General features: G+C 43.7%; 2 protein-coding genes across 3 annotated transcripts; one reads left to right on the top strand and one right to left on the bottom strand.

Annotated features, from left to right (window-relative positions):
• Positions 1–23,756: 23,756 nt before the first annotated feature.
• Positions 23,757–37,472, top strand: lzts1 (leucine zipper, putative tumor suppressor 1). 2 transcript variants are annotated; one of them, NM_001122805.1, is given in 4 exon segments: positions 23,757–23,797; positions 30,208–30,677; positions 31,443–32,069; positions 35,670–37,472. In NM_001122805.1, coding segments are annotated over 3 exon segments (1,500 nt in total). In that variant the 5' UTR covers positions 23,757–23,797; positions 30,208–30,311; the 3' UTR covers positions 36,177–37,472.
• A 13,075-nt stretch (positions 37,473–50,547) lies between these two features.
• Positions 50,548–71,862, bottom strand: atp6v1b2 (ATPase, H+ transporting, lysosomal 56/58kDa, V1 subunit B2). Its single transcript, NM_001078714.2, has 14 exons — positions 71,727–71,862; positions 64,626–64,681; positions 63,749–63,847; positions 63,377–63,470; positions 62,847–62,924; positions 62,529–62,668; positions 62,342–62,443; positions 61,432–61,529; positions 61,213–61,336; positions 60,638–60,788; positions 59,305–59,387; positions 59,096–59,200; positions 56,287–56,416; positions 50,548–51,637 (listed from the first exon to the last, which is right to left on the bottom strand). The coding sequence occupies exons 1-14, from the start codon at positions 71,839–71,841 to the stop codon at positions 51,495–51,497; spliced, it is 1,518 nt and encodes a 505-aa protein (NP_001072182.1). The 5' UTR covers positions 71,842–71,862; the 3' UTR covers positions 50,548–51,494.
• Between the last annotated feature and the right edge of the window lie 227 nt (positions 71,863–72,089).

The following is a 72,089-nucleotide window of genomic DNA, read 5'->3' as shown; positions in this document are numbered from 1 at the left end:
CCAAAAAATTTTGCCCATTACTATATATGATCACTGACCAAACAGACTGATAGGGTACCCCATCACCCAATCAAATATTTTTCTCATATGAGGCCTGTATAGGTCAGTTTATCTACAAGAGTATAAATAGCCAAACTGGCCACTGTTCTGCCTGTCTGACCCCAGGCAACCGGATTTAGCAGTGGACATTTCTTGTTCATTGTTTTGTATCCCTATTTAGATACTTTTTACTGCATTGTGGCTTTTCTACCAGCACTTCCCCTGTGTGAGGGGCTGGGCCGATTACTTGTGCCCCCCGGCTATTGGACAACATCCAGAATCAGCTGAGAGGCAAGACTCGTGCCTAAATGGCTATTCATTTGCAATAATGGTGTGTATTCCTCAAGTTCTGCCATTCATTCACTGAGAATTTCCTTCCTCCAGAAGGAGAAAGTATTCAATAAAGCCTTTAAAATAGGAACCGGTTGATGGAAATATGTTCTGGCTCCCTTGTAACAAGAGCCATTCCAACAAACTTTTAGTCAATAGCCCTATATATATATGAGGCCAGAGCTAGATAAAAAGGTTGTTTAGCTGCAACTGTCATACGCCCCAACATTCTTCGAATCCCTCTGCTTGCCCACCCTTACTACGCTCTGCAGCCTGTGCAGGATTTTCCCCCAAATGTGTTGTATTGTAATATACATTATCCATGTATGCAGTGCTTTACAGAGTATTATTGCAGCCCATTCCCAGGAATCTGTGGGGTGCACCCGAATGCACTAAAAAGAATAGACCTTTGGGCATTTGATCCTGCTTGAACCTTTCTAAAATAAAAACCTCTTGGACACTGCATTGAGTAGCCAGGGACTGGGTATTGCAAGAAGATTCATCATCAAAAGGCGAGAGGGGTTAACAAGTGCTGTTTCTCACAGGAAGGGAGGCAATGGGGGGGGGGGGGGGCAACAGGGTTAATGAGAGGCACAGTGCAAATTATAGGCTAGGACCAGTCAGGAAAGAAAATGCAACCCCATTTTACCAGTGATATCACTGTATGGGTTCAGTGGAGCTTGTTCTCTAGTGGGGGCCTGGGGGGGGGGGTTAATGTGAAAATGCAGATTTCTGTTCTGAGAATGGGGTTAATGGGAGACACTGTGATTAATTAAGAGACCCTATGATTGAGGATACATTTTAAAAGAGACAGTGGTAAAGAAGGGTTAATGGGAGTGATGACCACTGGGTACTGGGGGAGGTTATAATGGACAGAGAGATGGGGGCGAGGAAACAAAATTACACAAAGCAGTGTCCCCCCTCCAAATGTATAAGTATTGTTGTGTTACATTGCCTTGACCCCCAATTTTATAAACTGCACGTTGAGCCTAAATTGCAATTAAACACGTGGGCACACTAGGCAGGTTTATTAAATCTAGACGCTACACTGGCAGCTGCTGTGTGTATTTATCATTAATACCCCCCAGGGGCAGGCCCGGACTAGCAATCTGTGGGTGCTGGCAAATGCCAGAGGTGCTGCTGTAAGATGCCATAGACAGTCACTATTTATTGGGCTGGTGGGGGGGCTGTTTGGGCCTCTGATATACTAGGGCCTATTTTGTATCCTAGACTTAACCTGCCCGGGGGCCACTGTGAGGCTGCACCCCTAGGCCACACTCCTTCTTTGCCCTACCCAACCTTACGGGCAATGACCATTTTTTCCAGCGAGTGGACATTTAAATGCTGGGCATTGCCCCACTCTTGACTTAAATGGTAATTGTGCGGAACCTGTCAGTGCACTTGTGGGTCAGGTGAGTACAGCTTGGACCTTTAAGCTGCAGGTGATGCCAAACGACGGGTGAGTCTCAGGCACCCACCTACTGAACAGGAAATCACATGGGTGACAAAACAGTGGGAATTGCCCCATGCACCATTGCCCTCTTGGAAACATGCTGATAGAAGGCATGGCAATTAATGTGCAATGGGTTAATGCTACATGTATGCAGGGATCAAGGAAGAAGTGAGTACAATGCTGGCGAGAGGGATAACAAGGTTTTGGCCTAACAAGACTCTATAGACAGCACAGAGGTCACTGCAGTGGGACTGAGGGTCTTGCTCTAATTCCATATCACAGAGAGCTGATGGGACCCAGGCTGGAGTGCGGGGTGGGGGGGAGTGGGGTTACACAGGAGCTAATCAGTTCTGCTGAACGCCAGGCACATTCATTAGCAGGCATTTTTCTACTGCAAATCGAATCTGAGCAGGAACTGTACCTGAGAGATACCCCAGATGCTGGGGCTGGGACCCAGGGCACGTCTGCTGACGTCCGGCTGCTAGGATTTATACCTACACTTCTGCCTGCCCAAGAAAGTCAGCATCAGCACCAAACGCCAGCAGCCTTAGCTCCTGCAAGGGGAGGGGGCCCATTCTGCGCGGCTCTCGCTCTCTCAACTTGCTTACCCCGTGCCTTTGTGTCTGGGCTGCTACTGACTCTGCTGTTTGCGGCTGCTGCGGGCAACACATCATTGTTCCTGGCCACCACCCGCTGCCACCGTGCCCCTGCCCTTTGTAGTAATAAAAAGGAGGCTATTAAAGCCGCACAATCATCCAAAAAAAAGCCAGAAGGTTTTTTTTTGTTTACACCTAAAAACTATGTTCAGTATTAAGTTTAAGAGAGATTTATTACAATTTGAAAATTCTTCCTGATTTTTGTTGCAGAATCAAGGCTGGAACGAGGGGTAGGCAGAAGGGGCACATGCCTAGGGTGCAATAGTGGAGGGGGGCACTAGGCACGTACCTCTTCATTCTGCCTCCCTTTAGTCCGGTCAAGTCCTGCAGTTCCACTGGCCACTCCTTAAATCTGCCCCCCCAGTAAGATTACCACCTGGTAAATCAACATCTAGGGCCGGAGCTGGGATTGTTGAAAACTATTATACTGGACTCCCGAAGGAGTAAAAACAGCCTGGCTAGGATATCTTCATTCCTATTCCCTTCCCTATTTAGCAAGATAATAATGTTCCTTTTGATGATTTTGTGCGTGAAGTTGAGGTTGATGAAGTCATGATGGCTATTGATAGCCTTAACCTTAAAAAGTCACCAGGACCTGATGGTCGAGTTTTATAAGGAGTTTTGAGATGCCTTGGCACCTTGTCTCATGGAGGTATTTAATAGTTCCCTAGCCGAGGGTTTACTCCCTCCCTCTATGAGACGCTCAGCCTTAGTCTTGCTCTCCAAGGGTTTGGATCAGTCCAAAACTGGTGCCCCATAGCATTTCTCAATGGGGACAGGAAGATTCTGGAAAGTCTTTTTTAATCTCATTCCTCTCACAGTAGAAAGGCCAGATCACCTTTTCTGTTGTCCTTGGCATCCAGGAGGCTTTTGAGCTATGTAGGGCCTGTGAATGGGGAAAGTACCTACTCGCATTGGACCAGTCTAAGGCCTTTGGTTGCTCCTTCGCAGATACGTTATACTGGGAGGTTTATTAATTGGCTTGTAAATTGTGAATAGCTGGTCTGGTGCGTCCTTTTGGGTCTCTTCTGAAATCAGGTAAGGTTGACCTTTGAGCTCCCTGCTTGATGGTGATGCTTTGGCCGGGGTTCCCCTGGCACCTGGGAAAGCCTTGAGCCTCACATGCTGACAATGCCATTGTGTCCAGTGGGGAGGAGGCCGATGCTGTGGCATCGATTGTGCAGGACTATTCATAGGGTCAGGAACAAGTGTGAAGCTTTCTGGGTGGGGAAGGGAGATCCTGTCTGTCTTTCCTGTGGCCCAATCCAAAATTCAAATCCTTGGAAATTAATTTGGCCAGGAGAATTACGCCATCCCAAATTGGGTTAAAGTATACCCTAAGGGAGAGGGTTGATTTGATCATGACCAATCTGGCCCCAATCTTTCTTTAAAGGAGAAGGAAAGGTAAAAAAAAAAGTAATCTTTATCAGAAAGGTCTATGTAAATACAGCCATAAGCTCTCACAGAAACACTGCACTGAGTCCTCTATCAAATAGAAACACAGGATTTCTTGTCTCTTTTTTTGTAAACATGTTCTTCGGTATCAGACTTCCTCCCTCAGAAAAATCTTTCATTCCTGGGGTCACAGTCTGCGCAGGTCTCTCCTCTCTCCCTTCTCCTGCTCCCCCCTCCCATAAGAATTCATAAGACCTCACTCCCCCTCCCATCAGAATGTGTGATCTGAGCTACCAACGGCTAGAGCTGCAGCCCTGAAGCTACTGAGACCAAGTTAAAATGGCAGCTGCTATCTTAAGCAAACAGAGGGAGATTCTAGGGCTGTTAACTCAGGTATGGTAAAGCTTTCTGCAGAATAAATATAGCGTTCTAGGCGCTAATGTGGCGAATCTATTGGCAGTAAAAAAGCCTTTCCTTCTCCTTTAAGTCAAGAGGAATGTCCCCTATCCGCAAAAGAAGGAGGGGGGTCTTAACATGCTAAACCCCGTTGTGTTCTTTATGAACAACTTTATAAAGTAAATCAGTAGTAATAACTCTAATCAACTGGAATTGATTTTTTCTTGAAGATATTTCACCAGTCATGATGTTTCAGAATAATGGATGGATATGGCAAAGTGGGCAACTTTCTCAGCCCCCACCATCCCCAATATGGGATGGCCAGTTGGGTTGCCTTTGATCCTTTCTTCTGTTTTTTTTACATATGTGTATATGCAATTGTGGCTTCAATTTTCTTAGATGTAAATGTACAACACTAGGGGCTCATTTATGGGCCTGCAGTCCTTGCACTTCTGTGTAGTTTTGCTTGGCGCTACTCCCTTCCTCCTGCCTCCCTTTCTGAACCAATCCAAGTGCACTCAGTTTTGATGCCCCCCTTGGGTGACAAATGTGTGTGAGGGCCCCCCTCGGGGTGGCATCAACGTGACCACCTAAGGGGCAGCAAAGACCCTTGACAGAGCGCTGGTTAACATTAATGCAAAAAGAGACATCACTGTTTCTTGGTGCACAATGCAATATTCCCAGCATATGAACTCGTGCTGCAGTGCAATGGCTGGCTACCTGCATGGCTACCGAGCTGAGCACCATGGTGCCAGTGTGGGTACAGAAATTGGAAGCATTGGCACGTGTGAGTTCTACACTGATAACGGTGGGGAAAAAAAACCCCCAGAATGGGTTAATCTCTGATTGTCTCAGCCAAACTCACATATACTGCCCCCTAAGGAATCATCATGCTGCTTAATTCTTGCAGTCTTTAAATTGTAAGGTTTGGAGAGAACGCTTGTGTAGGAAAATAAGTGATCTTGAGTAAAGTCTCTAACAGCAAATGTGTCTGCAGGGAATCCACTGCTATGGAACTAGAGCAATGCCCTTTAATATGAACTACAGTGGATTTCATATGCAGTTGATAAGCACTTTTGGAATTATTTAATAAATTGGCAGTTTATACACTGCTAATAGGAATGAATTAAAAACTACAGCTCCACCTGCTGGTCATTCGGCTGACTAGCTATAGTCGGCTGAAAACTGGTTTTGTGAGAACAGGACAATCAGTGTTGTTCATAAAATGAAGTTAGTGGGCAGAGAAGCGTTGGTGTTTAAAGCAGAACAACATCACAAGACTTTATATTTCTCACAACAGTAATTGTCAGCCAACTGTAACCATCTGGCTACTACTCCTCCTTGTTGTAGAGTTGTGAACTATATGCATTTCCCCCCAGATCTCTGCAAAACTGCTATTACCCCCTCCCCAAAAGATGATGACCCTTGCTATATTCCTATAAGAAGCACACACATCACAACTAGTGAATTGGCAAAATGGCCAATCAGGGCTTCTCAGACTCAGGAGTCTGAGAGTAACAGCAATTTTTTGGAGAAAAAAAATACCAGCCCTTCTATATTTTTGCCATTTTTTTCCTATTAAAGGGGTTGTTCACCCTTGAATTAACTTTTAGTATAGTGTAGAGAGTGATATTTTGAGTCAATTTTCAATTGGTCTTCATTTTTTCTTATTTGTAGTTGTTTTTAGGTATTTCACTGTTTGTTCAGCAGCTCTATAGTTTGGAGTTTTAGCAGATATGTGGTTGCTAGGATATAAATTACCTTAGGAACCAGGCAATGGTTTGAAAGAGAGACGGGAATATGAATAGGAGAGGACCTGAATAGAAAAATACATTATTAGAAGCAATGGATTTTTCTTATTGCAAATTTACTGCAACTCTTCCCAAAACTTAACCCATTGATATCCTATATATGTAAATTCTGATTCGGTTCGGTATTCGAATACTTTATGAAGGATTTGGGGTTCGGCCGAATTCGGAAGTAGTAGATTTGGTGCATCCCTAAAATGTATAAATATAACCTTGAATGAATGTGGAGTGACAGGTGGTAATTGGGGAAGACTGATAAGTTTGTTATTATGTTTCATATGTATAATTCTATGTTAGATATAGTTGTTTCTGTCATTTTATGTCAAATACATGAATGGGTGTTTTAAGTACAGTACATTTGCTGTCATACAAAGGGAGTATCAGCATCCTAGTAGGCTGTTACAATTCCTATGTGGCAGTAACACCTAATGCATAGAAGATTGTGCTGATACCCCTTACAGCATTATACCTATTAATGGCAAATGGGTGGGTTTTATGGGATATGATCTAGGATAAACCTGTATAAAACAAAGTCCAATTTGTATTAGTGAGGAGAGGGTGGGAGAGAAGACACTGCCAGAAGGAGCATCAAGGCCCCAGAACCCTTCAGCATCGGGTCACGTAAGATAATGAACCAGGCAACTTATGTGCCAAGATAAGAACTGTATTTTATTGGATGTATTCCATTGATGCCTGAAGGATTAAAGACTCTTTCTTGTGGAAAACTCATGTTTATTTGTGGATTTTAAAGGTTCCTAGAGAGTACCCTCCCTTCATCTGGCAAGCTTCCGGAATATATAAAATAGGAAAAATTATAATTAATAAATAATAGAACCCCAGTACATTAACAGCAATCCTGCAGGCCGCACTAGTGACCCATTTCCCATGCCAGCTAGCCATCCTACTGTAAAGGCAGCCACAAGCCTAATTGAAGGCAAGGTCTGGACTGGATGGTGAATTATGCGCAGGATGTTAATAAAAGTGCAATCAATATCAGGAGCCAGGGAAGATAACAGAGTGGGAAAGCCCATCTGGGAAACAAGGGCCATCAGCACTAAAATCCTATTCCTATAAAGTAACGGGACCCAGAGGGGCAGGAAGGCAAAAGTTGGCCCGTTCTTTCATAGAACAGATACAAATTCCCTGGAGTGAGGAGGCTCATAGGGGCCAATTTATAAAGAAAATGCAAAACAATTAAAGACTGATTGTCTGATTGTTAAACAAACTGATTGTCTGAGCAGTAGGTGGGTAACACTCTCCCAAGCAGCTGGTTTCCTAGCGTGAATACTGGGTAATGACTGACTGCTAAAGTTATGGGATCCTGCTTGGTATTTCTCATCTACACAAAGCAACTTGTCTGTTCCAAGAAAAATTCTCATTTGCCGGGTTTTCTTTTTGCTTTACAGGTCACTAGTGCCACCTAGTGTTTTTTGTATTAATGCCACAGCCGGCATATGGAACTCTTCTTTTTAATGCATACAATTCATAATGCACGGGGAGGCAGCTTTAAAGCAAAACAAGAAAACATTTGCAGAACTTTTATGGCTCCATAAGAACAATTAATAGGATAACACTCCCTCCTTATATAGTCCCATGGTGCATACCAGGGTCAGACTGGGACAGCGGGACACCTGGAAAAAAACCTGGTGGGCCCCAGTTCCTTATGGGCCCCAACCCAATCCTCACCTGTCACTCCCCCATTACCCTCCCTCCCCAAATAACAGTAAAGTATAAGGGATGAATGTAAGGGGGGGAGGGGCTGGCATTGGGTGAGTGGGCAATTGGGGGCCCCTTGGGTAGCAGCATCGGTGGGCCTCGCACACACCAGTCCGACGCTGGTGCATACTTGTTGAGTGTTGCTGAGTGTAATTGTCCTGCTGGGTGTTATAATAAAATAAAATCTAAATCTAAAGCAGTATCTGTCCCTGCCTATTTTCTGCACCGGTAGCAGAAGCTAGCTGATAAGGGAGAAGACACACACAGCGAAGGGCAAAGATGCAGACACACACGGTTATTAGTCGCCATGACTGTTTAAAAAGTCGTAACGACTAATCTGTGCAGCTAAAAAACACACATGATTAATTGCAGCGTCTTATACACTACCCAATGGGCGACAAGTTGCAGTGATTATTCACCACAACTGATTTTTTTAAGGGTGAAGACACATGGGGCTACTAGTAGCAGCTACTTGTTTTGGCTACAGAAATAGACAACTCTGATCATTTACAGATAATTGCCTTTTCATGTGTTTTAGCAGAGGCAATTCTCAGTATTGTCTATGGCAGGGGATTTTCTGGCTTTTAGTAGCAACAGCAGTCCCATCTTGCTTTATAGCAGGGAATTCTAAGGCAGAACCAGCGTTGTCCCAGAACCAAAGCAGCATTCAGTACTGGCCAGAACAACATTAGATGGCTCTTCTATGTTCACTTACTTCATTTTATTAGCAGAGCAACACTGCAACCCTTTCCTTTTCTTATTAACTTCATTTTCAGACAGGAGCCAGTCCAACAGAATTACCAGCAGGTGGCGCTGTTGTTTCCAATACACTGGAATTAGGCCACCCTATGGCTTCTCAATCAGCATGGCAGTGTTACTAACAGGTTTTCTCTTCTTTTAGAAATAATTTCCCTCTAAATTTCAGCATGGAAGTGAAAGTGAGACAACAGCGGTTGTGTCCCTTCTGCTCAATGGCTGCAACTTAACATCCCTCCTGTGTACAGACAAGCCCAGAGCCACTACCTGTATAGGGTTTACTTCCTCCCAGAGCTCTGTCAAAGGCAATGGAACCAGGCCGGGACTGGCAATCTGTGGATTCTGGCAAATTGCAGAGGGGCTGCTGTAAGATGCCATTAATTGGGCTGGTGGGGGCTGTTTGGGCCTCTGACTACTTGAAATCCCAGAGTTTATTTTGAAGCCCAGTCCAGGCCTGCATGAAACTCTATGGAAACACAGGGTAAGGCTACAGCTCTACTTTCCTACATTCATAAAACAGCATTCAGGCCACATACTGATATTACAGTTGCTACAGGGTTTATATTCTGCAGAATGACAAAGATAGGAAAGCTTAGCATGGCAGAGGAAACAGCACCACATTGTTCAATGCATAGTGAAGAACTGCATGTATTCAGAAATCCAAAATCGCTGAGCATCATAAGAACAAGACAGAAATATCTAAATGATGGTAATGATGATAATAACCATTTAGTAATACAGCGCCCAACCCCCCCCCCCCCCCAGAACAGATTCAATACCCACATCCCTGCATGTTTTGAGAGCAGTCTTGAACTGGGGTGTCTTAGGCCCACTGGGTCTGCCCCCCCCCGCCATGAATGCCCCACCCCACCATGTATGCCCCCCTTGCTTAGCGTCACATCCCATTGTTTTATTTACATTTGCCCACGATCGGGGGGGTTGGGGGTGTATGCCCACCGGGTATTTTTTAACGGCATGGCTGCCACACTTTGGATTCCCTTTTAGGGTACTTGCCTTTAACTGTGCTGTTTATAAATCTCTCAGTGCTTTGGCAAGCAAGAGAGCGCCCCTCTCTGCCCAGTAGAGTCCATGTCCCTGCAGGAATTGCATGGAGGAGGCTCTGCCCCGGATTAGCCCAAATCATCAGGATTCTGATTAGAGGAAGTCATTGCATGGCGCTAATTACTTGAAGCAGGAAAATGAAAACTAATTAGAGGTGGCAACTCTATAGGAGCTTGTTATACAAATGGTGAGCTGTTCCGTTCCTGACAGCTTCCCCTGTAGATTCAAGCTCTTAATAAGCACAATGGTATACAACATGGGTGTAACCCCTATTTGGCTGTAAAACAGTAAAACACGGCTAGTATAGGTGTAGAGCATGGGGTACATGCAACTCAATCCTTCAGGATGGGCCTTTGCTATATGGAAGTAACCAGGGGAACCAGGGGTGTAGTGCAACTACAACTCTCTGTAGCTGTGTGCAGTGCAGAATAGCAAAGATGGACGCCAGAAGGTTCTTGCAGTTGAACAACAGAACTGGGTTTATTGTCAGAGACAAATAAAGATGCAGGGCTAGCTCAATATACTCACAATACAGATGTTATATGATAGTAGTACTGTCTGAGGACAACAAGAGACGATGCACACCGGTTTGTCCCACCTCTTTGGGAGACCGGGCAGGGTAAAGGCACCTGGTCAGCTCGGCACCCCTATGGAAGCAGTCAGGATAGATACCTCAGTCCTCAGGTTGAATACCTCTAGCTTTAAGAGTCCTACAGCCGACAGGGTTGAGATACTGCCTGTCTCCTATGTCTTAACCGTGGCCCTATGCTAAGGCAACAGTGCCTGTATGGAAGGGTACTTCACACTTCTTTCCTTGGTGGAGCAAGAGAAAGTGCTCTTGCTTCCTTCCCTCTCTATCTCACTTTTCTAGAAAGTGCTCTACAAGAGTAACTATCTAACTGGTTCACGGGGTCCCTGTCACCGACTTCACTAGCGTATAAGATGGTGATTCTAGGGTAATAGTTACTTTACTGGGGCCCTGTTGATCCCAAGCTCAGTGCACCTGAGACACAGAGGCAGCCAAAGAGGAAGACACACCCTCCTGCTCAACACTATATGAGAGTGCAAGAGGTGTGGTCAACCCAAATAACCAATAAGGCATAAGGCAAACTCTAAACTAATACATAGGTCTTTGCCCAGTAACAGCATAAACTAAAAAAGTGGTAGGGTTTAAAGCCATAGGGGTATATTAACCCTATGGGTCCCTACATTGGGTTAAATTTAGCCCTAATATGTTGGCTGTGTACAACCCCCAACAACCCTAATAGATACTGGGAGTGGCGGCTCAGTTAAAATTGAAGGGTAACACTGTGATATACAGGCAGATCTTGTGCTCATACAGAGCATGCCTATGGTAAGGTGTGTAAATGTAGATGCATTCCGCTTCCTTCAATGTACCATTTGCATACTGATGCATACTCCAGGTGCGAGGGCCCCTTTAACTGAGCACATACCTAAGTTCAGCGTTTTTCAACCGATGTTGCCTGGTGTGCCGTAGGTGAAGACAAGACTCCCCCGGTCCCCTCTGGGACACCTTCCACTTCCTGGCTCCCTGATGCCCGGAAATCGTCACTGCCTGTGACGTCATCCGGCATCGGATCCAGGAGGGCGGAGCAACCAGAGAGGAGAGGCAGCACTATCCTGCCCTGGCACAACCCGACCGGGGGGAGCAACTGCCCAGGCCCTGCCCCGACAGACCAGATCCACCAGGGGCCAGGCCCATGCACAGCCGCCCTACTCCCCACCGGAGGACAATCCCGGGACACCCCTGGATGCCGCAGCCTGACATGTAAGAAAACAATTAATAATAATATATATATAATATAAAATTTTTGTGTGTATAAAAAAAAAATAAAAAATCAGTGGGGGGGTGGGTTTGTGGAGAAAATGTCCCGGAAAATACTTTCTTTGTGTTTATTTGATTCCTATTCAAGAGAATTACTTTATATATAGTCAATATAGGCACAGAGTTAAATTTTTTAACATTTTCTAATGGTGGTGTGCCTCGTGATTTTTTTCATGAAACAAGTGTGCCCTTGCCCAAAAAAGGTTGAAAAACACTGCCTAAGTTAAATGCTCATCAGATACTTTGTAACTGTGGTAAATTGACAAGGTTATGCGCAAAGGAACCGTGTCCAATTAGCCCTTAGCAGCAGATATGGTTCCTTTCTCACTCCAAGGGCAGTGGAACACGGGAAGATTAGTCCTGTCTGTGGGAAGGCATTTGGGGAGATGAGTTTGTCTGCGGTAGCCAAGATTTAACCGCGGGCGACTAATCTCCCCCTGTGCCACTGCCCTTATAGGGACGAAGTGTCAGCTGTGGGGTGTCCTTGCCCCTATGAGCTGATAACCCTGTAAGAGCCGTAGGTAAGTAGGTAATTATCACAACGCTCTGTCTCACCTACACGCAGCACTGATGGGTTAAACCATTTGTGTTTGAGGAATAAAAATAGAAATAGTCTAAAAATAACAAACAGCATATTCAAGACACTGACATGTATTGTTCGGTGGGGGTGAGATGCCAACGGGGCAGGAGGGAGGCACAATCTAGTGTGGCGAGGACTGGGAACCATAATAGGAATCCACTTGTGCTTAGAGAAGACAAATGTACATCAGGTTCAACCACTAAAGGGGTAGTTCACCTTTAAATTAACTTTTAATATCTTGTAGACATTGATATTTTGAGACAATTTGCACTTGGTCTTCATTTTTTATATTTTATGGTTTTTCAGTTATTTAGCTTTTTGTTCAGCAACTCTCCAGTTTGGAATTTTAGCAGCTATCTGGTTGCTAGGGTGTTTTTTTACCCTAGTAACCACAAGAGATGGCAATATGAATAGTAGAGGACCTGCACAGAAAGATAAGTAATAACAATTAACAATAATAATAACAATTGTAGCCTCACAGAGCAATCGTTTTGTGGCTGCCGGGGTCAGTGACCCCCATTTGAATGCTGGAAGTGGCTGGAGAATGGCAAATAATTCAAAAACTATAAAGAAAATAAATAATGAAAACCAATTGTATAGTTGCTATGAATAGGGCATCCTATAACATACTTAAAGTTAATGTAAAAGTGAACCACCCCTTTAACTGGCGGATTTCTTACTTCCTTTCCAGTTGGTCCAGAGAAAAGCACCATAAAAAAAATGGTATTGGTGCCCAATTGGCCTCATTCTCACAGGGAAATGCCCACTTACAGGCAGGGGATTATGGGACGTGTTCAATTCATTCCAGACCTTCCCTTTGACTTCTACTGGGTTTTTATGAGATAGACCTTGAGATAAGTCATTGAGTGGAATCTGCCCCTCATGTGTTATTCAGTCTGCACCACTGACACTGAGCATCAGCCAGGACCCCCGCCTTAATGCTTGGACCCCTACATGGTCACATGGTCTGCTGTCTCTATTGTAATGACTTGAGTGCATCTGTGCAGTGCCCAGTCTCTGCCTGGCCAGCAGGGTGTGTGAGCTGAGAGTGGATAAGCAGGGAGGTTCCAGGGCAGGTACTACCGGTACTTCATATTCAGTGGAATACAAATGTATAGGTGGGCTCCAAACCCAATGGGTCCTTGGGTTTACCTGTCGGTAGGTTTGGGCCAACACATTTCCTGAAAGCATGGTAGTGTGCAAAAATTCCAACCGGGGTCATGATCTGGGTGCCCTTTGACTCCTCCTGTGCCGGCCCTAGCCTCATACTTGTTTTGCCCTGGCTCCACCCCCAATCATGCTCCCTGTTCCTAAGGATCTTGGATGAGGATTCTATGCTTTTCAACTAAACAGCTAAGTTAAGATTTGGGTGACAAGTAATGACAGTTAGGGATGCCATTTTTCACACTGGCTGTTTTCTAAAAAAACTGTCTGCCGGGGTTTCACTTGGGCATAACACTGCCACTAAAGTCCCGGAATTGTACTCATCCTCAGGGGTCATTTCATTATCTTGCCCACGGGCATCAGTGCCCCGCCCCTAAATGTCATCAACCCATCTTCTGATCTTATTCACCCTGCTCCCATCATATCATTGTCTAGATTTTAATGCAAAGAAAGGTGGCATCACTACTGAGTGAGGAAGGGCTTTAAACAGTGTGACCCCCCCCACCCACCCCAAGATTTAAGAATTGCTCTCACCCTTCTCTGATATTATGATATACTACACTAATTCCTGGATGGTTGGGCACAGGTTGGGGCAGAGTTGAAAACAGGTCCTGTGACCACTGGGGGAGATGGGGCAGTTTAACTATGTTTTTAGTCCTGAAGTTTAGGGGGCCCTAAAACAAGCAGCCTGAATGCCCACAGTTTGCTGGATACCCCATTCCATAGCAACGTATGGGCGGCGCCCTTCCCCATGATACAAGCACAATCTCCGCAGAGAGTGAGTTTAGGATAACTGAGCATCATTATCCGCTTATCTATATTTATTGGCTTCCTGATGTCTCTCCCATCTCCGTATCTATCGTGACTCTTCACTGCAATTGAGAGCTCATCTTGTCACCAACATTTACATAATTGTTCATCTCTTTTTCTGGCTGCTTCATTCGTCATAGCAAGGTTGTCATAATGAGTTACCATAGCAACAGCCTATGAAACCTTCGGCGTGAATTCAATGCTCTGTTGTTATCCAGCATTCAGAGAAAGCCAGAAAACATCTTATGCCCACAGCTTTGCCCACAATAGGATCCATACATTGGCAGATTAAAGGGAAAGTTCACCTTAAAAGGGAGCTTTTTTTGTTACAGATGGGTCTGTTCTAAGCTGATCTTCATATGTCATAGTTTCATTTCTAATGATTATTTTTTCTATTCTAACTCTTTCTGGGCTGCACCTGATAATTTTATCTGGTTGTCAGGGTCACTGACCCCAGCAACCAAAAGACAGATCAACTGTTGTACATTATATCTGTTCATTCTGTTCTACTATTCACCTTCCATTCAACTCCCACACATCTGCCTGGTTGCTAGAGTAGTGCAGTACTGGCAACCAGATGACAAAATTCCAAACCCAACAGCAACATAAAAAAAATAAAGACCAGTTTCATAGTGTAGAAAGTACTGTCCAGTTAGAGTCTTTGGAATTTTTTTGGCCTACGTGGTGGAGGGCTTATAATGGAAGCCACTAACTTTTTTTCAACCGCAAACCACATCCATGTTATCACAAGAGCTTTTTAGACCATACCCTCACTAATGGTGGTAGTGCAGCAAAAACCCAAATGGTTGGTGCTCACTGTAGGGATAGCACCCATTATTCATATGTGAAAAAGGTGATTATGTTATATTAAGCCACACCCTTAAATCCATATGCATCTTCCTCCACTGTGGATAGCACAGCAACCCTTAGCATATAATTACACACCTTAGGGACCATCTAATGACTATTTCCAAAATGCTAACAAACTCCCAGAACAAACCCCTGCCAGGTTCACCTCCCACAAACAGCATAGGGCAGGCAGAGTATGGCACACACAGGCAGCATAGGGCAGGCAGAGTATGGCACACACAAGCAGCATAGGGCAGGCAGAGTATGGCACACACAGGCAGCATATGGAAGGCAGAGTATGGCACACACAGGCAGCATAGGGCAGTTAGAGTATGACACACACAAACAGCATAAGGCAGGCAGAGTATGGCACACACAGGCAGCATAGGGCAGGTAGAGTATGACACACACAAGCAGCATAGGGCAGGCAGAGTATGGCACACACAGGCAGCATATGGAAGGCAGAGTATGGCACATGAAGGCAGCATAGGGCAGGCAGAGTATGGCACACACAGGCAGCATAGGGCAGGCAGAGTATGGCACACACAGGCAGCATAGGGCAGGCAGAGTATGGCACACACAGGCAGCATAGGGCAGGCAGAGTATGGCACACACAGGCAGCATAGGGCAGGCAGAGTATGGCACACACAAGCAGCATAGGGCAGGCAGAGTATGGCACACACAGGCAGCATATGGAAGGCAGAGTATGGCACACACAGGCAGCATAGGGCAGTTAGAGTATGACACACACAAGCAGCATAAGGCAGGCAGAGTATGGCACACACAGGCAGCATAGGGCAGGTAGAGTATGACACACACAAGCAGCATAGGGCAGGCAGAGTATGGCACACACAGGCAGCATATGGAAGGCAGAGTATGGCACATGAAGGCAGCATAGGGCAGGCAGAGTATGGCACACACAGGCAGCATAGGGCAGGCAGAGTATGGCACACACAGGCAGCATAGGGCAGGCAGAGTATGGCACACACAGGCAGCATAGGGCAGGCAGAGTATGGCACACACAGGCAGCATAGGGCAGGTAGAGTATGACACACACAAGCAGCATAGGGCAGGCAGAGTATGGCACACACAGGCAGCATAGGGCAGGCAGAGTATGGCACACACAGGCAGCATAGGGCAGGTAGAGTATGACACACACAAGCAGCATAGGGCAGGCAGAGTATGGCACACACAGGCAGCATAGGGCAGGCAGAGTATGGCACACACAGGCAGCATAGGGAAGGCAGAGTATGGCACACACAGGCAACACAGGGAGGAGGGCATGATGTTCATGGGGGGAGGGGGGGTTAGGCAGTGACATCACAGGGGTGGGTCCAGATTACATTACACCTGTTTATAAATGGTGAGCTGCCAGTGCTAAGTCCTGATCCTGTAAAGAACCAACATTTTTTAAAGACATGTATGGGATGTGAAGGAATAATCTAACCCTTGGCCTGGTAAGAGAGGAATTTTTATTATTCCAGGGGTGTTCTGGCAGATCTGTTGTCTATATGTGGGGAGAGATCACAGGGTTCAGCCTTATTTAACCCTATGGAGGTGGCTGATGTGGTAAAGACCTCAGTTAGGAATAAACCTTTAAAATAAGTTGTAAAACTGATTATTCTGTGATTTACATTCATTATTTTTTCAATGTCAAGATATTAAGGGTTAACGTTTCTAATATGCATTCACATTAACAATACTTGTACTACTAAATGTATATTGCAAAAGTGCTTAGAACAGTTCTCTCATCAACTAATTTTAAAGAACCGCTGTCGTCCTAGATTTCTTGTGAGAGAGTCCAGCTTGAAGATCCTGCTCTCCATTCATCTGCAGGGCCTAGCTGAAAAGAGCTGTATTTAGCCGAGCTCTACCTTAGGGAGCAGGGCCGCTGCTGGCCAAATGGGTGCCCTAAACAGAAATTTACTTTTGTGCCCCCTCCCCCAAATATTATGGAAGTAAAAATAAAATAATAAAACAGTGAAAGTGATGCACGGGCTTCATCTTGGGATTTTTTCTTTCGTTTCTTGGCGCCGGACTGTTGATGTCTCTTTCCAGGACCAGGCATATTGTTGAATTATTATCATTTGTATCAGTATGTTGCAGATGAAAAAGAATATGTTTAAGAAGAAATTGGAGGAGAATAGTGCTTAGCAAAAGTGATGCAACTTCAAGGTTAAGCGCAGCCTCCATTTATGATTAAAGAGTCAAAGCGGCAGGATCTGAAAACAAATACCAGGATGTGAGGAAGGATGTACTTAATGGCACTGAAACGTACAAAAGGGACCCGAGAGGTAATTGAAGAGACACTGATGTGGATACACAATGAAGTAATACAGTGGGAGAGCCAAGGGTGCTTGAATGGCATTAGCAGTGCAGAAATGTTGTACTAGTGACAATACCTACACAAAAGCCTTACTAGGCATCGGACACATACATATATATGTAATAATATATATATATATATGCTCCTACACATGTTCATGTTACATGGTAGTGATGTCTAACTCTTTCCATGTGTTAGTTGACATGCTACAGAACATTTTTGTAGGCTGGATTATAGCCAAATGATGATGGCCAACTCAGCAGTCTAGGGACAGGCGACCATAAAAATACCTTGGGCCATGGGCATCCAGTTTGACAGCCCTGTTATTTGCTAACTGAGTAACTACGGCTTAAGGTGGCCATACACATAGCAATATCATTCTTTTGGTCGCACGAAAGATCATTCCCACCCTCCACTGACGTTCAGGGCTGAATCGTCAGATATGGAGGTAGAAACAATAGAAATTCTACCTCCTTCTGCCGATTCAGCCCTAAACGTAGATTTTGCTTGGACGCAAAAATCTTTTAACTGGGCCGATTGGCGAGTCGACCGATATCCGCAGCCTTTCTGATATCGGTCGCCTCTTCGAGCCGCCATAGATGCACCGAATATCGTACGGAACGAGGTTTCGTACGATAATATCATGTGTGTAGGGCCGGCTTTAGTGCAGACACATTATTGCCAACTTTTACTTTGTCCTCTATTTTAAAATGACCCCCACATTGCAACTAACTGATTCCTATTGCTTCCTGATGAAGTTTACCCTGCTATCCCATTTAAGGGGAAAATCTAAATTTATTAAAGTGACCCACACAATACAGAAACCCTTAATGTATTTATCACTGTAATCTGTTCCTTCAAAAAGCATAAATTAATACCGTCTTTACAAGCTGAAATCTATTATTTTTCTGCATCATTTGAAATCCTGGCAGGGGAGGAGGGACTAAAACATTGATGTTACACATTGTAACAACTTCTCCACAGCTTACAGTCGGCATGCAGGAACTACATAACCCACATTGCATTGCACTGTGATGTTCCTTTCCTTATTGACATCACGGGTGCAGGGAATTGTGGGATTGGGAGGATGCAGGCTGAAGTCAGACTGAGGACAGGCGACTACTGTTACATTTTATTTGAGTCTCAAAATAGTCAGCCAGATCAGCAGAACAGGGGGTTATGATCACTGTTCCCCAAATGCTCACCCACACAAATGTTAGAGATAAGTTCAATATTATTAGATATTACCAGGTCCAAAAGCAAATCATTCCTAGTAGGTTCTTGAACCGCCTAAAATGAAAAGTTGCCATTTAGCATATTTACAAACCAAAAGGTTACTGAACATGTTGCTCACAAGCCACTGGTTGGGGATCACTAGTCTATCCTATAATACAAGCGTCCACCCCAACCCTTTGGACAGAAAGACAGAGATGCAGGTTATTTGCCTAAAGCAAGATGAGCCCAATCATAAAATCCACTGGAAATTAAAAAAATCTAAAGGAAGTGAAAGAGACCAGCCCCATACAGAGTGGCCAATCAGAAAGGGCCAGGTAAGTAAAGGGTTTCAAGGAGGCTGAAAACAAAACCTGCACCATAAAGACGCCCACCTTGTCGTAGCCATCCTCTGCCTCTGAAAAGTGTGAATCCTCCAAAGCTTGGTACCCACCACCCCTGAACAGAAGAGAACTTTGTGCCTAGTAGGAATCAGACACTGTGCATTCCAAGTGTAAAAGTGGACAGAACTAACTAGAAAAACTGTGCTCAAAACAAAACCCTGGTGATGACTGAATGCCCCGTAGCTCCACTCCTGATTTAAACCAGCGAGGCGGGGAATGCCCAAGGCATTAGAAACTTCTTTGTATTCTTCTATGTTAAAAGGACACCAAGGCAGGATGTGGTTCATGGTCTCCACCTTCCCAGACCATTCCTCCTGTGGAATGGCACTGTCATCGGCACACCTATGCTTCATGTTTAACATAAAGCTTCCAGTGGAAGGAGCGCCAGACTATATCGCTGAACTTGGGGGGATCCCTGTGGGAAATTGCTTAAGAAAACCCTACTCTTAACTAGGGATGCACCGAACCCTGCAAGGGATTTGTCCAAATACTGAACTGACTCTGGATTGACTCCCGAAGAGTTAGGGCTCTGGCACACAGGGAGATTAGTCGCCCGTGACAAATCTCCCTTGTCACGGACGACTAATCTCCCCGAGTTGCCATGACCCGCCATCCCACCGGCGAACATGTAAGTCGCCGGCGGGATGGCACACGCGGCGCCGCGATTTCCCGAAATCGCCGAAAAAGACTCACGCTGAATCCTGGCCGAATACTGAACTGAATCCTGGATGCGGTGCATCCCTACTCTTAACACATCATCTGGGCAATGGTGCATTCAAGTAGGATCCCAAGACCCTCTTTTGCAGGTAGATGACATTTCTCTTGATGAGGTTTATTTTGTTTCCCCACAAGAATAGGAAGAACAGACCACAAATTCTGCCATAGAAAGACTGAGGCAAAAGATGGAAAGAAAAATTGGGAACAGATAAGTCTTGATCAAATCAACCCTCTTCCTAAGGGTGAAGACACACAGAACTACTAGTAGCAGCTACTTGTCACGGCTACTAAAATAGACTTTCTGAGAAAGTAGCAACTACTAGTAGCTCTGTGTGTCTTCACCCTTAGGGTATACTTTAACCCTTTCCATCAGTTGACCAACACAGATGCAGCCTCCAACTTCTTTGCCCAATTTGGGATGACATAATTCTCCTGGCCAAATTTTTTCCAAGATTTGAACTTTGGATTGGGCCACAGGGCAGAGATCCAAGGCAGGAGCTCCCTTCCCCATCCAGAAAGCTTCACACTTGTTCCTGTTAATCAGTGACCCTGAGGCCGCTGAATAGTTCTGCACGATCGATGCAACAGCATCAGCCTCCTCCCCACTAAACACAATGACAGGGACATAGTATGCATAGGCAGTGACCCTTAAGGCTCCCCTAGGTGCCCCTGTCCCTTGGGCCTCCTGCAACCGTGGGGTCTGCTTCCTTAATAGTTAAGCTAATGTTAGTGAGACCTACTGTGTGCATATGTAGACCCTTGCTAGATAATGTACAAAGGGCTGGGTGCAAATTTAATAACTCTAAATGCAATGCGCTAAGCACTTGCACTTGTATTAAGCTTTCCAGCTCTACATCTGTACACTGCATAAATGCATAAGCTTTGGGGTGCCAGTGAAAGCCTCCTGTCTCCTCATACAGCAATGCCCAAGGCAGGGGAGACACATACAGTGAGAGGGAGCACACAGAGGTGAGCTTTGGGCACTTAAAGCACATAGCAAGATAGCAAGATGAAAAAGTGTGGAAAAAGTGTTAAATAAATGAGTGTTCTTTGAGTCCTGCTTGGAGATCCCTGGATGGGAAGAAACGTTGGTTTGCTGGTGCTGTGCAATGACATATATTGTATCACCAGGGGTTTCTGCTACAGAGGTCTCTCCTAGTTTCCAAATGAGTGAATATACATAGAATGAGGGGTGCGAGTTCTTGCTCTGGCATTACAAATGATATTTTGCGCAAATACAGTGAAGGCAAAGAGGAGGTGTAAAGTGCATTGTGCAAGGGGAGGAGAGGGCACTGCAGAGAAAGTAGGGGGAAATCTGTTTACAGAAATGGCCGAAAAGGCTCCTTAAGTGTTCATATGGTTATGTAATAATCATTATTGTTGCTGTGCATGTTTGTGTGTATATCAGTGACAATGAGCTGTGTGTGTGTGTAACAGTGACAGAGAGCTGTGTGTGTGTGTGTGTATCAGTAACAGAGAGCTGTGTGTGTGTGTGTGTGTGTGTGTATCAGTGACAGAGAGCTGTGTGTGTGTATCAATGACAGAGAGCTGTGTGTGTATCAATGACAGAGAGCTGTGTGTGTGTATCAGTGACAGAGAGCTGTGTGTGTGTATCAGTGACAGAGAGCTGTGTGTGTGTATCAGTGACAGAGAGCTGTGTGTGTGTATCAGTTACAGAGAGCTGTGTGTGTGTGTGTATCAGTGACAGAGAGCTGTGTGTGTGTGTATCAATGACAGAGAGCTGTGTGTGTGTGTGTATCAGTGACAGAGAGCTGTGTGTGTGTATCAGTTACAGAGAGCTGTGTGTGTGTGTGTATCAGTGACAGAGAGCTGTGTGTGTGTGTATCAGTGACAGAGAGCTGTGTGTGTGTGTATCAGTGACAGAGAGCTGTGTGTATCAGTGACAGAGAGCTGTGTGTGTGTATCAGTGACAGAGAGCTGTGTGTATCAGTGACAGAGAGCTGTGTGTGTGTGTATCAGTGACAGAGAGCTGTGTGTGTGTGTGTATCAGTGACAGAGAGCTGTGTGTGTGTATCAGTTACAGAGAGCTGTGTGTGTGTGTGTATCAGTGACAGAGAGCTGTGTGTGTGTGTATCAGTGACAGAGAGCTGTGTGTGTGTGTATCAGTGACAGAGAGCTGTGTGTGTGTGTGTATCAGTGACAGAGAGCTGTGTGTGTGTATCAGTGACAGAGAGCTGTGTGTGTGTGTATCAGTGACAGAGAGCTGTGTGTGTGTGTGTATCAGTGACAGAGAGCTGTGTGTGTGTGTGTATCAGTGACAGAGAGCTGTGTGTGTGTATCAGTGACAGAGAGCTGTGTGTGTGTATCAGTTACAGAGAGCTGTGTGTGTGTGTATCAGTGACAGAGAGCTGTGTGTGTGTATCAGTTACAGAGAGCTGTGTGTGTGTATCAATGACAGAGAACTGTGTGTGTGTATCAGTGACAGAGAGCTGTGTGTATCAGTGACAGAGAGCTGTGTGTGTGTGTATCAGTGACAGAGAGCTGTGTGTGTGTATCAGTGACAGAGAGCTGTGTGTGTGTGTATCAGTGACAGAGAGCTGTGTGTGTGTATCAGTGACAGAGAGCTGTGTGTATCAGTGACAGAGAGCTGTGTGTGTATCAGTGACAGAGAGCTGTGTGTGTGTATCAGTGACAGAGAGCTGTGTGTATCAGTGACAGAGAGCTGTGTGTGTGTGTGTATCAGTGACAGAGAGCTGTGTGTGTGTATCAGTGACAGAGAGCTGTGTGTATCAGTGACAGAGAGCTGTGTGTGTGTGTATCAGTGACAGAGAGCTGTGTGTGTGTGTATCAGTGACAGAGAGCTGTGTGTGTGTATCAGTGACAGAGAGCTGTGTGTGTGTATCAGTTACAGAGAGCTGTGTGTGTGTATCAGTGACAGAGAGCTGTGTGTATCAGTGACAGAGAGCTGTGTGTGTGTGTGTTAGTAACAGAGAGCTGTGTGTGTGTGTGTGTGTATCAGTGACAGAGAGCTGTGTGTGTGTGTGTATCAGTGACAGAGAGCTGTGTGTGTGTGTATCAGTGACAGAGAGCTGTGTGTGTGTATCAGTGACAGAGAGCTGTGTGTGTGTGTGTGTATCAGTGACAGAGAGCTGTGTGTGTGTATCAGTTACAGAGAGCTGTGTGTGTGTATCAGTGACAGAGAGCTGTGTGTGTGTGTATCAGTGACAGAGAGCTGTGTGTGTGTGTATCAGTGACAGAGAGCTGTGTGTGTGTGTATCAGTGACAGAGAGCTGTGTGTGTGTATCAGTGACAGAGAGCTGTGTGTGTGTGTGTGTATCAGTGACAGAGAGCTGTGTGTGTGTGTATCAGTGACAGAGAGCTGTGTGTGTGTGTATCAGTGACAGAGAGCTGTGTGTGTGTGTATCAGTGACAGAGAGCTGTGTGTGTGTGTATCAGTGACAGAGAGCTGTGTGTGTGTATCAGTGACAGAGAGCTGTGTGTGTGTGTGTGTATCAGTGACAGAGAGCTGTGTGTGTGTGTGTGTGTATCAGTGACAGAGAGCTGTGTGTGTGTGTGTATCAGTGACAGAGAGCTGTGTGTGTGTGTATCAGTGACAGAGAGCTGTGTGTGTGTATCAGTGACAGAGAGCTGTGTGTGTGTGTATCAGTGACAGAGAGCTGTGTGTGTGTATCAGTGACAGAGAGCTGTGTGTGTGTGTATCAGTGACAGAGAGCTGTGTGTGTGTATCAGTGACAGAGAGCTGTGTGTGTGTATCAGTGACAGAAAGCTGTGTGTGTGTGTGTATCAGTGATAGAGAGCTGTGTGTGTGTGTGTATCAGTGACAGAAAGCTGTGTGTGTGTGTGTGTCTCAGGGAAAAAAGTGCTGTGCCACTTTGTCGCCTCATACCCAGCCTTGCGTTTTGGTCTATGAAGAATCAATCTTTAAGTAATGAAGGTATTGCTAAACCTTTCTAATTCCACTTCTTTGTATGGGGCATTGTTGCAGCCAGTGTGTAGCTGCACATTGTGTATGTGGGGTTACTGGGAGGCTGGAGAGAGTCAAAAGAAGAGTGAAGTGTGAGGGAGAAAAGCTGACGGGCTGAGTGTGTGAAGGGGGAGAATGGAAGCAAAGTGTGTGGGTGTCAGAGCTTGATGTAAATTCTGCCTTTCCTTCAAGCCAATCAGAGGCGAGATCCAGCACCCAGTCCTGCCTGCTCACCGCTTGCCAATTTGGCTACCAGACTTTGTGTCAGTGAAGAACTGAAAGCTGTAAAGTACAGATCAGGCCTGTGACTGATGCCACACACATGGGAGCAGGTAAGGGCAGAGGGCAAATCATCTGCCTTAAAGGTGGGGAGTGATGCTCTGCATAGAGCAGGGGGAATGCTCTGCAGAGTGGGATTGGGATCTGGCTTGTGTAGGGGGGATATGGATTTCCAAATGTTCTGCCGGGATTTAACAGAAATCCATTATAGACTAAAAACAAACAAAAAAAAAAAGAATATTCTGTAATGATAGGGAAAAGATGGGGGGATGGAAAATGTAGGGGAAGTGGGATAGGGGGGCTCTTGCCAAATATAAAGGGGCACGTTCTTTAGTTATGCTCCGCTTGATCTCTGTAAGGGGGAAGTGCAATGCCCAAGCTTTACAGAAAAGGGGTTCATACAGGGCTGCCCTTTGGAATAACGAGTTATTAATTCAGTGCTTTTTCAGCTCTGGCAAAAAAGGGGGTTAATAAGGCAGTGTAAATGCTCACATTAGATGGCAATGGGTTAACACCGTAAGCTAATGGCTGGATAGAGGTTAATCTGGAGAAATGATGAAACAAATCTTTGCAAGCCTTTTCCTTTTGAAGAGGGACTGAGGGCTCACTAATGTACAGGGTTTTGGCAAGGAAAGGGTTTATCTGTGCTGCGCAGCTAGTTTATGAAGTATTGCTCTGCAGGGGAGAGGCTAATTGAAGAGGAGCTGCAGGTCTCTGGCTGGCAAGTTAATGAAGTGGCTGCAGGTTCTTGTTACGGTAAGGAGGTCTTTGCCAGATAGTCAGCGGCTGGCCAACATGTAAGAACTTTACTGAGTACTGCTCCACAGGTTCACAGGTGGTACAAGTGATGCTCTGCTAGTTTCAGAAAGGATTATAAAGTAAAAGGGTTAATGGAGTGGTGATGTGCTACCCTCATATTAGTGTTGGGGTGCTCTTGTGTACATGGTGTTATGCTGGGGTGTGCTACCCTCATTAGTGTTGGGGTGCTCTTGTGTACATGGTGTTATGCTGGGGTGTGCTACCCTCATTAGTGTTGGGGTGCTCTTGTGTACATGATGGTAGTTGATTATTTGAAAAATGCTCCACGATGCACTCTGGGTAGCTAGAAATGTGGGGGTTGCGTTATCATTTACATAGAAATACTCTCTTTTGAGTGCTGCACGCTCATCCTTGGTTGGTGTGTTGGGAAAATGTTCTAGATTGTGTTGCACGACTCATAAATATATGTGTTTGTGCGGTTATACTCAATAAAAGTGCTGGGCTGCTGCCCTAAATTGTGTTCTTATGCACATATAAAGCTACTGAAGAGCTCCTAACCACATGTTGATGCTCTCACACAGTAAATGTCATGGAAGTGTGTTGTAAAAAAGTGTTGGCGTGATCTTTTGCATTTGTGTGGGCTCTTATAAATATGTATGGATTTTGTTCTGAACCTGGTTAAAGTGCTGGACTATATGTGTTACAGTGGTGTTCTAGAATGTTTTGAGCACCCTTACCCTTATAAGTAGTTTGGATGATCATCTTTACATTTGGAGGCTCATTTAGAATGTGTTGGAGTACTTCAAATAAATGGTTTTGTGTAATTTCTCAGTATGTCTTACTCCTCTATGTGTGACCACAATGTCCACCTTAAAGTATGTTGATATTTTTTTATTTCTGTTCTTTTTCACTGATAATTTAACAAGGCAACTACAATGTTCACCTTCAAGTGCACTGAATTTTTCTTATTGCTGTTTTGTTCCACTGGTAATTTAATAAGGTGACTATTTACATTAAAGTATGTTGAAAATTTCTCATTAATGTTTTTTTCCACTGGTAACTTAATAAAGTGACTACAGTGTTCACCTTCAAGTATGCTGAAATTGTCTTATTAATGTACACTGACAATTTAACAAGGTGACTACAATGCTCACCTTCAACCATGCTGAAATTTTCATATTAATATTTTGTTCCAACAACAATTTAATAAGGTGGCTACAATATTTCACCTTCAAGTATGCTGACATTTTCATATTAATGTTTTGTTCCACTAATAGTTTAAAATTGTTACTACAATGCTCACCTTAAAATATGCTGAAATTTTTTATTAATGTTTTGTTGCACTGACAATTTAATAAGGTTACTACATTGTTCACCTTCAAGTATGCTGAAACTTTATTAATGTCCAGTTTCACTGACTATTTAATAAGGTGACTACAATGTTCACCTTCAAAAATGCTGACATTTTATTAATGTTTTGTTCCACTGACAATTTAATAAGGTGACTACAATGTTCACCTTCAAGAATGTTGAAACTTTATTAATGTCCAGTTTCACTGACTATTTAATAACATGACTACAATGTTCACCTTCACGGACAATTTAATAAGGTGACTACAATGTTCACCTTCAAGTATGTTGAAACCTTATTAATGTTCAGTTTCACTGACAATTTAATAAGGTGACTACAATGTTCACCTTCAAAAATTCTGAAATTTTATTAATGTCCAGTTTCACTGACTATTTAATAAGGTGACTTTAATGTTCACCTTCAAGTATGCTAAAACTTTATTAATGTCCAGTTTCACTGACTATTTAATAAGGTGACTACAATGTTCACCTTCATGGACAATTTAATAAGGTGACTACAATGCTCACCTTCAAGTATGTTGAAACTTTATTAATGTTTTGTTCCACTGACAATTTAATAAGGTGACTACAGTGTTCACCTTCAAGTATGCTGAAATGTATTAAAGTTTTGTTCTACTGACACTTTAATAAGGTGACTACAATATTCACCTGCAAAAATAAGGTGACTGCAATGTTCACCTTCAATTATGCTGAAATTTTCTATTAATGTTCCATTGATAATTTAAAATACTGACTACAATGTTCACCTTCAAGTATGCTGAAATGTATTAAAGTTTTGTTCTACTGACTTTTTAATAAGGTGACTACAATATTTACCTTCAAAAATAAGGTGATGCAATGTTCACCTTCAATTATGCTGAAATTTTCTATTAATGTTCCATTGATAATTTAAAATACTGACTACAATGTTCATCTTCATGTATGCTGACATTTTAATGTTTTGTTCCACTGGCAATTTATTAAGGTGACTACAACGTTCACCTTCAAGTATACTGACATTTTCTTACTAATGTTTTGTTCCACTGGTGAATTAAAACATTGACTACAATGTTCACCTGCAGATATGCTGAAAGTTTCTTATAAATGTTATTGATGATAATGTAACCAAGGTAGGCTTAAGTAAGGGTTATTTGCTGACCAGCAAATAGCTGTACTGTTTTGGGTATATAAATATACCAACTTTCTAGACATGTTCAGGGGTTATTCAGATTAATATAGAAGTCTACCTTTTGATATGTTTAAGTTCTTTTATAAATGTACTGAGTGATAGATTTGCTTAGAGTTCTGTTACAATTCTGTTTAATCCAGAAGCAGATTTCCATCCAGATTAAAGCCGCTGGGCTTCCATTAGAAATTAGCTTGGAATTATTTTTTATGATGTTCGATTAGACACAGTGCTGTTACAATTCCAAACAAATGTATTGGGGTGCTGTTAGAGATATTATATTGATTCTATATTCATGGTGTTAGAGACGGTGTAGATAAATACTGTATACTGGGGTGCTGATAAAATGTTGCTTATAATTTTTATATGTGTGTATTGGGGTGATATTAGATATTTTAGTATTTCTGTATAAATGTTTTTGGGTGCTGTTACAGATTTGCTTGGAATTTTGACTGAGGGGATGGTGTAGGATTTGCTTTGCAGTCTCCTATACATATATATATATATACAGAAAAGAACAGAGCACACCCTAATAGTAATCAAATGCCCCGGGTGCTTGCAAAAACCATGTATATAGCAAGACAATGAGCCGCACACACAGGGACTTAGTTAGAAAACAAAATTTTTTTTATTTTGGATCGTTTTCATTAAAAAATTTAATGTGTGTGCGGCTCATTGTCTTGCTATATATATATATATGTGTATATCGAAAAAGGCTGAGGCACACACTTATAGGGATTACAACCTGGGTGCAAATCAGATAAACAATGTAAATATGTAAAAAATGCTGATGCACACCAGGAAAATTTAATCAAAAAAAGATACTTATTTTATTTAGATCGACGTTTCGGTCCTCATCCGGGACCTTTATCAAGATATCTTGATAAAGGTCCCGGGTGAGGACCGAAATGTCGATCTAAATAAAATAAGTATCTTTTTTTGATTAAATTTTCCTGGTGTGCATCAGCATTTTTTACATATATATATATATATACTGTATATATAAAGTGAGGTCTGATTTTCTTAGAATTTATCTATAAATGGACTGTGGTACAACTACAGATATGGACAGAATTCTTTGGAATGTTTTTTCATTTGGTTAGAATTAAAAAAATGTTGCATTTATTTTATTTGTTAGTGATATAAACAAAATAAACATAATGGTGCAGTTGCTTATTTGTTGTGTGATTGTGTGCTGCTCACACAAGTATGAACATATTGGGAGTCTCTAATCAGTATTCAGCTTTTGGTGTGCTGGAATTATGGTAACAGATTTGCCGGGTACATTTAAGAAGGATTTGGGCATCTATTAACTGCACGGTGGCCCACTTGAACTGTTAGATGTCTGTAGAGTACGAGTGCTCCTCGAAGTATATGGAGTGTAGTTATGTAAGAATTCTCTCTGAACTGTAGTTGATAGATTATTATGTATTCCACTGCCCTTCTGAGTTGGTTATTGACTTGACTAAGGTTGTTCCCATAAGGTTTCCTGTGATGAAAAGGTTTTTGGTGGGGATAGTGGCTTCTATATGTACTTCTAAATATGCTTCAGTGCCAATAAAGGACTATTGGGATGCTGTTTTATGTGGCTGGTGAAGTGTTAACACCCATTTGGGGTTCTGCTAACACGGTGGGGGCATCTTTAGCTGTGCTGCTGGATTATACCATTCTAGGATGTACTTAACATGTGTTGAGAAGCTGTCGGTGTCCTTGTAGCTAAATCAGCGTGCACGGATAATTAGCAGGGAGGGGGAGATGTAGATGGCAAGCACATGGGCTTGTTCTCTTGTATTTTAGCTGATTCCTGATACAGACACAAGGTACTGTATAAAAGTGATGGGGTATTTGTATAGCTATACTGGGGTGTGTTTATTAGTATACAGCGAAGCTCTCGGTGATGAAGCCCTTGGTATAAGTGTTGGTGCCTTATACAGCGAGTTATTGTTAGAATGGAATATGTTCTTCTGTGGCTGATCCAGCCTGACTCATGCAGCACAGAGTGTGCGTGGGAGGGACCGGTACCTCTAGGACTGCACAGCTAGAAAATCAGGGACACTGTCAGTTCTAGGGCTACACAGAAGAGTGTGTGGGAGCACATTGAATGTCTATGGCAGAGAAAGCGGCTACCTCTAGGACTGGCATACCTCAGCACAGAGCAGCAGACCTGAGGGGGGTTAGATACCTCAAGGACTGAATTACAGAAGTTAACCCATTGCCCACGGTTCCACCAAACCTTTTGTGCTACACAGTAAATGAGGTGTGAGAGTATTGTTACCATAGGAACCGAGTGTATTCTGAATGGAACACAGTGTACACTATATAGCCTATATAGCTGTTTGAATTCTTCCTATTGTGACTGCTTGGAATACATCAATTGATGTTGTTCTTGCACAATTAACCACTTGTGGGCTGAAACAGCGTCATGCATTGCGTAAGAAGTGTCACGAGCACTCACTGTTATTTTTAACACAACTTTAATGATGATTTAATGTAGCTGGCTTCTTGTATTTTTTCTTATCGTTTATTTTTTTAACACTCTCATGAGCAAGGTAGCATCTTCTAAGACTGCACAGAATGATTAGATCTGGTTTTTAGTAAAAAGCACCATTTTGTACCCAACAAGCAGTCACGTTTCTACTACACCCCCACTTTCGGCAGATACTTGCACTACTGAAAGCATGGCGGGGCTACAGGAATATTAAATATACAGGGAAGCTGGGAGGCAGTGTCCCTGAGTGGCTCTCCATATGTCTACCAGCCTGCCTCTTTAGCCTGTGTCTAATGGATCATTGGGGCTCCTGTAGCTACACTATTCCATGGCTATAGTGGTAGTGGTTGTCTGTTGCATACAGCCCATTTGGCCATCAGCTGGTCACACTGGTCACAGAATGGGCTACTGTATTTCTTATTGGACCGAAGCGATAGAGAGGGCTTCAAACCATAATTCTCTAACATAGTATCTCAGTATTTCATTTTTATTGATAAATAGTTTGAAACAAGATAATAAAAAAAAAAACATGTTGCCTTCACTTCAGTTAGAGCAGATCTATTCTGCATTTGATTATATAAAGGTATTTTCATGTGTAGATTTTGAAAGTATCGTTATGTCTAACAATTTGTGTAACTTGTTACTTCAGTCACATCATTTTATACTCTCATCTCTTTTAGGCTCTCCCTCAGGGGGCTAGGGCCCTTGGATATGACCCATGATATAACGCTCTGCCTTTTGGATTGTTCTTCTGTTCCCTGCTGCTATCTATACTTGCTACACCATGGGTAGTGTGGGCAGTCTCCTATCTGGGCATGGGTTCAACCACAAACAAGGGAGAGGTTCCCAACATCGTGGGAGAAAACCACCCCACCTGAAAAAGCTGAGCCGCTGCTCCGATGGGATTCTAAGGTTCGGCTTCTCCCAGGAGTCAGGGCATGCCAAGGGTGGAGGATCCAAGATGGGGCGAAGTGAAGATTTCTTCTACATCAAAGTCAGTCAGAAATCCCATGTAGGTCCCAGGCAAGAGTACCATGGAGCAGTGACAAACACAGAGCCAGAACCCCAGTCAAGTCAAGAGTACTCAGGTCCCCCAAATAAAACATGCAACCCACCAAGCATGATCCACTTTCCCAACCGTCTGGAACTGGTGAGTGTCAGGCTGGAGAAAACTGGAACAATTACTTCATCATTTGTAATTTAAGCAGTTGAATCTGAAAGGAGAGAAATGAAGCAGTGGGTACAAAGGTGAATTGTAGGAAGTAAGTAGCATAAGTTTTACATGAAAGAACCAAGAATGAGAACATGGATTCAGATTAGAGTAGAAAACAATAATAAACAAACTTCAGGTGCATTAAATAATGGGATGATAAATGAAAGGCAATGTTAAAATAGGAATTGAAAATGTATTTATAGTATTATTACATTGGGAAAAAATGTAATAGCCAGTCTAAGCCAGGGTAGATGTAGGGGTAGATGTAGAAGGTATAGAGAAAGGCAACATGGAAAGTACACTAGTCACCAAAGCAGTAGACTGGTTGAAAAGAGACAGAATATACCAGTATAGTGGTATTGTATTATCTTGAGGAATCCTTTGCACTGACTAATTAAATATAATGCTTCTAAGGCCACCCTGGAGAAATCCAATCCAAGGGGACGTTCTGTTACTGCACTAAAAAGACTTAGGTTGCATTTGATCATCCTGTACCATATTAGAAACACTAGTGATGAAAAATTGCATTGTAAAAAGTATAGCATAAATGAGAAAAGCTAAGAAAATGAAGGCAACAGGAAAGAACCATGGGAGAATTTAGCTCATTGACGTAAGAGAGTGATTGAGTAAAACACAATGAGTTGATGAATACAAGCACAAGGCATAGTTTACAAATGTAATAACTGTCTTCCTCTCATACAGGAGATGAATGCCCTACGCCCATCACCGCTGAAACCTGGAATGCGCAGGAACTCAGCTGTCACATGCTATCCAGCTGCAGAGAGTGGACCCCAGCTATCTCTCTATTATCGTTCAGATCGTTCTCGGGAGGCTGAGAGTCGGGCTGGACACTGTATTGGAGGCATGTCTGAATCAGGCAGAAACTCCATGTCCAGCCTTCCCACCCACCCTAGTAAGCTGGGCACTGCATGCCAGTTGGATGCTCTTCTAATGCCAACAGGACGCTTTGGGGGCAGCGCCCACAATATTACCCAGAGCTCGAGGAGCAACATGCTCAGCCTCAGAGCTATGTCCTTGTCAGATGGTGGAAATGCCAACAAGATTCTTAGTGTGCCACCAAAACCAGGCTTAAGATCTCCTCCATCTTGTGATGATCTGGCAAGGGTTGAACCAGTTGAGAACAAAGAAGAAGGACACAGAGGAGGTATCACTAGGTCCAGGCAGAGTTCTCAAAGGGGCCAGAGAGGTCAGCATGTTCTGCAGATTCAGGTAACACAGGAGAGGGAGTCTAAGGAGAGCAAGATGCGGAGTTATGAGAAAGAGAAAAAGATGTCCATGAGCCCATCGATGGATGAGACACAATGGGAGGTGAGAAGGTGAAACTGTATAAAAACCTATATGAATATAGAGAATTACAACATTCACCATAAATGACCCAATTAAAAAGGCTTATGAAAGGGGTAAATAGTTTCTATAATGTGAAAACAAATGCACAAACTAGTTGAAAGATACAAACAAGTTGACCTGGTATGAAAAGGCATCTTGTGTAAAACAGAAATATCTCTTACTCCACCAAACTCCTTCTCTGAACTTGTTCAGTCTAGTCAAAGTAACCCCCCCTCATAAATATCTGTAAAAAGAATGGCCCTGGAGCAGAACATATAAAGAATCATTCATTATCTGAGGTGATGATGGGGTACTTTCTTTGCAGGCAAATAAGCCAAAATTAAAACCAAACAGCACTTAACTTATAAATTATCTAGCATCGTTTTTATAGAATGGAGAAGAATAAAATACGCTTATAATAGGGTGTGTGCAGCCCATAGCAAATTCAACCATAGGAACAAATCAGAACTTTTGCTGATTGGTTGCTACTGATAATTGTACTAGTAAGGAGAGAACCTATTTAAAGGAACAGTAACACCAAAAAATGAAAGTGTATCAAAGTAACTAAAATATAATGTGCTGCTGCCCTGCACTGGTAAAAGTTGTGTGTTTACTTCAAAAAGTCTACTATAATTTATATAAATAAGCTGCTATGTAGCCATGGAGGCAGCCATTCAAAGGAGAAAAGGCACAGGCACATAGCAGATAACAGATAAAACACTATTGTATTCTACAGAACTTATCTGTTATCTGCTATGTAACCTGTGCCTTTTCTCCTTTTTTCCAGCTTGAATGGCTGCCCCCATGGCTACACAGAAGCTTATTATATAAATTATAGTAGTGTTACTGTAGCAAACACACCAGTTTTACCAGTGCAGGGCAACAGTGCATTATATTTTTATTACTTTAAAACTCTTTCATTTTTTGGTGTTACTGTTCCTTTAAGTAATCAGAGAGTAGGGTTGCCACCTGTCCGGTTTTGTCCTGGTTTTCCAAAACGGCTGTCCATGTTAAAACCTCCCACCCGATTTTCCTAATTTGGAACTCACTGAGATTGACACGGTGATCGACCAATTGCCGAATGCCGCGTCATAGCCCCCCCCCCCCAGTGATGGCATGGTCCAGCCTCTTCCCCACCCCGTGATGTAACATAGTAACATAGTAAGTTGGGTTGAAAAAAGACATACGTCCATCATGTTCAACCATAATGCCTATATATAACCTGCCTAACTACTAGTTTATTCAGAGGAAGCAAAAAACCCCATCTGAAGCCTCTCTAATTTGCTGCAGAGGGGAAAAAATTCCTTCCTGACTCCAAGATGGCAATCGGACCAGTCCCTGGATCAACTTGTACTAAGAGCTATCTCCCATAACCCTGTATTCCCTCACTTGTACTAAGAGCTATCTCCCCTACCCCTGTATTCCCTCACTTGTACTGAGAGCTATCTCCCCTACCCCTGTATTCCCTCACTTGTACTGAGAACTATCTCCCCTACCCCTGTATTCCCTCACTTGTACTGAGAGCTATCTCCCCTACCCCTGTATTCCCTCACTTGTACTGAGAGCTATCTCCCCTACACCTGTATTCCCTCACTTGTACTGAGAGCTATCCCCCATACCCCTGTATTCCCTCACTAGTACTGAGAGCTATCTCCCCTACCCCTGTATTCCCTCACTTGTACTGAGAGCTATCTCCCATACCCCTGTATTCCCTCACTTGTACTGAGAGCTATCTCCCCTACCCCTGTATTCCCTCACTTGTACTGAGAGCTATCTCCCATACCCCTGTATTCCCTCACTTGTACTGAGAGCTATCTCCCATAACCCTGTATTCCCTCACTTGTACTGAGAGCTATCTCCCCTACCCCTGTATTCCCTCACTTGTACTGAGAGCTATCTCCCCTACCCCTGTATTCCCTCACTAGTACTGAGAGCTATCTCCCCTACCCCTGTATTCCCTCACTTGTACTGAGAGCTATCTCCCCTACCCCTGTATTCCCTCACTTGTACTGAGAGCTATCTCCCATAACCCTGTATTCCCTCACTTGTACTGAGAGCTATCTCCCATAACCCTGTATTCCCTCACTTGTACTGAGAGCTATCTCCCATAACCCTGTATTCCCTCACTTGTACTGAGAGCTATCTCCCATACCCCTGTATTCCCTCACTTGTACTGAGAGCTATCTCCCATACCCCTGTATTCCCTCACTTGTACTGAGAGCTATCTCCCCTACCCCTGTATTCCCTCACTTGTACTGAGAGCTATCTCCCATACCCCTGTATTCCCTCACTTGTACTGAGAGCTATCCCCCCTACCCCTGTATTCCCTCACTTGTACTGAGAGCTATCTCCCATACCCCTGTATTCCCTCACTTGTACTGAGAGCTATCTCCCCTACCCCTGTATTCCCTCACTTGTACTGAGAGCTATCTCCCATAACCCCGTATTCCCTCACTTGTACTGAGAGCTATCTCCCCTACCCCTGTATTCCCTCACTTGTACTAAGAGCTATCTCCCATAACCCTGTATTCCCTCACTTGTACTGAGAGCTATCTCCCATAACCCCGTATTCCCTCACTTGTACTGAGAGCTATCTCCCCTACCCCTGTATTCCCTCACTTGTACTGAGAGCTATCTCCCATAACCCTGTATTCCCTCACTTGTACTGAGAGCTATCTCCCATAACCCTGTATTCCCTCACTTGTACTGAGAGCTATCTCCCATAACCCCGTATTCCCTCACTTGTACTGAGAGCTATCTCCCCTACCCCTGTATTCCCTCACTTGTACTGAGAGCTATCTCCCATAACCCCGTATTCCCTCACTTGTACTGAGAGCTATCTCCCATAACCCTGTATTCCCTCACTTGTACTGAGAGCTATCTCCCCTACCCCTGTATTCCCTCACTTGTACTGAGAGCTATCTCCCATACCCCTGTATTCCCTCACTTGTACTGAGAGCTATCTCCCATACCCCTGTATTCCCTCACTTGTACTGAGAGCTATCTCCCATACCCCTGTATTCCCTCACTTGTACTAAGAGCTATCTCCCATACCCCTGTATTCCCTCACTTATACTAAGAGCTATCTCCCATAACCCCTGTATTCCCTCACTTGCTAAGAATCCATCCAGCCCCTTCTTAAAGCTATATAGTGTATCAGCCAGCACAACTGATTCAGGGAGGGAATTCCACAACTTCACAGAAAAAAACCTTTCCGAATATTTAAATGGAACCTCCCTTCTTCTAAACGGAGTGGGTGCCCTCGTGTCCGTTGGAAGGCCCTACTGGTAAATAAAGCATTAGAGAGGTTATTATATGATCCCCTTATATATTTATACATAGTTATCATGTCACCTCTTAAGCGCCTCTTCTCCAGTGTAAACAGACCCAACTTGGCCAGTCTTTCTTCATAACTGAGACTTTCCATACCCTTTACCAGCTTAGTTGCCCTTCTCTGGACCCACTCTAATTCAATAATACCCCTTGCCCAGCGACAAACGCCGGCATAGATGGCAGTCCTACCAGAGAGGCTCCAGAAAGTCAAAAAAGTATGACATTTCAAGTTCTTTATTGCTCACACAGGCATGCCAGAAGCCTGGGGAAATTTCATCCCTCCGTCAGCAGCTACGGGATACCCAAGAAGAGTCATCACTCCGTGCAAGTGAGATTCTGAGTCTAAAGGCACAGCTCCGAGAAACAAAGGGTAGGGCAGAGGCTCAAGAGCAGAGAGCCAGAGAAACAGAGGAGAGGCTTCGCATTATGGAGGAGGATAGGGAGGAAAGGGAGCAGGACCAAAGTGAGGCCGAGTTGGACACACTGCGGACCGAGCTAGAAGCCGAGCGGCAGAACAATGAGCAGATGACGGATGTGTTCCAGCGGGAGCGCAAGATATGGCTGGAGGAGAAGGAGAAGGTCATCCGTTATCAACGTCAACTTCAGCAGAGCTACCTGCACATGTTCCAGAGATGCCAGGCTGTTGAGCAGAGGCTTCGAGCCCTGACTGGAGGAGAAGATCTTGATGATGGGCCTATGCTAACATTGCCAGATATGGAGCTTACTTTTCAGGACATACTAGCCACAGAGATTTGACCAGAGAGAGAAAAAGGGAGGGTAATTGTGAGGGTGAATGAGTGAAAAACAGTGTGGACTGATACTAGAGTGTGAGTGGGAATACATATAACATACATTTTCCCAAAACAGTTGCTTCTTTTGCTCCTGCCGCCAGTTTGTGGTTGAATTGGACCAAATCACATCTACGTAACAAAATCATGAGATATCTCAGACAGCTTAGTCATTTTTCACCTGCCCAATGACTTCATCCATTGCAAAACCATCATCATATGACGTAGACAATTTTATTTGCCGAGGGAAATAGGAGTGTTCTGATATGTGGCAGACGAAATGCCCCAAATCGGCCCCATGTACCATTGGCCTTAGTAATTAACCAATAATGAGTGAGTAGAATGTGGAAATGATATATGGACTCAAATTGAATTCAAGCTCAGATTTTTTGATGTAATTGATATTACGGACAAATAACTGCAATTCAATGCATTCATAGCTGGTACAATCCTCATCAAATAACAAACAGAACCAGCAGAGAAGCAACTGATCTGGGAAAATATTCTTGAGTGGGTATTGACTGTGTCAAAAAATGCGTATTGTGTGGTTCCTGTATGTATGTGTACAGTGTGCATTCTGTGCATTGTATATTGGTACGTGAGTATACACACAGCCAGACTTGTGTGTATACAGAATCCTTTTTCTTACCCTACCTTGTGACAATCTGTTTACTGAGCATTCTGTGAAAATCACCACAATACCACAACCTGGTCCATATGTTGTGGATTTTGTACCGCACGCAATAACCGTGTGTTCTGTGCACCATTCAGGACTGGAGGATGCTGTAAGCACTGCGGCGGTGTTGCACATGTCTATCAGTGTAGGATCCAATGGTACGATGCTTTGCCCGAGCCTGTTGGGCATGGGTTAACAGAACAACACTGCTGCTCTCGTGGCAGGGAACATGATGCCTGAATGAGACTGCCGGTGTCTGGCAGAGAGTTTAATAGAATGGCACTGCTGGTCTCTGGCAGCATATTCGTCCATGCAGTGACAATCCTATTACTGGTAGAAGGAGCAAAAGCCTGTACATGTTATAAATGCAGTAGTCAGGTGACCATTTTGATGCTAAGCCATTGTCTTTGGGAGGACCCCCAATACTTCCCACTTCCAGTTGTTGCTACTTTAGACTAGAGATGAGTATCTTTCAATGAGGAATGGATCCTGCAGTGCGTGGGGCAGCCTGGAAGCTGCTAATAAGGCTACACAATTCTAAGATTTGATGTTTATATTCATTTAAATAAAGAAATATTCTGAATATCATTTATGGGTGTTTGTGTATGAACCTACTGCCCATACTAGGGCACACATGGTACCATGGGGCGCAATAACAGAGGAAGGGGTTAAATAAAGTCTGACTGCCATCAACAGTAATGAGCTGTGTAGTGTGGCATGGAAGCGGGCACCAAGTTTGTTCTCTATTAAAGCTGAATATATGGATGATAAATCACACCAACTAAGACCCCTGCAGATACAATTTCCTTTTCACTGTATTACTCTGAAGAAAATGTCTTCCTGATATGTGGCTGCACGCTGGTAACTTCCCCAACAAAACTATGACAGCTACTGTATTTATCACTGAGTATGATCCTATCCCCAGCCTTACACACAGTAGGAGAGTGGGCAAGTCTGGGAACATGAGGGCACCATTACTGAATACAAGAGAACTTCAACATAAGTAAAAAACAGAAAGAAATACACCCACTCTACACATATTAATAGGCATTTGAGAGTTATTGAAGATTTTGCTTTGCTGCTCATGTAATAAAAGGCTCTAAGGAGCAGAAACCCATAGCAACGAATCAATTAGCAGAATTTACTGTTCACCTGTTTACAAGCAAACATCTTGCTATAGGTTACTTTTCCTGGGCAAACCTGTAGGGTTATGTTTAGGGTTGCTACCTTTTTCTGTGACTAATACTGGCCTTCGGGTTGGGAGGTGGGACTTGATGTAATTTTGGGGTGGGGCTGTGACATAAAAGGTGGGTGGATGGGGCTGATAAATGGGCAGACTGGGTGGGGTTATAGGTGTGGCAAAGGTGGGCCTATAGATATAAATGGTGATCGACAGCAGAGAGGTTCAGTGAAGGAAAAGATTTATAAACCTTGAAAACTTACCAGCAAGTACATTGCCCGTAAATTTGTAATACAGGAATTTAGGGGGCAGGTAGGCCATTCCCTTCCCTTATGAATCTATCACTGCTGAATGCTGTATTCATTGGGGCAGCTTTAGGGCCCTACAGCAGAGGAAGGCAGTGTGCAAATGGCATGAATTCTGCTCATTGTTCTGTTTTTTTGCACACTACCTTGGAGGTCGTAAGGTATTTACTTATTTCTAACGTCACGAGTGGTGACAGGGGAACATGTAAATAACAGAAAGCACTGACAGGTATTGAGTGCTTAAGGTTTTGTGTGCCAGTATTCACAATGTCCCAGTGATCAGCTAATTTGTTTTGTTCTTGGGTATAATTATATTTCAATTACTCCTGTGTCAGCTGAACTTGAAGACATTCTAGAAATGTCTAGAATCTTTCCCCTAATGTTATAATGGCAGAGTAGCCTGCAAGAGGGTGGTGTACCAAAGTGTAGGGTGCCAGAAAGTGGTGCGCCAAAGTGTCCTGTGCCAGAGCCCATTGTGCAAAAAAATGCCAGAGAGCGGTGAGCCAAAGTGGGTAAAGAGTGGAGTGCCAGAGAGTGAGCAGTGTGCCAAAAAGTGGAGTGCCAAAGAGCAGTGAATCAAAGTGGGTAAAGAGTGGAGTGCCAGAGAGTGGTGTGCTAAAGAGCAATGTGCCAAAAAGTGGAGTGCCAGAGAACGAAGTGCCATAGTTTTAAACAGAGACACGCATAGGATGACCTAGCTAATGGGACCATTTCATTTTTTTTCTTTCTGGTTTTTCTTCTTTTTAATGTTCTGCTATTTTGTTGCCATTACCCTTTCCCCTTTCTATTATGCCATCACCTTGTGTTCTGCTCTCCTCTTCTATTCTCTCCCATTCTTCTTTTCCCCTCTTTCTGTATCTTCATTCTCTTTAGCAGATTTTGCATCATACAAAATAGCATCCTTTTCTCCCTGCTACCTTTTTTCTTATAGTGATTTCCCCCCTCCCCTCTTTGCTCTGCCTTTTGTCTGGTTTCTGTTCTGCTCTTTTGGTCTCTTTGTGTTTTGCTATGACTGTATGTCTTGCACTTCTAGTTTCCATGTGTAAATATGTCCATTTGAAGATGGGGAAACTGCTGCACCAACACCTTGGAATGGGCTTTAGTTGCTAAATGTGCTGCATAGTCTCCCAACACTACCCTCGTTGTATAGCGGCTCAGCCCTTTGTGCTAGAGGCAGCTCTCTGTAGGTTTGTCTTGTCAAGACACACATTTAAGTACAGTTCTGTGCTCGCTGCAAACCTGTTCAGCCTCCAAACCCCAGCGATCAGCCCACACAGAACAGATGAAGATGCTAATAAGGTCTAATTGCTATTCAGAGGCAAATTCGCACAGAGCTAATTACTTAGCAAAGAGACAGAGTGACATCTAAGGGAATGTCAGGAACACACTTATCCTGTGTGCGCACAGTTACACAAACACAGAAGTCACATAGTTGCAGGCAAAAGAGAATGCGACACAAACACGCAGAACCTCAGATACATCCAGCATAACTGCGCCAACGCAGCAAATCCACATCCGCCTTCACAAATACAGTTACACAATCAGCCACGGCACAGATACACAGCCACTAATACAACTACTCAGATACAGCAAATCCACACACACCTATACAAATACATTGACAATAAATGCACACAGGCTACAGGCAGACAATGACACAACACATGCACACATACACAAAAAGAGTTAAGCAAACACCCATCAACATAACTACCACATTAGACCCTGGCATGATTGTACTATAAATGCACATTAGAACACATTTATACATACCTACACATATAGAAGGTACACAAACACACAATGATACAGCACTACATCAGCACAAATGCCCAAACCCACATAATTACCTATATCATTTGGGCGGAAAAAAAAAGTGTCTATCAAGTTCAACCTACCACATATGCAGTTACACTTACACACTTAACACACACATGGACTGCTAGAACTTCTAATACATACAGTATATATATATATATAATGATGTTGGATGACAAAAACAAACTTATAATTTCCTAGTCAGGGGCTTAACAATAGTGGCAGTAGACCTTGCAGGTACCAACGGAGGCCAGGACTGAAGGGGTCCAAGTGTCCTGACTAATCTGAAATTTCAGTTCATCTTGCCTGGTTATAGCACAGCCCATAGTGACAAGCTCATAATTGGGGCTACCTACCTCACTTGCCAGTGTCTTTATTGAGAGCACAGCTAGACCACCTTATTTATGGCTAAAGGTGGCAACCAGGTTTCTCTTTCTGCCCAAATGCCCTATATAGGGTAAATGTTTGTGATGAATATGAGGGGGCACCCATGATATGGCTGCCTTCTTATTGTTCTGCTCGTTCATGCAGATCAGAACAGCAGGAAGTGAAGAGAAGCTGCAGATCCTCCTCTTCCTCATTTGCTGATGCACCATGAATTGGTAGGCCTGGTTCTACCATGTTCTACAGCTATACCTTGACCTGCTAGACAGATACTTGTTCTTTGGCAACAAAGTCAATGTCAATTCCACCAGCTTCCATATAAATGTAAAACTACAGATTACCTTAAGGAGACCTGCACCAATGGGCAAATGGCCTGGTACAAATGGCCTGGGGAATTAGGAGACCTACAAATACATTTTCATGCACCTACAGAACCGGGACTCACACAATTGCCAGGGGAAAACTTGTGTAGTAAATATCAAGTTGTCCTCATAAGGATTGTCAAGAAGGAATTCAATGATGTAAGGGGGTGGGAAAGTGTTGTAAAGGGGGAACAGTGTAGTTAATGTGCTGAGCAACTACTTCAATGGGCAGAGTGGTTACATCAATAGGTGGCCTGTGGGATGCAGAGACATTGGGGTAGAAAAGGTAAGATTTAGCAAGAATTTGGGCAAATCAGTGGCAGAACAGAGAGTATTACAGGTTTACTAAGGGGCATATTTATTATAGTTGTAAACTAACATCATCGGAGATGTTGCCCATAGCAACCAATCAGATCCTTGCTTTTGTTTTTTAACTTGTAGGTGACCGTTTAAATTTAATTGTTGAGGGGTTGCTATGGGCAACATCGCTGGTGATGTTGCTTACACATTGTAATAAATATACCCCTTATTGTAGTTGTACTTCTGAAACAAGCACACACCATATTCCAGTGATGGACAGGCTAAGAGTACATATGTGAATTTTTGCTTCAGTGGGAAGCAAGTAAAGAAAAGGGCAGGACACAGAGAAAGGACAGGGCCGGCATTGCCAATGTCAGTTTCAACAGCTTCCACAGAAATGTAAATTCACAGATTACCTAATTAAGTGCTTAAGGAGACCTAAGCCAATGGGCAAATGGCTAATTTGCTAATTCTATAACATACTAAAAAGTTAACTTGAAGGTGAAATACCCCTTTAAATTTTCTTCTGTCTTCTTCATAACAGTAAATGGAACCAAACACTGAAACAACCCCAAGTCTAGGAACACAAAATGGCTGATTTACCCCAGATGCAAGTGCAGAGGCCCCTTAGGGGCATTAGCAGGCTTCGTTCTGCATCTTGTGCTGCATTATGAATGAGTGCAGTGCTATAAGGCACCTGCATTGTGGCCCCTGGTGCTCCCCAGGCTGTCAGGTTAGAGGATGTTCACTTCTCGCCCATGAATGTCCCCCAAGGCCTTCACTGCGCAGGGCAACACTCCAGCTGGTTGTGAGTCTCTTGAGGAATACTGATGCCCACTGACCAGAGCCGGACGTCAACCACATAAGGACCACACCACACTACAGTTTGCAGCCAAATACCACCATCATCGTTATCATCAAAAGGCACATCCCCTTCCTGCTCAGAATCTGCCTTTATATACTGTATGTGCAGATCAATGAAACGCAGACGCTCTGTCACTTATGTGCAGAAGAGATATATTTCTATACATCTATATGGAGAAGCTGCTACAAATTATTCATTGCCTGCTAATAACATTACACCTGGGGATATTTCAATCCAATCCAATCCTCCTTCTTTTTGCTAATTGTTTTGTTAAATGCTCATATACTTGCAAAGTGTTATAGGAAACTGTAACTAATTAAAGTGTCACCTTCCCAGAGCATCAGGGAGCGGAATGAGAGGTGACGCTGTGTGAGCTCATCTCCATGATGCTTCTGCCTCCTTTAGATTCCAGCTCAATGCTATTTATCCACTCTTTATGTCCCTTGTGTCCCCTTGGACCAGTGTGCCAGACAGCCTGACCTGCTTCCCTGAGCCTCCTCACCCTGATCCATGTCTTCCTATGGCCCTTAGTATGATCCGTATCTCCCCATTACCCCTTATTTACTTATGTCTAATAGATGAACCCTGGTCTGTGCCTCCATATGCCTGCTATCCTTCTATACTATACTAACAGTCTAATCTTTGTCTCCCTATGCCTCCCTGATCAAAATCTCAATAATAGCAGCATGTCTCATCTTCAGTGCCCCTCTATAGCAGCACCCTGATCACCCTATGTCACCCTATGCCACCCCTATCTACTTCTTAATCATAGCAGCACCCTTGCCTGTATATCCATGTGCCTTCTATCCTTCGTTATAATAGCAGCACCCTGATTGTCTCCCTATGCCACCATTATTATAGCAGCAGAACCCTTGCCTCTCCTTGTGCCTTCTATCCTTTTCTATAATAGCAGAACCCTGACCTATGTCTGTGTATTCCCTCCCGTCCTTATCTATTTCTCTATAATAGCAGCACCCTAATTTGTGCCTCTCTTTGCATCCTCCTATTTGATAACAGCAGGAACCATATAGGCGTCTCCCTGTGCCCCCTCTTATTTCATAACAGCAGGAACCATATAGGCGTCTCCCTGTGCCCCCTCTTATTTCATAACAGCAGGAACCATATAGGTGTCTCCCTGTGCCCCCTCTTATTTTATAACAGCAGGAACCATATAGGTGTCTCCCTGTGCCCCCTCTTATTTGATAACAGCAGGAACCATATAGGCGTCTCCCTGTGCCCCCTCTTATTTCATAACAGCAGGAACCATATAGGCGTCTCCCTGTGCCCCCTCTTATTTCATAACAGCAGGAACCATATAGGCGTCTCCCTGTGCCCCCTCTTATTTCATAACAGCAGGAACCATATAGGCGTCTCCCTGTGCCCCCTCTTATTTCATAACAGCAGGAACCATATAGGCGTCTCCCTGTGCCCCCTCTTATTTCATAACAGCAGGAACCATATAGGCGTCTCCCTGTGCCCCCTATTATTTGATAACAGCAGGAACCATATAGGTGTCTCCCTGTGCCCCCTCTTATTTTATAACAGCAGGGGCCATATAGGTAGAAGTATCTGGGGTCATCTCAGTGCTACCACAAGCTATTCCAGACGTGAATCATATCAAAAAAATATTTTTTTACCATGTTTAAATTAAAGGGCAAGTTAATATCCTTTCACAGAGATGCTGTGTGTGCTCTTGTTGGATGGCACAAGCTCTAGGGTCCCTCCCAAACCTCTTAACCATTAGATCCACAGCTTTGAGTACCTATGCCTGAGAGAATGCCCATAGTGAGTTAATGAGGTGGAAGAGAACTGATCTGGGCATGAATGTGACCTTATGATTCAAGACATAGATACCAGCAGAGTTAAGAAGTTGGTAAGAAGTTTTAAAGGCGCACATATGGTTAGTATGAGGCTTGTGTAGCAGTGGTGGTGTACAAAACTGCCAAGCTAACCTCCCTGGTATACACCCATTACAGATGGCACCACAAGGTTATTGGAACTGAAAATATAATAGAAATTCAGCTGGTAATGTAACATGCCCTAGGAATGAATCCTATTTTGCTTTTGCTGGTGGCAGTTTGCTGTCCCTAGGAAGGAACTCATCTCGCCTCAAGGCAGGAGTCACCCCGCTCAGACTTCCTCAGGCAGCCATATTTTTAGTTTGTACGATCCTAATGCTGACTCTACCTACCCTTACTTCTTGGATGTAGGAGCTATGATAAAGTTATGATTCTGTAAGTTATGGCCAGCAATGGGCACAGTTAACAACAGAGGTGCAAACTGCAGTAGTGCCGTAACCTATAGTAACCAATCAGTAATTACTTTACGACAGTGTGCCTTAGAGCTCTAACCTGTTGTCAGTGACATTTTTTATCATGGGAACCACATGGTTTGCACATATGTACTATGAGAGCTGCCATTTTAGACAGTTATGTAATAAACTGCACAAGCCTAAAGTTTCAGAATATCTATAACAGTAATGATCCAGGCCTTCAAGGTTGTGCACTGGGAGTGACTATCTTGGAATTTGAGTGTCAATGGCACTGCTCATGCTCAGTGAGGACAGCTGTTGGAAAGCTAAGCTATGGGGTTGTTGCAACTCAGGTTTACGTCTCATAAAAGCTGATGCCACAGGCTGATTATTATATTTTAATGCAAATTGTACTGGTTTTAAAGCTGCCATGGAATGAGTGCCATCCCTGGGGCCGTTCACTGCCGCCTAAGGCAAGGTTCTCACAATCCCAGGGAACCATATATAATAACATAATACAAACCCAGCGCCTGAAGTGAGCTTCCTCAGCAGGTCCCAATGACCCCCCAGCCTAAAATCTGAGCCAAGAGCTTACCTCCTATTTCAGTACAGCTGCTAAAATATCTTTTTTTATCCCATTTATTATTTTGGCAGGGCAGACAAGATCCCTCCTCTGCTTTATGCCTCAGGTGTATTGACACAATCCCTCCCTTTTCTTATACACTTCATTTTCCCACTCTTTTCTGTTGCCTGCCAATAACAATTCTTTGCCTCCATTTAATCAACCAATAACATGAACCCCTTAACACTTTATGAAGGTCTTCCTGACAGTATGAGTCATGTGATCTAAATAGCTGTAAGGCCCCCATGTTTAATAAAAGCTTTAAGTCTCCATGCCTCATCTTAGCTGCCTTTAAACCTCCAAATTAGCACCTATCCATGTTACATATATCCTTGACAAGACACACAAAACATGAGGTGAATGAATCTGTTGATAGGTGTACATTTTCCCTGAATCCATAGCAACCAATAGTTAACTCTGACTGTTAACAGCAGTAAAACATTTGAAAACCACATTCTGTTTGGTTGCTGAAGTAAAATGTACACGAGTTTGGTGAACTTTTGCCTTAACCCCAGGGATTTGATGAAAGACAGAACAAATATTCTTTCCTGATTCCAATGAAATATCTAGATATCTTCAGCCTGCCATCTTGGCTTACCTTCTCCTTGCACACCGACTCATAATTAGACAGGCTGTCGTGTATCTAAAAAAGAATTTCCAACTTTTAAAGGTACCACCCTCAATGGATAATTAGGCCTCATCATCTGAGAGGGGGAATCAACGCTGATCCAGTGCTCGCTCGAAGTCTGAGCTCCGCAACAAACAGTTTTAATAAACACATTTATAAATAAGTAATGCTGCAATAAAAACCTCTTTAAGAATCACATTAAATGACTGGAAATAGCAGAGGGAGGCTTATTAATAATTAGTGTTTGGACTTTAACTGTCTCCGGGCCAGAATTTGCCGCTCTCATATAAAATCCGGAAACAAAGGGGGGAGGGGTTTAGTTTGGCTTTTCATATTTTAATATAAAAACTGCGGGGTGCAGAAACACAATATAAAATATAGATGTGCAAAAAGTGATGGCTGGGTCACATGTACAGATATGGTTTATGCTCCAAACCCGGCTACCTCTCATACAATAACCTAGGAATGAGTCTGACATGGAACACAAGCTCTTTCACGGCAGGGTGCCAGTCTCCTGTAGGTGTGGGAGGCAGGCACCTATTAATAATAATAATGTCATACTCCAGGACTGCATGAAAGAATTAGCACTGAGGGAAGCTTCTAAATGGCTGCTAAGTCTATTCAAGAAGCACCATCTAGCTTAGTGACCCCAACCAGTGGCTCGGGGGCAACATGTTGCTCCCCAACCCCTTGGATGTTGCTCCCAGTGGCCTCAAAGCAGGGGATTATTTATACATTTCTGGCTTGGAGACAAGTTTTGGAAGCACACAGTTTTACTCCAAGCAGAGCCTTTTGCAGGCCAACAGTCCCCATGGGGCTACCAAATAGCCAATCACAGCCCTTATTTGGCAGCCCCATGCTTGTGTGGTTCACCAACACTTTTTACATCATGAGTAAAAAAAGGTTGGGGATCCCTTATCTAGATAACTCTGAGGTGTATCAGCAGTGGAACCTTTGCTCCAGGGTTTATGAAAAAGGTTTATTTTGATGAAGGAGGGTTTTACATATGAGCTGTTTTATGCAATATATTTTTATAGAGACCCATTCTACAGGGGTATAGTTATCTTTCAAACCACTGCCTTCCTACTACTAGAAGGTGGCAAAGGGCACACTTCCCCTTTATTTATAGACAGCACCAAAGTACAACCAGAATATCCTATCGTTCTACCATCCCTAAGTCTACTTACAAACCACAGCAAAAATGCTGTTATAATAGGAAGTCAAAACAAATATACACACATATACTATCTAGGGATGCACCGAATCTTTTTTGAATTCGGGTGAACCCCCGAACCCTTCATAAAGGATTCGGCTGAATACCGAACCGATTATGGTATGATAATTAGCATATGCTTATCAGGCTTCGGAAGGGTAAAATGTGGGTGTGCGTGCAATGCATGGCGAAAATCTTCAACTTCAGTACGAGACAAAAAGTCACGTGATTCGGTTCGGTTCAGCTGAATCCTGTCAAGAAAGGCCAAATCTTGGCTGAATCCGGAACAAAATCCTGGATTCGGTGTATCCCTAATCAGGGTTGGACTGGGGGGTGAAGGGCCCACCGGGGCTCCCGCCCCAGGGGCCCTGCAGGTGCCCGTTCCCCTCCCTGCCGAGGGCCCCCCACCCCCCCTCGCAGGGCACCCCCACCCGACGCCCTCCCCCAAGCGCGTAAATTTAACGCGTCGGGGGAGGAGCGGTCGGGCAAGGGTCGGGTCTGGGCCGCCGGGACCCACCGGGATTTTTCCCAATGTCCCGGCGGCCCAGTCCGACCCTGTCCCTAATCCTATCTAAACACAGTTTCCATATAAATGATTCTTGGTGACGCTGCTGAACCTGGGGTTTGGGCACCAATCATGGCAGAACAGAAGCATCTTCTTTTCTGGGATAATGTAGCAGATGATAACGAGACAAGTTAAGTTCTAATTCCATTGACTTGAAAAGATTTCAGCTGGTTTTAATGCCACGTGCCACTTAGCAGGATCTAGCAGGCCTCACACCTCCCCTCTGGGAACTAGATACATAAGTACAGGGAAAGGCACCCTGAGGCTTTCTGGCTGTTGCTGAGGTAGAACAGTGAGCGTTCTCAGGCAGCCAACAACTGGGAGTTGTAGCTTAGCAACGGCTCAATAGCCCCATCTTGGCTAATCCCGACATTAAGGATTTTTGTACGTCGCTACCCAGAATTCCTAGGTAGTGCCCTTTGGCTTTGTTAGCAAATGCTGCTTCTTGACTATGAAGAAAAATAAAAGATAGCAAAATAAATGACACGCACCTCTACTTCATGCTGTTTGAAGGCAGTCATGCACCAGCTGTACATAACATAGCTGTACCTGAGCTCCATTGCGCCCACAAGTAAGTCAAGGAATCAAAGGGCAGCCTCGTCTGTTGGTGTCCACAATGCCGAATTAGAAGACTCTCTTTTGTTCTTAGGGCATCTTGGGTACAATTAAAGATTAAATCATTTCCCTAATTCTCTTGTGTCTACAGTATTTGGATAATTAGGAAATTAAAGGGAAATCTGGCTTTTGAACCAAAAATTGTGGCTCATGCAACACAGAAACCCCTAATATACCTATCAATGTAATCTGTTCCTTCAAAACGTATGAATAAATATCATTGTAATATGCCGAAATCCAGCGGCAAAACAGTTCTTTTCTTCCTGCATCATTTGAAATCCTGGCAGGGGAGGAGGGACTAAAACATTGACATTACAAATTGTAACAATTTCTCCAGTTTACAGACAGCAGGCAGGAACTAAATAGCCCACAATGCATTGCACTGTGATGTTCCTTTCCTTACTGACATCATGTGTGCAGGGAATTGTGGGATTGGGAGGATGCAGGCTGAAGGCGGGCTGAGGACAGGTGACTACTGTTTTCTGGAGAAAAGAAATCTGAAAGCCCCACCTTGGAAACCAGAGACAAATAGCAGTATACAGAGCAAATATAGTGCAGGAAACCCTAAAACTTAGTGTCATATTTATTACAGGTATGGGGTCTGTTATCCGGAAACCTGTTATCCAGAAAGCTCTGACATATGGGAAGGCAATCTCGTTTAGACTCCATTTTAAATAATAATTTATATTTTTAAAAATGATCCCCTTTTCTCTGTAATAATAAAACAGTACCTGTACTTGATCCCAACTAAGATATAATTACCCCTTATTGGGGGCAGAACAGCCCTATTGGGTTTATTTAATGGTTAAATGATTCCCTTTTCTCTGTAATAATAAAACAGTACTTGTACTTGATCCCAACTAAGATATAATTACCCCTTATTGGGGGCAGAACAGCCCTATTGGGTTTATTTCATGGTTAAATGATTCCCTTTTCTCTGTAATAATAAAACAGTACCTGTACTTGATCCCAACTAAGATATAATTACCCCTTATTGGGGGCAGAACAGCCCTATTGGGTTTATTTCATGGTTAAATGATTCCCTTTTCTCTGTAATAATAAAACAGTACCTGTACTTGATCCCAACTAAGATATAATTACCCCTTATTGGGGCAGAACAGCCCTATTGGGTTTATTTCATGGTTAAATGATTCCCTTTTCTCTGTAATAATAAAACAGTACCTGTACTTGATCCCAACTAAGATATAATTACCCCTTATTGGGGGCAGAACAGCCCTATTGGGTTTATTTCATGGTTAAATGATTCCCTTTTCTCTGTAATAATAAAACAGTACCTGTACTTGATCCCAACTAAGATATAATTACCCCTTATTGGGGGCAGAACAGCCCTATTGGGTTTATTTAATGGTTAAATGATTCCCTTTTCTCTGTAATAATAAAACAGTACCTGTACTTGATCCCAATTAAGATATAATTACCCCTTATTGGGAGCAGAACAATCCTATTGGGTTTAATTAAGTTTAAGTCATTTTTTACTAGATGAGGTATCGCAATCCAAAGTATGAGGGGGATGAGTGCATTACAGACAAATAGCGGGGATCAGGTTTTTTTTTTAATGCAGAAGAGGCCATTTGTTTAGACCAGAGAAAGGACCTCTAAATGATTGCAACTGCTTTTTCATGAGGCCAGTGAGGTTGTTGAGGCAATATATCCAGAGATACAGTTGAAGGGGTTATCCCTAAAATTATCTTTCAGTATGATGTAGAGAGTGCTGTTCTGAGATAGTTTGCAATTGGTTTTGATTTTTTTTTAATTATTTAGATTATTGTTCAGCAGCTATATGGTTGCTAGGGTCCAATTTAACCCAAACAGGCAGTGATTTAAATGAGAGACAGGAATAAGAATGGAGGAGGGACTAAATAGAAAGATAAGGAATAAAAAGTAACAATATTAATGTAACTGTAGCCTCACAGAGCAATCGTTTTTGGCTGCCGGGGCCAGTGAACCTGATTTGAACGCTGGAAAGAGTCAGAAGAGGAAGGCAAATAATTAAAAACTATACAAAAGAGCCAGGTTTGGGTAAAAAAGTTCCATGGGAAGCGGTATGTGCCTGTCAAACTGTACTGTTCCCAAATCTAAACGTAAAGGTTTGATATTGAAATGATACATCAAGCCTGTCATGGCTGTTTTCTATTCTTTTTCCTCTATCAGATCCTCAAAAAGCCATTTTACATCTAAACAGTAAATCATTTGCATTTCTACTGCTCAGCACATTTTCTTGTAAGCGCATTCAATTACATTATTCAATTCTGCAAAACCTTGAGAAGAGAATTGCTGTTTCAGGAATAAATCGCTTAAAGTGGCAGAGTGTGTCTCAGCATAAAGTCATAACCCTATGGTCCCTACAGGGCAACTTGGAGCAGGACGTGAAATAACCCTGGGGCAACAGGCAACTGGATAATGCAGAAATACAACTCCCAAAGTTCTAGAGGGCCCCAAACCCTAAATAGACTAGATACCAACCCATTTCTAGCAGGAAAATAAAGGGAAGGCCTAGCTCTCAGTCTATAGATACAAGCATGCAGAGGCAAGACAACATTAAATGTAATATTTACTTTGATTTGACATTCAGCAATAAATTTATACACCGTATACAGATGGAATGAACCAGACAGCAAACTATTGCACCAAATTCACATAAAATAACACAAAACTTCCCCCCATAGTAACAGCCTGCATTCTGAGAGACTGGGAAGGGCGTGCCGAAATAAGACCAATCTTGAAATAGGAAGGATGACGGAAAATCTAACATTTCGGAGCAAGTAAAAATGGCAGACTGTGTGGGAGATGTAGGTCCTGCAGGGAGTTAGATAACAGAGGAAAAAGCAAATAAACAGAAAGGGAGGGGGGGGGAGAATATCCAAAGGAACGCAGGAGGAATCTGGTACCAAAGACAATTGCCTCCCTGCACTCTTCTACCAGTTTCTGGTGCCTATGGGTGGGCAAAGGGACAGGCATGGAGTCAGGCAGCAGGAAACAGTGCTGGAAATGGCAAAAGCCCTGGGCATCACTATAACCAACCGGTACATGCGCAGGGCTAAATTCCTATAAACACATGTGCTTCCAGGGCTTTTTGCCTAGTTTGTAATTAGGGATTTGCCACGATAATGTCGCTTGTGGGTTTCTAGAATTTAGTATCAACTGCCCCCGGTAAAATCACAGGCACTGCTACACAATAAATATACGCATGCCACACAAGGGGAACATAGAGCACTTCATCTTGCACCACATTAGCGTACAAAACCGCGGCTACTGGATCATATTGAGATGCTTAAGATTTGACATGAATGAAATCCACAGTCAATGGATAGAATAAAAGTGGGATTTTTGTATTGCCATTCTATCTTTGTGGCTAATATCTCGTCGCTGCTCCCTTCCTGTGAGTGACTCCATGATGGACAAGAACCTGTAAACGGCACACATGGAGGAGAGGGGAGTAAGTGCAGGGTAAAGAACACATGGAGATAGATGAGGCGGCTGCTCAGTGCTTGGCAGAAGAGTCTCGGGGGTAGAATTCTGCCAGGGTGCTCTGGGGAATTCTCTTCAGCAACTCTTTGGGGAAGATTCGAAGAAGCTGCCATCCAATATCCAACGTTTCGTAAACTGTGCGGTTGTCATAAGGACCTGGAAGGGAGGAAGAAACTAGGTTACAGCGACTGCAAAGACATAGAAAATAAATCACGGTTAATACAATACATTGCTGTGAGTGACTGTCACAGGACGGGTCTGCAGGGACAGCCCAAGAGGATAACAAGGGTCAACTTTACCAAATGAAACCTGCCCTTACTGCTGTTTACTTTTCTCCTAGGTGGAATGACAATTATACTGGCACAGTTAATAATTCACAGGCGCCCTTCATAATAACTGTGTGTCTACTGCCACCCACTGGTAAAGTATAAGAAGTACAATACACTAATCTTCCCCCTCAAGGTAGCAAATCTGATTTATCATCTCATTTAAGAGAGAGGGTGTCGAAGGGTTAATGGAGGGCCACGTCAGACCTCCCCTGGTGCCCCTTATCGCTTCCATCCATCCATGTGTACCAAAGCTGCTATTATCCTATAACGAGGAGCTGGTTTCCAAGGCAACGGACGGCCGCCCACACACATACACATCCCCCATGTGACAGTCCTGTGAGAGCTATTTAAAGGAAGGCTGGATGTGCAGCAAAAATGGGTGGCTGCTCCGGGCCACCCGCAGGCAACCAACTGCCAAACTAATTAACCTCTTCACAGTCTGAGGTATAGAAGGGCAGAGATGTCACATTATACATTTTGGCCTCTGATCATGAGCCGTAACAACGGGTACAGTTAGTTCACCAAAATGATGATTTTGTTCTATATCTGTAACAGTGGGAGGATTAGAAAAGCAATCCTGTTCTGCCTGATGAATATCCAAGAGCGTGTCGTCTTTAGAGAGACATTAAGGCATCACAAGTATAGAGAGCACTGGGCAGCCATCAGAGAGAAAGTGAGTGTGGGTATCAAAGAGAGAGAGAGAGAGAGAGAGAGAGAGAGAGAGAGAGAGAGAGAGAGAGAGAGAAAGAAAGAGAGAGAGTGTATATGGGCATCAAAGAGCGTGTATGTGCGGGCATCAGAGAGAGAGAGCGTATATGGGCATCAGGGAGAGTGTATGTGCAGGTATCCGAATGAGAGTGTATATGGGCATCAAGGAGAGTGTATGTGCGGGCAAAGAGAGAGAGAGAGCGTATATGGGCATCAGAGAGAGAGCGTATATGGGCATCAGGGAGAGTGTATGTGCGGGTATCAGAGAGAGAGTGTATATGGGCATCAGGGAGAGTGTATGTGCAGGTATCCAAATGAGAGAGAGTGTATATGGGCATCAAGGAGAGTGTATGTGCGGGCAAAGAGAGAGAGAGCGTATATGGGCATCAGGGAGAGTGTATGTGCGGGTATCCGAGAGAGAGTGTATGTGCAGGTATCAGAGAGAGAGAGAGAGAGAAAAAGAGAGTGTATATGGGCATCAGGAAGAGTGTATGTGCGGGTACCAGAGAGAGAGAGCGTGTATATGGGCATCAGGGAGAGTGTGGGTATCAGAGAGTGTATGTGCAGGTATGAGAGAGAGTCCCCATATACTGACCCCATATCCCCACCCCTTAAACCCCCCCATTCCCATACACTGACCCCCTAACCCCACCCATTACACCCTATACCTGCTTTGGCAATGCTAAATGTATTTGGTCCTGCCAATAAAGCTCATTTGATTTGATTAGATTAGATGAGAGAGAGAGAGGGAGAGAGAGAGAGAGAGAGAGAGAGAGGGAGGGAGAGAGAGAGAGAGAGAGGGAGGGAGAGAGAGAGAGAGAGAGAGAGAGAGAGAGTATGTGCAGGTTTCATAGAGAGAGAGAGTGTGCGGGTATCAGAGAGAGAGAGAGTGTATGTGCGGGTATCAGAGAGAGAGAGAGAGAGAGTGTATGTGCAGGTATCAGAGAGAGAGAGAGAGAGTGTGTATGTGCGGTATCAGAGAGAGAGAGAGAGAGAGTGTGTATGTGCGGTATCAGAGAGAGAGAGAGAGAGAGTGTGTATGTGCGGTATTCAGAGAGAGAGAGAGAGAGAGAGAGAGTGTGTATGTGCGGGTATCAGAGGGAGAGAGAGAGAGAGAGAGTGTGTATGTGCGGGTATCAGAGGGAGAGAGAGAGAGAGAGAGTGTATGTGGGGTATCAGAGGGAGAGTGTATGTGCGGGTATCAGAGGGAGAGTGTATGTGCGGGTATCAGAGGGAGAGTGTATGTGCGGGTATCAGAGGGAGAGTGTATGTGCGGGTATCAGAGGGAGAGTGTATGTGCGGGTATCAGAGGGAGAGTGTATGTGCGGGTATCAGAGGGAGAGTGTATGTGCGGGTATCAGAGGGAGAGTGTATGTGCGGGTATCAGAGGGAGAGTGTATGTGCGGGTATCAGAGGGAGAGTGTATGTGCGGGTATCAGAGGGAGAGTGTATGTGCGGGTATCAGAGGGAGAGTGTATGTGCGGGTATCAGAGGGAGAGTGTATGTGCGGCTATCAGAGAGAGAGTGTATGTGCGGCTATCAGAGGGAGAGTGTATGTGCGGCTATCAGAGGGAGAGTGTATGTGCGGCTATCAGAGGGAGAGTGTATGTGCGGGTATCAGAGGGAGAGTGTATGTGCGGGTATCAGAGGGAGAGTGTATGTGCGGGTATCAGAGGGAGAGTGTATGTGCGGCTATCAGAGAGAGAGTGTATGTGCGGCTATCAGAGGGAGAGTGTATGTGCGGGTATCAGAGGGAGAGTGTATGTGCGGGTATCAGAGGGAGAGTGTATGTGCGGCTATCAGAGAGAGAGTGTATGTGCGGCTATCAGAGGGAGAGTGTATGTGCGGGTATCAGAGGGAGAGTGTATGTGCGGGTATCAGAGGGAGAGTGTATGTGCGGGTATCAGAGGGAGAGTGTATGTGCGGGTATCAGAGGGAGAGTGTATGTGCGGGTATCAGAGGGAGAGTGTATGTGCGGGTATCAGAGGGAGAGTGTATGTGCGGGTATCAGAGGGAGAGTGTATGTGCGGCTATCAGAGAGAGAGTGTATGTGCGGCTATCAGAGGGAGAGTGTATGTGCGGGTATCAGAGGGAGAGTGTATGTGCGGGTATCAGAGGGAGAGTGTATGTGCGGGTATCAGAGGGAGAGTGTATGTGCGGGTATCAGAGGGAGAGTGTATGTGCGGGTATCAGAGGGAGAGTGTATGTGCGGCTATCAGAGAGAGAGTGTATGTGCGGCTATCAGAGGGAGAGTGTATGTGCGGCTATCAGAGGGAGAGTGTATGTGCGGCTATCAGAGGGAGAGTGTATGTGCGGCTATCAGAGGGAGAGTGTATGTGCGGCTATCAGAGGGAGAGTGTATGTGCGGCTATCAGAGGGAGAGTGTATGTGCGGCTATCAGAGAGAGTGTATGTGCGGCTATCAGAGAGAGTGTATGTGCGGCTATCAGAGAGAGAGTGTATGTGCGGCTATCAGAGAGAGAGTGTATGTGCGGCTATCAGAGGGAGAGTGTATGTGCGGCTATCAGAGGGAGAGTGTATGTGCGGCTATCAGAGGGAGAGTGTATGTGCGGCTATCAGAGAGAGTGTATGTGCGGCTATCAGAGAGTGTATGTGCGGGTATTAGAGGGAGTGTATGTGCAGGTATTAGAGAGAGTGTATGTGCGGCTATCAGAGAGAGTGTATGTGCAGGTATTAGAGAGAGAGTGTATGTGCAGCTATCAGAGAGAGAGTGTATGTGCGGCTATCAGAGAGAGAGTGTATGTGCGGCTATCAGAGAGAGAGTGTATGTGCGGCTATCAGAGAGAGAGTGTATGTGCGGCTATCAGAGAGAGAGTGTATGTGCGGCTATCAGAGAGAGAGTGTATGTGCGGCTATCAGAGAGAGAGTGTATATGCGGCTATCAGAGAGAGAGTGTATGTGCGGCTATCAGAGAGAGAGTGTATGTGCGGGTATCAGAGGGAGAGTGTATGTGCGGCTATCAGAGGGAGAGTGTATGTGCGGCTATCAGAGGGAGAGTGTATGTGCAGCTATCAGAGGGAGAGTGTATGTGCAGCTATCAGAGGGAGAGTGTATGTGCGGGTATCAGAGAGAGTGTATGTGCGGCTATCAGAGGGAGAGTGTATGTGCGGGTATCAGAGGGAGAGTGTATGTGCGGGTATCAGAGGGAGAGTGTATGTGCGGGTATCAGAGAGGGTGTATGTGCGGGTATCAGAGAGAGTGTATGTGCGGGTATCAGAGAGAGTGTATGTGCGGCTATCAGAGAGAGAGTGTATGTGCGGCTATCAGAGAGAGAGTGTATGTGCGGCTATCAGAGAGAGAGTGTATGTGCGGCTATCAGAGAGAGAGTGTATGTGCGGCTATCAGAGAGAGAGTGTATGTGCGGCTATCAGAGAGAGTGTATGTGCGGCTATCAGAGAGAGAGTGTATGTGCGGCTATCAGAGAGAGTGTATGTGCGGCTATCAGAGACAATGGGCATGCTGGCATCAGAGAAATAGAGAACCTAGGTATGAGTGTAATAGAGCGTCAGTATAAACTGTAGAGCATGAGAGTGAATAATTGAGAGTGTGTATAAATCAAGCACCAAACATAACAGGTACATGAGCTGCAAGTTGGGAAAAAGCAGGAATATTGAGGGGTTAAAGGGCGGGCTTGCATAGAGAGCAGATTACCCTAACGCTCCTGGCACTGAAATGAGTGAAGCAATGCCAAGGCAGTGGCACAAACAGAAGCCCTCAGTGTACAGAGCAGGGAAGGCTCACACATTACCTTGCGCAATAAAATTCTTTTCAAATTTGTGTAGGAACTCCAAGTACAGAAGATCATCGGAGGTCAGAGCCTCCTCTCCAACTACGGCCTTCATGGCTTGTACGTCCTTTCCAATGGCATAGCAGGCATACTGCGGAGACAGGGACACGGGCATGAGAAACATGGTACTGACATAGGGAAAGCAGCATGGAGCCTGGCTGTGTAAGTGGCAGCCTCAGCCGGCAGTTCCAGGACAGGAGGAGCAGTCTCACACCAGTGGAGCTGTGATACAAATATATATACGGGTGGAATGGGTATTTTATAACAGACAGGCTCCATGCCCACCGGATGCCTGGAGGCACCTAAAGGCCGGCCGGCTGTACAATCAATTCACACTCATCACACATTGCCTTTATCAGAACAACTGGCGCTGTAAATGTGACAGTAAATTGATGCACACATATGGGAGACAATCAAGCTGGCCCAGGAATATATCTGGTGCCTAATGATCTCCTCAGCAGGCAGGATTGCTCAGACCTCTCAACTGTTAACTGATCAGGGCTTCCTTAGATATCTATAGAGAAGTCTGCTGACTAAGCCAAAGGGAGCCAGCATTAAAGGAGAAGGAAAGTAAGCTTTATCAAAAGACGACAAGAAATCATGTGTTTCTTTTGATAGAGGACTCTGTGAGTGCTTATGGCTGTATTTACATAGGTAAATACAGCCATAAGCACTCACAGAGTCCTCTATCAAAAGAAACACATGATTTCTTGTCTTCTTTTGTGTAAATATGTTCTTCTGTATCAGACTTACCCTCAGAAAAATCCTTCATTCCCGGGACCAGCGTCTGCACCGCTCTCCTCTCTCCTTTTCCTGCTTCCCCCTCCCCTAAGAATTCATAAGAATTTACTCCCCCTCCCATCAGAATGTGTGATCTGAGCTACCAGCAGCTAGAGCTGCAGCAGGAAGCTACTGAGACCGAGCTAAAATGGCAGCTGCTATCTTAACCAAACGTAGGAAGCTTCTAGGGCTGTTTATCAGGTATGCTAAAGCTTTCTGCAGAATAAATATGGTGTTCTAGGTGGCACTAATGTGGCAAATCTGTTGGCAGTAAAATGCCAAAATGGCTTTCCTTCTCCTTTAAGAATGGATTGGCTTTAGAACTGGTAGGTACCAGGTGTATCAAAGAGTAAAGTGACATCACCAAGCAACGCTGTGACATCACTAAGGAAAAGGTTGTTACAGGCTGTTCATGGCTCTTGAGTATTATATTATAAACATGATTGGAAGGCTGTGAGAGGTGATAAGGAGCTAAGGGCCAGCCTGCCCAAGAAAATGCAGAGATAAAGGCTAAACCAGTAAAGAAAGAGTGCCCTTGAAATACAAAACAAATGTTAATTTTACTGTTCCAATCCCTTGAAATGGCAGAAGAACCTTCAGTACAAGCCAGCCTCCATGTCTCACATCCAACTTGTTCATTTGTACAGGATATGACAGACAGCAGATGGCACACAAGTCTCTGACAGGGGCGGCTGTTATTCCACCGAATGAAAACAGATTTATACAGCGTTTCTCATACTGTGGGTAAAGGACCCCTAGGAGGAGGGTCATGGTGAAGTGTAATAGGGGTCGCAAACATCGCACATATGGAATAATTTAATCTGAATTGTTGGTGACTGCCGTAGACTCAATAGTAATAATGGGCTTGCATCTTTGGAATGCATCAGAAGGGGATTATGGGAGTTCACTGTATAGCTCCTTTCATGGTTTTGCATAGGGATCAGATCTTATATGAACATGGGGCTTCCATACATATACAGGTAAGGCTGCTGCTGCCTTATTGCCTCTCTATCACACGGGGTCATTGAGGATTCAGGCCAAGCTACTATTGTCTCAGGCTGGCTACCCAAACATTTATTTCCATGTGTGTTATAATGATCTTTAAAGGGGACCTGTCACCCAGACATAAAAAGCTGTATAATAAAAGTCCTTTTTGAATTAAACATGAAGTCTTTTTTTTTTTTATTAAAACATTCATATACCTGATTTAAAAATCTCACCTGCCAATCATACATTGCCTGGCCCACCTCTATGCCAGAGGCAGTCCAGCAATTACTTTCACTTTCCATTCAGCACTTCCTAGATGTCACTGCACTCCACATTCCCCCTCTCTTCTTACACTCTATAATTGTGTAGCCAGTGCATTAGTTCCCCCATTCTAGCTTGTCTTAATAACAGTGCCCACAAGATGGCGCCTGCCTGCTTGCTGTTATTATGAATTCCAAGACTAAGGGCCGTGGCACACGAGGGAGATTAGTGCCCGCGACAAATCTCCCTTGTTGCAGGCGACTAATCTCCCCGATATGACATCCCACCGGCAAAAATGTAAATCGCGGTGGGATGGCATACGCAACAGCTCGATCGCCGAAGTTGCCTCGAATTCCGCAAATTGCCACGCCGGGTATGCCATCCCACCAGCGATTTACATTTTCGCCGGTGGGATGTCATATCGGGGAGATTAGTCGTCCGCAATTAATCTCTCTCATGTGCCACAGCCCTTAAGGAAACAGGATTTAAATACTTTCGTAGTGTAAATAAAGTTTATTTTGCTTGATAAACACAATACAAAGAATTTGGAAATATTGCTTGGTCCCCTTTAAGAAGTGCAGCCCAAAATGTTCCATGTCAATAGGTCTATGAGGGTAATGGGAAAAATGTTTTTCTCTTGCTTACAGCAAGAATTCACAGAAACAGAAGGACCTAAATGACAGCAACATTGCATTTCTGCTACAAAAAAATCACTTTACTGCCTATAAAAGGGATAACTCACCAGCTGATTAGATACATCTGAATGGTCCTTTCTTGTCATGCCTTCCCCAATGGCCGACTTCATCAAACGGGAAAGTGAGGGAAGCACATTGATGGGTGGGTAGATCTGACAAATAAATATGTTACTCAGTATAGCAGTTCTGAAGTGGGGATGATCTATATGTAACGCCGGGGGGGGGGGGGGGGGATATGGAATGTCTGGTTACTTACCTGCCTGTTGTGTAACTGTCTGTCCACGTAAATCTGTCCCTCAGTGATATATCCAGTCAAGTCAGGAATGGGGTGAGTGATATCTGTAGTATAATCAAGTACTCTCATTCTAAATACTGAACTCTATAGGCTCAAAAGTTCCAAACAATAACGCAGCAAATTAGACATAAGACAACGCTGATGTATGCTCTTTTATCTATACCCAGAAATATTCTACATGGAGGCAAGATTACTCGATCTGAGCCACTGCCCTATCCTTACACTGCAATTTGGGTTGTTCTAAACTATAATGTGTCCCCGAGAGCATAAAGAGAGAAACGAGTTCCTCTGTACTCACCCGTTATCAATATATTTATAGGACATTAAGATGTTCTGTGCATGAAGCTACAATATTAAGGGTTAAAGTACCAGTAATATAATTGCATTTTGTTAAAGCAGAAATAAAGAGGGCTGGGTCTGATGGTCTTCTGATTAGAAAAGACAAAAATTATCCAAAGTTTCCAATGTTTTTCCAAACCAGAGGAACATCAGACCAGAGGAACATCAGACCTGCCCTCTTTCTTTCTCCTGACAACTTCCTTGCCTACTTCATGTTCGCAAAGTGGCCAGCAGGTGGCGGTGTTGTAACAAAATGCAATTATATTAACTGTACTTTAACCCTTAATATGGTAGCTTCATCTTAATGACATATATATATTTATAATAGGTGAGTACAGAGGACCTCTTGAATGTAAACTGCAAAAATACATAGAATAGCACTCATCTATTTTACATCAACTTATTGTTTAAAAATCCTACTGCTTCTTTATACATTGTATAGATGAGTTTTACCTGCAACTGACTTGCTTTTAAGGTTAAAACTCCCACATGATTGCCCTTTTTATTGACCACCACTGGAATCACCAGTGGAGGGATATAATGTGACCAGCAGAAATGGTGGAATGTGGGCTTGGACTAGGGTAGTGGTAGGCAGAAAGAAGAGGTACATCCTTAGTAGCCACCCCCAAAGCTGTGCCCTAGGAACCTGCCTCCTTTGCCTGCCTCTATTTCTGGCCCTGCATCATAGAGATAGGGGAGAAGGTTCAAGAGGAATCTGGGATAGAAGGTACTACTTTGTCAGGCCTGGACCGGCAGATGAGACTCAGCATGCTACTACTGGGCTTTAAAAGGAGTCATATGACTGGCAGGTCTTTGACCAACCAACTACCTGCTCTCTTTTTAACCAAACAGATCCAACCAAAAATGATTTATTTTTTTGTTATAAAAAGACCAAGAAATGGCTGAACCTAAGACTGCTTTTAAAAGAAGGCTTGCTTCTATAATCTGTTCTCACCGTCGTTGGGCATGGTAAGGATAGGGATCTGAGTGATAGAGCCATTTCTTCCTTCCACACGCCCAGCTCGTTCATAGATTGTAGCCAGATCAGTGTACATGTAACCTGGGAAGCCTCGGCGACCAGGGACTTCTTCTCTAGCTGCAGATACCTGTAAGGGAGAGACAGGGCTGTCACACATTATAGGCCTCACTGTCTAGTTAAGAAAATAGATAAACATATTCAGAAAAGCAGACTTCATATAATGGGCACTCAATAGCGACACCATGTGGTGAGAGGACCTAAAAGAAAATTAAAGCGTATAGCTTGGTATGCAGTAAACTTGTTTACTAAGGCCCATTTAAAAATGTAGCATTAAGCAGACCCAAAGCAAAGTTACAGCATGACTTATAAATGCTGTACAACCGCCAATGGAAGGAAAAAGATTCAGTTTCTACCATATGGAGAAAGAACTTGTGCTTCTAATAGCAGTGGCTGTATGCAAAATTATAATAATTTCTATGAAGGTTTACTTTACCCTGACTGTACTAATGCATGCCAAACTGTACAAAATGAGGAGAAAAAAAAAGCTTTACCTCTCTCAGAGCCTCAGCATAGGAGCTCATGTCAGTCAGGATCACCAGTACGTGCTTCTCACACTGATAGGCCAAGAACTCCGCAGAGGTAAGGGCAAGACGTGGGGTGATAATACGCTCAATTCTGTAGGGGTTAAAAAAATGAATTTCATTGTACAGTTCTAGTTCATTTATTGGCAGAAAAGTCAAATAAATTGGATAGTAAGGATATGAACTTACGTGGGGTCATTGGCCAGGTTCAAAAAGAGACACACATTGTCCATGGAGCCATTCTCCTCAAAATCAGACTTGAAGAATCGGGCAGTCTCCATGTTAACCTGTGAGAGAAGTGCATGATAAGCAATAGTCTTGCGCTGCTTGTTTTACATACAGTCTTACCCAGGGGTCCCCAACCTTTCTTACTTGTGAGCCACAGTCAAATGTGAAAAGACTTGGAAAGCAACACAAGCACCATAAAAGTTCATGGAGGAGCCAAATAAGGGCTGTGATTGGCTATTAGGGGCCTCTATGCACACTATCAGCTTACAGGGGGCTTTATTTGGTAGTAACTCTTGTTTTTATTCAACCAAAACTCGTCACGAAGTGCCTGGTTTGGGGGCACTGAGAGCAACAGCCAAGGGGTTGTGAGCAACATGTTCCCGAGCCTCTAGTTGGGGATCACTGGTCTAACCCTTTCATTCATTATTATAATAATGCTTAGAGCAGCAGCAGTCCGATATAAAGGATTGTATGCTGAAATAAATTGCTTTCTTGTTTATAATTTCATTTATGTATCGATATAGTTAATTTTAAGCAGAAGCTTCCTTATCTGTTGAGGCTTTCTCAGTAAATTTCCCTCTGCCCTACATAGAACTCACATTCTATATTCCCTAAGAGGCATCTAAATGCCTTGATCTATATTGGAAATTTAAGTAAGGCCTCCTCTAGTGTTCACAGACAATACATAAGTAATCAATAAATAAATTAAATGGGGGGAAATAGTAGTGAGAATGTGAGGAACAAAGATGTGCAGAGTTACTCATTGCCCCTCTCTATTTACACACCAGTGATGCAGCATACTATTTATGAGATATGAAAGATTTGGTATCTTGCCATATTAAACCTTTGGACTTCATTTTGAGATGCTCACCCCCATAGCAGCAAAGACTATGGCAAAGTTATCCTCACTATAATCCATTACATCTTTGGATTTCTTCACCAGACCTGCTTGACGACAGATCTGAGCTGCAATCTGTTAAAAAAAGAAAGGTTATTGAGGTTAGTGAGGTGACCATGTATTGCTAACAAGCTCTTGTAGCTTCTCACATCTAACACACCTCATTATGTGGAAGACCAGCAGCAGAGAAAATAGGGATTTTCTGACCACGGGCAATGCTGTTCATACCATCTATAGCAGAGATCCCTGTCTGGATCATTTCTTCAGGGTAGATTCTGCACTGGGGGTTTATGGGCTGCCCTGCAACAGGCAAAATGGTTTTAAGATGTTAACATGAGAGAATAGGAAATGACTTAAAAGAAACGTAATAATGCTGGAATAAATCATTCCACTTTGCTTGCACATAAGCAAAAGGGAAAGTTGCAAAAGGAAAAGTTACAGATGGGAACAACTGCAGATTGTTGTCATTCATTATTACCCATTATGTCTAGATAATCCTCAGCTAAAACACTGGGTCCACGATCAATAGGCTTTCCGGAACCATTAAATACACGTCCTGAAAAAAAGGCATAAGAAGCATTAATATAGAGAAAAGGAATGTATCTCTAGTAAACTAGAGCATAAGTATGGAATGTTCCTCTGGTCATTCTAGGACGAATCCGTGAGACTGCATTCCTTGATGAGACCATTTTGGCACAAACTGCAGATGGTAAAAGTGATAACACTAAGCCAGTGATGGCAAAATTGGCAGAAGTCAAACGCTACTGAATAATACTTTCTGGGCACAAGCTTGCCATTATTAGATATTTTAGCAATGTTACAAGCAATCCTCATTTACAGTCACTGAGTTGGAAGTGGATTGACAGACAAAGATAGGGGAAGAACATCTTTCTCAAAATGGTTCAACGGTTCTCAGTCTGTAACCAAACAGTGGTCTCAAAACAAAGACAGTATATGTTTAACAAAGTAATTGTTTCCCAGAGTGGGAAGAAGTAAAAGAACACATACCCAACATGTCCTCGGATACTGGTGTCCTGAGAATATCCCCAGAGAACTCACATGAGGTTTTCTTTGCATCAATGCCGGATGTGCCCTCAAACACCTAGAAAGCATGAAACACGACAAAAAAGAATAAGGCCATGGTCAAAGAATCAGTCATTTTATAACACAGCAGAAATGATCATTGTTGCACTTTCTTGAAAAGTTTCAAATAAATCCCTTTGCATACAAAGGTACATTATGAAACTGTTCGTAGCCTTATATATTAAAAGAATTGACAGAGCTGCAGAGAACGCATTTCATGATGAAAGCTAATGCCATCTACTGGTCACAGTGAGGTATCTGCAGGAAGATGGAAATGGACAGTGCTTTGGATCTCACCTGTACCACAGCTTTGGATCCGCTGACCTCGAGTACCTGCCCACTTCTCTTTGTGCCATCGGGGAGAGTCAGGTGAACAATCTCTGAGTACCTGGGGAACTGAGGCAGAAAAACACAAGAGTGACTAAGTGGCACATTCGTTTCATAAAGTGTCATGCCAGCTATTTTAAAGGGGAACTCCATCCAAACACAACTTAAGCTTTTTGCAAACACAACATAATTTCAAGCAACTTTTCATTATACATCAATTAAAAAATATGCAGACTTTTCATGATTTTAATTGTAATAATATGTAACAGTTCCCTAAGCCCCGTCCCTGTTCCCCTGCTGATCTGGCTGACTACTTTGAGACTCAAAAAAAAAAAAAAAAAAAAAGGCAGTAGTTGACTGCCCTCAGCCTGCCTCCTACAAATCCCACAATTCCCTGCACACATGATGTCAATAAGGAAAGGAACATCACACAGTGCAATGCATTGTGGGTTATGTAGTTCCTGCCTACTGTCTGGAACCTGTGGAGAAGTTGTTACAATTTGTAAAGTCAATGTTTTAGTCCCTCCCCCACCGCCAGGATTTCAAGTGAGGTAGAAAGAGAAGAACTGTTTTGAAGTTCCAAGATCTGTGGACAGATTTGAAGGCCTGGCTCATTACTGTTATTAGGCCTGCTAAACCTCTCTGCTTGTATATTAAAACCAGTACATAAAATACAGTATTTCTAGCCAAATTCTATTTAGGTTTGACTTCTCATTTAAACGGAACTATAAATTATTCCTGCTATAAAATGCAGAACATTCAAGTTAAAAACTGCTACACTTTTCTAACACAAAGGTGTGAGTGCTGCTTTTATTAAACAGATAAAAGGAGGCCATGTTATCATTACCTTGACATTGTCCAGGATAACCAGGGGCCCATTAACACCAGACACAGTGCGATAAGCTGCAATATAAACACAAAACAAGAATAATTAAAGACACAGTATAATGGACACTACTTATGGTAAAGAAGAAAGCATTCCATCTCTTTTGGTGATGCCAAATAATATCCGCCTGCTAAGTCTGTATAGAACCCCATGTAGCTTCCATAGGATAACATACTACATTATTCACACTCACAACATCCTCATTGCCCTCCGATCCAGTTTCATTTAATGCCAATGTAGCCTGAGTTATATAAGTAACAGAGCGGCATCTGTCAGCCAAATAAGAACCATGCAGGGTTGGACTGGGCTGCCGGGACAAAAACTGGTGGGCCCCAGTGGCCCAGACCCCACCCTATTGCCTTCCCCTGCTCGCTGAGGTCCTCCCCTGACGCAATTTACATACTCGTGTTCAGGGGAGGACATTGGGCAGGGGACCCCTGCAGGGGGTTAGGGGTGTGCAGCGGGGGCCCCCTGCAGGGGACACGGCCAGCAGAGGCACCTGCAGCCCCCAGTCCGACCCTGGAACCATGCCACCTGTACTGCCACGAAAGAACTGTGGGCCTGACCCACCCATAGCTGGTCACTAAGGGGGTGTTCATTGTATTGGAGCAAGGTTGTCCCATAGCTAACAGTTCCTGGGCACTATATGGCTTTTTGTTTATAAAGTTTATATGAATGTATATTAACCACTCTGAGAGTCCTGTATTAGATTGCTAGGATCCTTGAGGTTAACATTTCTTCTTCTAAATGTGCTAACTACATGCATGAAACCATGGATTGAGCCCTGCACAGATATAAACGCCATCGTCCTATAAGAAGTGCTACTGCGCGTGGCTCCCAGAGGACAGCGGCTATGTTCTATAGAGCTGGCAGTTGGAGATATGCACAGTAGATGAATGTAAGGGTAGCAGTAGGGTGCGACTATCCCAGGACTGTGCCACATACTAGTTGCAGGGGGGCCCTGTGAAACATTACACACAGCTCTTCCTAAAGCTCACTATGCAGGGAGAGGCTAATAGTACTGATGCAAAAAGGTTTACATATGCTAAATGTTTATAACAGGATTTTTTTTTCTTTTTTTAAAGGAAAACATGAGCCCAGTTTACTGGAGGGGGGCCAGGATATTAGGGACCCCCCACAAATCCAATTAAAATCCATTGTTTTTCCAGGGGGTGCTCCATTTAGAAAAAAAAAAGTCCCAACTTGGTGAAAAAAGTAACACAGCACTGCCATATTATTTGCATTTACCAGGTAGCCCTAGTGCCCTGGTGTCCCTAATATTCTGCCCCCCTCCAGTGAATTGGGCTTTCCTTTTCTTTGAAAAAAAAACTAAAAACAAAAAGCCTCTATCTATAATAAATATACCATTGCTCAAAATGCAGCAATCATATTGACTGGAGGGGGGGTAACAAACACATTGGTACCGCCCAGTGAGTTGGGTCTTCCTTATCCTTTAATGTCTTACTCTAGTATACAAGCCCAGCATAAGTGTGTGTATATAGGAAATGAATGTATCTCACACAGTAAAATAAAGAGATATTAGAAGTCACTGAGGAGTTTGCATGACTATATAGAGGCAAAGATTGAACGCCAAACCATTGAACGCCATTTAATTCTAAAGCTGACTACATATGGGCCAACTGGGCCGAAGACAGGCCAGTTTGGCTGCACACACTTGTACTTAGTGACTTAAACAGGACCAGATCCAATCATTCTCGACTAAGCAATGTTACATATGCAATGCCAGTGTTCCGCTAGCTCAGGCTCCTGGCCCAATATACAGATCCCTGCTGGCACCTTATGCCACTGTAGGACCGGGAGGCCTAAAATGGCTACAGTAGAACCCCCTATTTTGTGTTTTCAGGGGACCAGAAAATGGTGTCAAATCTGGGAAGTTTAAAATGGGGGGAAATGCATTATATATTGGTGGGTCCGCAAAACAATTGGTGTAAAATGAGGGAAAACTTAAAATCAAGGTATGTAAAACTGAGGTTTCACTGTATGTATTAAACAAAGGGCAAATTCTTAGCACAAGTCTATCTAGTCCAGTGGTTCTCAACCTTCCTAATGCCGCGACCCTTTAATACAGTTCCTCATGTTGTGGTGACCCCCAACCATAAAATTATTCCTAATATTTTCCGATGGTCTTAAGCGACCCCTGTGAAAGGGTCATTCGACCCCCAAAGGGGTCCCGACCCACAGGTTGAGAACCACTGATCTAGTCTGAAGCCCTTTAATAGAACCTCAGGAAGAAGCTGGTAATGTATAAATAGAGTAGAAATACAACAGTTAATAATAATAATAACGACAATAATAAATCTGCCCGTAAGCTAAAGCAACAAATCAGCCGCCGCTATTCAGCATTCCCTTATTCCAACCTGGGCCTGTGGCCCTCCAGCTGTTACTGAATGGCACCCATGTACCCATGTGCCCAGAGGCAGGCAAACCCCCACGCACTGAACTCCATTCCCTCCCCCTCCCTCACAGGCTTCTTGCTTCCCCATTTCTCAATAATGTGACACTAATGACAACCCTTCTTTTCCAGGAACCTGTAGTTTAGAGGACACTGACAATTAACCCATTAGGGGGCATTTATTGGCATTTCACATTCGGCAACAGCTTTATAGATAAAATGGCACAGTAGGATGAAGGTTTTGGCCAAAACCTTCATCCTACTGTGCCATTCTATCTATAAAGCTGTTGCCGAATGTGAAATGCCAATAAAGCATGGAAGTTAATGTGAGCAGAAGTAACTGGCGGCCATTTATCCTGCAAACTGGCAGGCGAGGACTCTCTCTCAGCAAACCAGGCCATACAAAAAATCTTCGGCTTTTATAATGCTTTAATATGGGGAAAAGCCTGACCTTCACGGTCTGCTACATAGAAAGTACATGAAATGTTTTTATTGCACTGTGGGTGCTATCAGCTCTATCTGTTGTCTAAACAGAGTCCCAGTGAGTCTATATACATATTCATAGTGTCGGTTAGAGTGCCCTACAAAAACATGAAGCTAAATGTATTTATGTAACAACAAAAAGGTGGAACAAAAGAAGTTGCATACCAAAAAGGGAAAATAAAATTATGCACCAAAAATCTCTCAATGCAAAAGAATTGGGTTCTGGGGCTTCTCGAGGAGGCAATTCCCTTTTTACACTTTCAAAAATGTGCCCCACAGTAAAGACTACATGTAAATTCCTAGGGCTTTTTCCTTTTCTAGCGTTGCTGGCACTTTAAATGTGATGAGAAACTGCAGAGCCCTTCCAGTGCAATATGGAAACTGTGGACACGCACCCTGTGCCACAATGCACTGGTATCTCTGGGCACCTTCACACGGAACCAGAAGGCCCGGCTGCTTTGAGTTCCCTATGCCCAGCGTTCCAGCTGGTTAATCTGGCACAGGCTCCAAGGCTGGGGTTGGGCACGTGAGCTCATGATTGAGCAGGAAATTACTTTGAAGATAACAATCATTGTAAAAAAAATACACTACTAAATAAGTGGCAGCCTTACTTAAAGGGGACATAAACCCAAAATTTACATTTTGCCTGATGAAAGAAATGTAATTCCAAGCAAATTTACAGCACAGATTCATTACACACACACACAAGCACACTTATGGGACTCAGCAAATAATATATTTAACCCTCTGCATGCCGGCAGATTTCCTGCAGGTCTGGCAACAAGTTACAAACCGCTCAGAAACCAGTAATAGTAGAATCTACAGCACTAGCATTCATTAACATGAAAGCGCCATAGATTCTACAGTCTGTGGCAAGTAAAGGGTTAATGAGGGTAGCCCCATTTCAAGAAGCAGCAAGCCCTCAAGAGCAGGCACAGAAAACTTCTGAAATGCTCCTTCTGGTGAATATGTAACACTCTCATCATCCTTCTGCTACTGGCCAGAAGAGGGTGCTGGGAGTTGTTGCTTCAAAGCTGGGGGACGTGCAGCTAGGAAAGTCAAGGGTTTAGTTCCAATAATTAAAGTAGAACAAAACCCCTATATTTAAAGGAATAGGTACAATCACTGGAGGGGATGAAAAGATTTTATGCACATCCCCAGTAATTGTAACACTTACCTGGTACCCTTGGATTGCTCGCTCGCAGGTATCCCGGGGGCCAGCGCAGTTTTCTGCTAAAAGGAGCACCAGCCCAGGGTAACACGTAATTGATTACAATCACTGGGGGGTGCCTAACATTTTGGCACCCCCAGTGAGTGTATATTTCCTTCTCCTTTACATAGGGCCACTGCATAGGGCCCCCTGCAGCAAGGGAGACCACCTGAATAGCCCTACTCATCAATTACTTGAACTGAAATATCAGAGAGACAGTGCAGTGGGGTTGGTGGCTGCCATGTCTGCCCTTTGACTTCCTGTACCTGGCTTTGGCAGCAATCACCAATCAGAAGCATGCGTGCAAGGAACATTATCGTCCCAGAAAGTTAATGGTCGATGATTGCTGTGAAAGTGTCGGGGACAGAAAGTTAAGAAGCAACAAACCCACAGAAAGGTACAGGGGAGCAGGGGTATTCTCGGGGCATCTCATTGGTTCGGATGAATATAATAACAGCTAATTCTATTTTTCCCTTTGGTGATACAGACAATGATCACTATGTTGCAGAGTACGTTATATAACTGGGTGCACAGTTATTAAATACCAGCTTGCTGCACATAAAAGGAAACAGGAGATCCCATGGACATAACCTGATCTGGGTTTATGTCTGCCCTTGGCTGAGGGGGACAGAGAGCAGAGGAAGTACAAGAGGAGATGGGAAGATGAGGAAGAGAGCGAGGATGAATCAGTCTCCGTAAGTCACATGATGGGAGGCATGTGATCAGCTCAGTCACATGACAGTCAGTCCCATTCAATGCATTGCCCTTTGTGCAACATGCCATTCAGTGAGATTCTATAGAAACAGGTAACATATAGCGGAGATGCTTAATGATGAAAATGTAACGAACTGGATATCACTGGCATCAGTGTAGCACAGCAGGCACTAACCAGTGGGTCCCAGTATATGGCAGTCCTGATCTCGCTATACAGAGACACCGGCAGCATTTACACTACACACTATCTGTTGTGACTGATAACACTATGGGATAAAGCGCCGGAGGGAACACATACTCGCACTACATACACAGTCATAGCTATCAGCCCAAACAGGTACCTACACTGCATGTATATTTCATACGTACTATAAGTCCATAACGGTTTCAATAACCTGTTTCTCAGGTGACCCATAAGTCTGAGCGTTTATTTGGGAGACCCATAAGCTGGTTACATGTATGTACCCCATTATATTAATTATTGTCTGCTGTAGCAAGAGCTTTCCCTATATCAAGGTGATCCCAGAGACCCGCCCTGAACAGCAGAGAGAACACAATTTTAAGTCCTAAAAAATATGTATACTGAGATGTATAACATACACAATGCAACTGCAATATGTAAAGTTAATGTGCTATATGTCTTGCCAAGTTAATAAAGTGAATTCCAGTATCAAATCGAACCTGTGTCTCATTTAACCCTGTTATCCCAATTTTTTTATTTGAAAAACTGAAAATAGAAGACAGGGTGTAAATCTATGATCACAAATCTTAATAAAGAATGTCCAATGCCCGATTTTAAAGAGATACTGACACCTTAAAATTAAACTTTTTTTAAATGCCATTACGCTGTCTTTGCAATAGCTTTAAAATGTTGCCATACAAGTATATGCCCGATGCTTTAACATTACCTATCAGATCTCCTATGTTCCTCTATGAGGGAGTCCATTAGCATTACAAGCTATAACTGACAGGCTGAGAAGGTACAGTCAGGTTTAGGGACTTCAAGTAACAATTACTTACAGAATCAGCCCTATCAGTGGAAAATGATCAACATGACCTATAGGGAACTTTTGATGTACATTCATATTTTAAAAAGTAGTTTTTTTGTGTCAGTATCACCTTAAGGGCCACAACCACTTCAAACTCACCAAGACAAATCTAGAAGTTACTGGGGCCCAAAGCAAAGTCAGTTTAGGGCAGCCCTAAACCCTGGGAATAAAACATTTCCCTTACGTATACAGGGTAACCATGGTACATAGAAAACCTGCACATAAACCGATTTAAATTGTAATTCTTAGCAGGTAGTGGCCTCTTTACTACTAACCTTTTGCTGCTTGTGAGCCAAAAATTGGTTTTTAATCAGACACATGCCTATTTCCTACTGTACTGTAGATTATTGTGTATTTAGGGTGACCCATTCTAATCAGCACAGGAACCTATTTCTGGGTCTTAGGATATAGATTAATATCCCCTGATCTAGAACTTTATCTTTTGCAAAGATAAATTGCAAGTTAATAGCTCTTAGGTACCAGTATGTGCACCAATGCACATATAATCATATACATATATATATATATATATATAAAAAAAAATGCTAGTAAGCAGCACACCATAAGATAAAGTTGATACCTGGGTGCCTGTGCGAAAAAACAGTATACAGGCTCAAATGACGGCACACACAGGATTTGTTAATAGAAGTCACTGGATCAAACCAAATCAGTTTGATCCAGTGACTTCTATTAACAAATCCTGTGTGTGCCGTCATTTGAGCCTATATATATATATATATATATATATATATATATAAAGCAAGACAGTGAGCCGCACACACAGGGACAAACCTTGTCCCTGAGGAAGAGCACAGCTGGTGCTCGAAACGTTGGATTTTTTTCATTAATAAAAAAATTTTTTTGTCTTCTAACTAAGTCCCTGTGTGTGCGGCTCCCTGTCTTGCTTTATACATGTTTTTTGCAAGCACCCAGGGCAGTTGATCATTATTAGGGTGTGCTCTGTCTTTTTCTGTATATATTACTCACAGTCACTATAGTATATAGACAGATCAGAATGCTCTTCTTTAACAACAGGCAGTAATTATATGTATATATACAACAATGTATATATGTGCCTATGGACTAAAGGATTTGCCCAGGGACTGAATGGCCTGAATGGCCGAGCTGTCAGTGTCAGTACAATATATACAGATGCACAATAATATCACAATCAGTATCTCCCCATCACTTACTCAGCCTGGGCTGGGACAGGTAGTCTCGGCTCACCGCTTGTACATGTTCTCTGGCCGCTGCACCTATGGGATTCCCCGGGCCGCCCTCACCTCCCCGCATTACACGCACCGCCATCTTCTCAGCGATTCAGACTGCGGCGGCGACGGAGCAGCCGATCCCTTTTATAAATTCCGTGACGTCACGGCCCCGGGACATGCGCGTCTGGAAAGTCACGGGGTAGAGGACGTGGAATGTTGCGTTCCACCGCCATGTTGGAATACCTTGATAGACCGGGGAAAATCACTATTGCGAGCAAAAAGCAAAAATACCCTTAGTGATGGAAACCAAATGCTTTTTAAACATGTTGACTGCAAATTTGACAT

The sequence above is a fragment of the Xenopus tropicalis genome, chromosome 3 (assembly GCF_000004195.4).
Source record: "Xenopus tropicalis strain Nigerian chromosome 3, UCB_Xtro_10.0, whole genome shotgun sequence".
NCBI classification, from domain to species: Eukaryota; Metazoa; Chordata; class Amphibia; order Anura; family Pipidae; genus Xenopus; species Xenopus tropicalis.
This window is presented reverse-complemented; position numbering and strand designations above follow the sequence as displayed.

Bases quoted from the DNA above. Each gene is read 5' to 3' on its own strand.
- atp6v1b2 (NM_001078714.2), bottom strand. From the start codon at position 71,841: ATGGCGGTGCGTGTAATGCGGGGAGGTGAGGGCGGCCCGGGGAATCCC. The intron at 63,848-64,625 runs GTAATGATAACA...TTTCTGCCTCAG, and splicing joins TTATCCTGGACAATGTCAAG to TTCCCCAGGTACTCAGAGAT. The intron at 63,471-63,748 runs GTGAGATCCAAA...CATGCTTTCTAG, and splicing joins GATCCAAAGCTGTGGTACAG to GTGTTTGAGGGCACATCCGG.
- lzts1 (XM_031897569.1), top strand. From the start codon at position 30,312: ATGGGTAGTGTGGGCAGTCTCCTATCTGGGCATGGGTTCAACCACAAA. The intron at 30,678-31,442 runs GTGAGTGTCAGG...CCTCTCATACAG, and splicing joins TTCCCAACCGTCTGGAACTG to GAGATGAATGCCCTACGCCC. The intron at 32,070-35,669 runs GTGAGAAGGTGA...TTGCTCACACAG, and splicing joins TGGATGAGACACAATGGGAG to GCATGCCAGAAGCCTGGGGA.